Source organism: Cetorhinus maximus, chromosome 21 (assembly GCF_964194155.1).
Source record: "Cetorhinus maximus chromosome 21, sCetMax3.hap1.1, whole genome shotgun sequence".
Classification (NCBI taxonomy): domain Eukaryota; kingdom Metazoa; phylum Chordata; class Chondrichthyes; order Lamniformes; family Cetorhinidae; genus Cetorhinus; species Cetorhinus maximus.
The window spans coordinates 84,199,075-84,271,163 of record NC_135899.1 but is presented as its reverse complement, the minus strand read 5'-3'; the positions used below and the strand labels follow the sequence as shown (position 1 = coordinate 84,271,163).

The 72,089-nt window shown below is 42.7% G+C and overlaps 2 protein-coding genes across 2 annotated transcripts in view; one reads left to right on the top strand and one right to left on the bottom strand.

Annotated features, from left to right (window-relative positions):
* The window catches only part of dynlt1a (dynein light chain Tctex-type 1a), a 15,256-nt gene extending 15,005 nt beyond the window's left edge, over positions 1 to 251 (bottom strand). The window contains exon 1 of the mRNA XM_078567326.1: positions 61 to 251. Coding sequence (XP_078423452.1) covers positions 61 to 87 — 27 coding nt within the window. The 5' untranslated portion in view covers positions 88 to 251. The remainder of the gene's footprint in view (positions 1 to 60) is intronic.
* A 37,620-nt stretch (positions 252 to 37,871) lies between these two features.
* On the top strand, positions 37,872 to 68,829 carry zmpste24 (zinc metallopeptidase, STE24 homolog). The gene is made up of 10 exons (XM_078567343.1): positions 37,872 to 38,273; positions 43,381 to 43,527; positions 48,733 to 48,819; positions 50,876 to 50,992; positions 54,542 to 54,694; positions 58,511 to 58,652; positions 61,819 to 62,012; positions 63,394 to 63,498; positions 66,402 to 66,545; positions 66,822 to 68,829. The coding sequence occupies exons 1-10, from the start codon at positions 38,166 to 38,168 to the stop codon at positions 67,044 to 67,046; spliced, it is 1,422 nt and encodes a 473-aa protein (XP_078423469.1). The 5' UTR covers positions 37,872 to 38,165; the 3' UTR covers positions 67,047 to 68,829.
* Positions 68,830 to 72,089: the final 3,260 nt, after the last annotated feature.

Below are 72,089 nucleotides of genomic sequence, written 5' to 3'. Positions count from 1 at the left end.
TTAGTTTCCTATCAGACGTGCGCTCTTTTAGCTTTTTTTTAGTTAATTAGAAAGGGTTACCTCCTCTCCCGACTGAAACTCATCCATGGTCACTCTCAGCCCAGCGCCTGTAACTACAACAAGACGGATCGCTAGGGATCGAGGCAGCTCCTAGCAGGCGTATTGTGTGTGTGGGTGGGTGGGTGGGGATTAAGTGCTAAACATTACATACAGTAACCACAGCCCCTGCCAGCTAATCCGGCGATGTGACTGAGCAAATCGGCTGGAGGAAGGAAGGCGAAACCTCCTTCCTGCCTGTGGGCGCCTGGCTATTCGCATTAAAACAATGACCCCGCTTGTACATTTCTTACATGACCCATCCCCAACTTTGCGGCCGTCCATGGCAGGAAAACAGGGCCAAGTTTAGCTGGATGCCAAGTTGACACTTGGGGGAAATTCTGCCCCAAAACTAAATCAAACCGCTGCCATTTGGAATTGTGATGGAAGTGCAACACCTCAAGGTTTCTTTCTCAACTATACTTTCCTCTGAATCCAACCCCTCTCATGGAAGAAGAAGCTATTCAGCCTGCTCCACCATTCCATTAGCTCAGTTTTGTGTTACCATCATATGGCGACAGAACTTGATTATTGCTGATTTTTTTTTGAATGTGACAAAAGGATGGGGGAACAATAGTTTCCTGGTACATGCTCTAGGGTAATGTCCTGACCAATTGGAGCTGACTTGCCAACCAATCAGCACCATTTTCTCATGAGGTATAAATTGTTTTTCCCTTTGAAATTTGGTATTCTTGCATGTGTCCTGATGAGTGCAAGATGAGAAACTTGAACAGCATGTCTCTCTTTTCAGCAATACTTAACATCTTATGTTATTTTGATGCAAATATTCAATGTTTATTTGTTCAAGGGATATGGGCATCACTGACGAGGCCAACATTTATTTCCAATTACCCTCGAGAAGGTGGTTGTGAGCCACCTTTTTGGACTGCTGCAGTCCATGTGGTGTAGGTACACCCACAGTGCTGTTAGGGAGGGAGTTCCAGGATTTTGACCCAGCGACAGTGAAGGAATGTGATATATTTCCAAGTCAGGATGATGTGTGACTTGGAGGGTGACTTGCCAGTGGTGGTGTTTTCACGTGCCTGCTGCTCTTGACCTTCTAGGTGGTAGAGGTCGTGGGTTTGGAAGGCGCTGTCAAAGGATAATTGGCAAGTTGCTGCAGTGCATAGTACATAGTACATAGCAGCCATGGTGCACCGATGGTGGAGGGAGTGAATGTTTAAGGTGGTGGATGGGGTGTCGATCAAGCGGGCTGCTTTATCCTGAATGTTGTTGAGCTTTTTCAATGTTCTTGGAGCTGCACTCATCCAGGCAAGTGGAGAGTTTACCATCACACTCCTAACTTGTGCCTTGTCTATCATAGACAGTCTTTGAGGAGTCGAATTACTTGCCACAGAATTCCCAGTCACTGGCCTGTCCTTGTGACCATAGTATTTATGTTCCTTACAGTATGAAGTTTGAACGAAATAAGTGACTTGACAGGTCTATTTTCCCTGTAAAATGTAAATATATCTAAAACATTGCTCTGGTGACTTTCCAAAAAAACAACTTTGGACCAGTAAGCTGGACCAGTAAAACTTTGGACCAAGTGGCAATAATGACGGCATGCCCATCAGTGTTCACTGTCATTATTCATTACTCCTCTGAAATTGACAGCAACCTCTAGAGTCCCCACATGCACAGTCAAATATGAGAATCCAGAAGTTGCTGTCATTGTTCCATACTTCTCCATAGGGTGCATTGTTAAAGTACCCCTCCTCACTGCAACACCCCCATCACCTGCAGAGAGTGAGCTGTAAACCCCTTGAATATGTTATACCCTGTTGAATGAAATGGAACTGTATTTTTAACAATGTACTAATTTCGTGGTTAATACTGAACAGTGTCATTGGCCTTGGAAAACTAAAGTTATATTTGTGGAATGTCTGTTTTTTTCATTATGATAAAGGTCCACACACATGTAAGTTTTTAAAAAATAATTTGATATTTCAGTTTGTACCTTAATCCCATATGTAAGTCCCAATCATTTATTTTGCTCTCTGTTAAAATTTAATTAAAAGTGAAAAAGAATCAGTGCATTTTACTTCCTGGTTTGCTGTCTCTGACAGCATTGATTGGTACCAGGAGAGTCACACAAGGAGAGATGAACATGTGGAATAGATTCTCAGATATAGTATCGGGCAGAAAGCTGAAATCATGTAAGGACCAATTGCGTGCAGCAATGGAGGGTCTTTAGGGTCAATCTGGATGGGTAAATATAGATGGGCTGAATGGCTTTCCTTGTCCATACTTATCTTGCACTCTTGTGACTTGAGGTGCTTATACTAACGTGCTCATCCTTCTACAGGGTGAAACTGAAGCCCTAGGCGCCAGCCAAGAGCAATTATCCAGGGTTCATAGTGTGAGCCATTGATAATAATGGAAAAAAAGGCAATGGCAGATGCATGGAACAGCTATTCTGTGGTCTATCTTCATTGTAGAAGACACAAATAATATTCCAGAAATAACTGTGAATCAAGAGGTGAAAGGGAGGGAGGAACTTTAAACAATTACACTCACCAGGAAAAGGTACTAAGAAAATTATTAGAACTAAAGGCTGACACATCCTCAGGTCCTGATGGACTTCATCCTAGGGCTTTAAAAGAAGTGGCTGCTGAGATAGTAAATGAGTTGGTTTTAATTTTCCAAAATTCCCTAGGTTCTGGAAAGGTCCTATTAGATTGGAAAATAGCAAATGTAACTCCTCTGTTCAAGAAATGAAGGAGATAGAAAGCAGGAAACTACAGGCCAGTTAGCCTAGCATCAGACGCAGGGAAAATGCTGGAATTTTTTATTAAGGAGGCTATAGATGGGCATTTGGAAAATCTCAATGCAGTCAGGCAGAGTCAACATGGTTTTGTGAAAGGGAAATTGCTTAATTTAATAGAGTTCTTTGAGGAAGTAACAAGCAACATGGATATAGGTGGATCTGTGGATGTACTTGGATTTCCAGAAGGCATTTGACAAGGTGCCACATCAAAGGTTACTGCACAAAATAAGAGCTCATGGTGTAGGTGGTAACATATTAGCATGGATAGAGGATTGGCTATCTAAAAAAGACAGTAGTGATAAATGGGTCTTTTTCGGATTAACAAGATGTAATGAGTGGAGTGCCGCAGGGATCAGTGCTTTGGCTGAATGACCAAATGTATGGTTTGAAAACACATTTGCTGATGACACAAAGATAAGTAGGAGAAAAAGTTGTGAAAAAGGCATAAGGAGTCTGCAAGAGGATTTAGTTCGTTTAAGTGAGTGGGCATAAATTTGGCAGATGGAGTATAATGTGGGAAAATATGAACTTGTCCACTTTGGCAGGAAGAATAGAAAAACAACATATTATTTAAATGGAGAGAGATTGTAGAACTCTGTGGTACAGAGGGATCTGGGTGTCCTGGTACATGAATCACAAAAGTTAGTATGCAGGTACGGCAAGTGATTTGGAAGGCAAATGGAAAGCTGTTATTTATTACAAGGGGAATAGAAAATTTTGCGACAGTTCTACAGGGTGTTGGTGAGACCACATCTGTAATGCTGTGTACAGTTTTGGTCTGCTTTTAAGAAAGGACATAATTAGAAGCAGTGCAGAGAAAGTTCATTTGACTAATTCCTGGGATGAAGGGGTTGTCTTCTGAGGAAAGGTTGGATAGGTTGGGCCTGCATCCGTTGGAATTTAGAAGAATGAGGGGTGATCTTTTTTGAAATATATAACATCTTGAGAGGACTTGGCAGGGTGGATTCTGAAAAGATGTTTCCCATTATGGGAGAGACTGGAACTAGAGGCACAGTTTAAAAATAAGGGGCCACCCATTTAAAGCAGACAAGAATTTTTTTCTCTCAAAGGGTCGTTAGTCTGAGGAATTTGGTTCCCCAGAGAGCAGTGGAGGCTGGGTCATTGAATATCTCTAAGGCTGAGTTAGATAGATTCTTGCCTGACAATGGAGTTAAAGGGTATAGAGGGCAGACAGGAGTCTAGAAACCACAATCAGATCAGCCATGATCTTATCAAATGGTGGAGCAAGCTCGAGGGGGGCTGAATGGTCTACTCCTGCTCCTAATTTGTATGTATATGAGTATGAGCCAATAACTGCTACCGCTGCTGGGAAATGGATGTATGTTGGTGGTAGGAAAGCATAAGATTGGGGTCAGTTAGGAAAGCACTCATGTTCAAATTGTCTGTGGGTGTTCAACATCTAGATTCAGACAAACAACAGCTGCTTGAATGAAGATCCAGAGGGCTATTGACACCATCAGAACCCCACCCTAACACACATCGAAATACCAAGAGGGTTGAGGGAAAGAGTTGCCAAGCTCATGCAAAGTTGATGTCTGTGCTGTTTTTGGTTAACGTACAATCTTTTGGGTTGTGAAAAAGACCTGACTAGTGCCTGTAGTAATCGAATTCTAGGTCTTTAACTGAAGCGAGTTATAGCTAGTATTATATTTCTGCTGCAGTATTGTAAGGTTATATAAATTATGAATGAATTAGATTATTGTAGACTAATACAGATTATCTTACACATTTAGCTGGTGTGTTGAATGAAGCTGGTCTGTCTAACCTGTGCTCAATCCAAAGTACTTTAAACCATTGCATTATATAAAATACATCCCAGTTTCAAAAATAACTTAAGTTATCTGCTTAATTAGGAACATATAGAAAGTACTAAACAGAGTTGTATTCTCTTTTTACTGACTGAAATACAAAGCTAAGATCAATCTATCAATATGTGTCTTTAATAAGATCATGTACAGAGTCTAAATTTCTATCCAATCATCCCATAAAATGTTTCCATGGGTTCCTCCCTGGGGCTTTGTTAGTAAGAACACCGTGCAACATGGAATTGAATCATATGGATTAGCAGAAGAGAAAGTTGTGATGAGATTCGATAGAAGTGTTCAAAATCATCAGGAGTCTAGACAGAGTAGATGTGGAGAGAGAAACCGTTCCTTTTGGTGGATAAGTCAAGAGCCAGAGGACACTGATTTAAAGCAACTGGCAAAAGAACCAAAACCAACAAAAGGCAAAAACTTTTTTAGGCAGCGGGTAGTTACACCAGGAATGCTCAGATTTAATCGTGACTTTCAAAAAGGAATTGGATAAGTACCTGAAGGGAATAATACTCCAGGGCTCTGGGGAAAGGGCAACATTGTGGGACTAGCTAAATTGCTCTTTCAGAAAGCTCTAGTATGGACCCAACAGGCTGAATGCCCTCCTGGTGATCCTAAGAGAAATAGGGAGGATTGGCTTCCAGTGACTTGCTTGAATGACCATACCAAGGGCTATACAATTGCAAAGAAGGGGGAGGTTCTGAATGAAGAACGTCTTGATGTAGAGGGTTGTTGGAGCATGGTCCCTTTTACCACATGAAAGAAATGAGGCAGAAACTCTGAATCTTGTATACATGCTTGAAACAGAGAAAGGCACTGGGCTATGGATGGAGAAGAAGAGGGTGGGTTTAGTTTCCAATTTCTCCAACAAAGAACCAACATGATGGGCCAAATGGACTGTTTGTGGTTGTAAGTGATGATTACTGCCTGTGCAACTGTACTGCAACATCAATCAGGAATAGGTAGGGAAAGAAAATCATACATTTTTAAGTTCTTATTTTTTGACCTATTCAAATCGTCGACTCTTTATAAAATAAACAGACTTACATGTGATTGAATCCAATATGGCACCATTGGTTATTATATTATCAAGATATTTTCAATTAAGCTGCACCATTCAGCAAATCAGAAATCAATATTCAAATAAGCTGCCTGTGAATATATAATAAGGAAACATCACAAAGATGTGATGACTATGCTTTACCTCATAATCCACCTATTGTGTGGTGCTGGGTTTTTGGATCAGTGTGTATTAGTGTTTATGTGGCACTATTTGTCAGATTATTGCTTCATTTCTTTTTGATTTAAATGGCTAGATTAGCCTCTGATTTCTTTGATTCCAAGTGTACCTCTAACCCTAATCAATGCAAGGCCACTGATTCCACAACCTGGTCTCGGATTCGCATGGAAAATATCCCAAATGACTTCACAAGCAGCATCTACAACACCTCACCCTCCACCGATACATGCTTGGCGAACAAACTATATTCTGAGTTTGTTAACAATTTCCCAGGAACGGCCTTGCTGATTGCCTGCTTAATAATCCTGGTTTCCATCATCCTCTTTACTCTCAAGAGAAACAGTACTCATTTTGTATTGAAGGTTAGTTTTTATCATTTATTCATGGGATGTGGGTGCTGCTGGTAAGGCCAGCATTTATTGCCCATCCCTAATTGCCCTTGAGAAGGTGGTGTTGAGCTATCTTCTTGAACCGCTGCAGTCCATGTGGGGTAGGTAGACCAGCAGTGCTGGTGGGAATGGAGTTCCAGGATTTTGACCCAGCGACAGTGAAGGATATATTTCCAAGTCAGGATGGTGTGTGACTTGGAAGGGAACTTGTAGGTGGTGGTGTTCCCATGCATCTGCCCTTGTCTTTCCTGGTGGTAAAGGTAATGGGTTTGGAATGTGCCGTCAAAGGAGCCTTGGTGAATTACTGCAGTGTATCTTATAAATGGTACACACTGCTGTCATGGTGCACTGGTGATGGGGGAAATGAATGTTTAAGATTATGGATGGGGTGCCAATCAAGCAGGCTGCTTTGTCCTGGATGGTATTGAGCTTCTTGAGTGTTGGAGTTTCACTCATCCAGGTAAATGGAGAGTATTCCATCACACTCCAGGCTTGAGCCTTTTAGATGGTGGAAAGGATTTGGGGAGTCAGGAGGTGGGTTATTCACCACAGAATTCCCAGCCTCTGACCTGCTCTTATAGCCACAGTATTTATATGGCTAGTCCAGTTCAGTTTCTGGCCAATGGTAACCCCCAGGGTGATGATAGTGGGGGATTCAGCAGTGGTAATGTCATTGAATGTCAAGGGGTGATGGTTAGATTTTCTTGAGATGGCCATTGCCTGACACTTGTGAGGTGTGAATGTTACTTGCCATTTGTCAGCCTAAGACAGGCCTTGTTTAGGTCTTGCTTCATGTGGGCACGGACTGCTTCAGTATCTGAGGAGTTATGAATGGAATTGAACATTGTATCAGTGAACATCCCCACTTCTAACCTTATGATGGAGGAAAGATCATTGATGATGTAACTGAAGATGGTTGGGCCTGGGGCACTACCCTTAGGAACTCCTGCAATGATGCCCTGGGGCTAAGATGATTGACCTCCAACAACCATAACCATCTTCCTTTGTGTTAGGTATGACTCCAACCAGTGGAGAGTTTCCCCTGATTCCCACTGACTTCAGTTTTACATTCTGACTGTATATCAGGGCCTTTTCTATATCCAGTGTGCTTAGCTGTCTCTTGATATCACAGAGTGAATCAAATTGTCTGAGGACTGACATCTGTGATGCTGGGGACCTCAGAAGGAGGCTGAGGTAGATCATACACTTCTGTCTGAAGGTGTTTGCAAATGCTTCAGCCTTATCTTTTGCCCTCATGCCTTGGGCTCCCCCAATTATTTAGGATGGGTATATTTGTGGAGCCTGTTCCCCCAGTTAGTTGTTTGATTGTCCACCACCATTCATGACTGGATGTGGCAGGGCTGCAGAGCTTTGACCTGATCCATTGGTTGTGGACTCACTTAGCTCTGTCTATTGCATGCAACTTTCTACTTTTGCTGTTTGGCATGTAAGTAGTCCTGTGTTGTAGCTTCGCCAGGTTGACACCTCATTTTTAGGTATATTTGGTGCTGCTCCTGACATCTCTCCTGCACTCTCCATTGAATCAGGGTCTGTCCCGTGGCTTGATGGTAATGGTCAAATGAAGGATATGCTGTATCGAAAGGCATCTCTCCGTACAGTACTTGGACAAAATTTGATTCCCATTCTGCACTCAGCCAGTTGGATACTACTACAACAACAACTGCTACTCACGAAGCATCTTTAATGTAGAAAAACCTTGCAAAGTGCTTGGCGGGGGCACAAGGAAAAAGGACGGTGGGCCAGTGAAGGAGATATTGAGAAAGGTGACCAAAAGCTTGATCAAAGAGGTGGATTTTAAGGAGAGAAAGGGGGAGGTGGAGGTAAAAGTGTTTAGAAAGGGAATTCCAGAGAGTGAGATCCATAGAGCAGAAGGCACGGCTTCCAATGGTCTGGCCGAGTGAGTGGAGGGCAGGGGTTAGTATTCATACATGTGGTTGAAGTCAGAGGAATGGAGGGCTCAAGAGGAATGAGGGAAACTGGAGAATTGGAGGCCTGGAAGTGGCTACAGAGATAGTGAGGGACCAGGCTATTTAGGGATTTAAACACAATTCGTTTCTCTGGTGGGGTAAGTTCAGAACAATGGGGCATATCCTTAAAAATTGGAGCCAGGCCGTTCAGGGGTGATGTCAGAAAGCACTTCTTCACACACAGGGCATTGGAAATCTGGAACTCTCTTCCTTTAAAAAGCTGCTGAAACCGGGGGAGGGGGCAATTAAACGTTTCAAAATCGAGATTGATAAGATTTTTGTTGGGCAAGAGAGTTAAGAGTTTTGCAACCAGGGCGGGCAGAGTAGTTAAGGTACTGGTCAGCACATGTTCTAATTGGATGAGGGAACAGGCTCGAAGGGTTGAGTGGCCTCCTCTCGTGCCTATGGGACTGAGAAGATGACAAACACTTGAAAAGTTACTGAGCCACCCAGACCAGGTTTGAAACCCAGACTGTTCCACATCGATCAGCCTCGATCCCCTCCATCCCCGTTTCCCCCCCTCCCTCCCTCCCTCCCTCCCTCCCTCTCCTTCCCCTCATTTCCTCACCCTCCTTCCCAGGCTATGGATGAGTAAAATCAGGAGGATTGCTGCTGCTTATTGCTCAGCTCTGATGTGACCCATCAATGAATAACTTGGCACCTCACACAGGAATGAGTGTTGCTGGAATCCAGGCAGCTCTGAGACTCTCTATCCTGGAGGAGTTAGCACTTTCATCAGCGGAGGTGGGGGGAGGTGGGGGGAGGTGGGGGAGGGGAGAGGATAGAAATTCAGGGAGAAAAATAAATCACTTCGCTGCGGAGTGGTAGTACCAAGCTAATGAAATAATCTGGCAGCTCAGTATTGCTTTGCAGCAGGCTTAGTTACGTTATCAAGGTTATCACGCCAATAAATTAATGATAATTATTTATTCACATCCTCTCACAATCATTTAATGATTTTTCCTACACAAGAGGAATCAAAATCACCATTTGATCAAATGCTGGGAGCCTGCTGAAGTATTTCTGTCTCTAAACAGCTTCAGAGACTTTTAGATTGAAAGAGAGCAGAGGTAATAAAAACTCTTAACGAGCAATATCGATTGTGATGCTATCTTTGAGCATTTGAAAGAGGAGGTTTGTGGACAATGCTGGCTTAATGCGCCAGCAGACTGACAAACCCTGCAGCGGCAGACTTCCTGACATGAGGCAGGAGGGGTGGGGGGAGGGAATACTGAGTCTCCTTAATCTTGTGTAGCTTTGATTTAGCCCTGGAATTTTCCTAAACTGATAAACATTCACTGATCAGGCTATTGGAAATCGCCGGATGAAAAGGGAGCAGAGAGCAGATCAGGGCGAGGGAGAGACACATATCAGCTTCTGCACGGTTTCAAAAAAGACATGCCTACTGCATTGTCACATTGTAGCCAACGGGACTGTGACAGGCTGTGGGGCTTATACTGAGGTCTCATTCAATAATCCAATCTCAGTAGGTGATCTTGCTGTTGCTGGCTTTACCTAGTTATACAGCTGGAATTTGCAGCCCTTACTGCCAATCTCCTCCTGCACCATCACATATTACCACTATCCTCTCCACTTAAAATAGCATTTTTTTAAAGTATAAGTTTATAATGTGTGTGTGTGTATTTGTCCAGTGTTTTAATCATTGTGGCTGCAATGAATTAAAATCTTGTGCATATGCAGCATGTGTGTGTGAATGAATGCCCACAAGTCCAACCCACTTTATTTGGTTATTTGCATTGCTACCAGTTTTATTTTGACACTGTGCAGACACTCCCAAAGATACAAGAGGGAAATAGGTCATTCGGCCTGTTGAGCCTGCTCCACCATTCAATTAGATCATGGCTGATCATCTACCTCGACACCACTTTCCTGCGCTCTCTCCATATCCCTTGATGTCATTAGTCTCCAGAAATCTATCGAATTTCTGTCTTGAACATGCTCAATGATTGAGCTTTCCACAGCCCCCTGGGGTAGGGAATTCCAAAGATTCACCACCCTCCCAGCGAAGAAATTCCTCCTCATCTCTTTGGGAAGCGGGAGCAATGGTGGGACTGTGGGAGGCTTGCAAGGAAAGACATGATGCAGCTGGTAAGTCTGTGGCATAGAGGAAGCCTATAATGGGCAGAAAATGGGACTTTAATAGGAAGGTGTCCAAAGGTGTCTTTTCATTTATGATAATATACTATAAAGAGGCTGTGTAAATTTATCTCTCTCTATTTGAGTTCAGTTCCACAGGTAAGTTAACTTCTCATTTCTTGCCCAAGAAGCCTTTACTCTGCTGAAAGGTCGCAGACCTGAAACGTTAACTCCATTTCCCTCTCCACAGATGCTGCCAGGCCTGCTGAGTATTTCCAGCACTTTCTGTTTTTTAGTTCAGATTTCCAGCACCTGCAGTATTTTGCTTTAGCTTTTACTCATGTGAGCCTTTCGATTCCTGACTTGAACGTGCTCCATAATTGAGCTTCCACAGCCCTCTGGGGTAGAGAATTCCAAAGATTCACCACCCTCTGGGTGAAGAAATTCCTCCTCATCTCACTCTTAAATGGCCTCCCCCTGAGATTGTATCCTGTACTGTGATTATTATGAAAAGATATATATCATTCAATCATTTTGTTTCCACAGATGTTATATAATAAATGTACAGATTTCTGCAAAAGACTTACTTCCAACAAAGCTGCTGAGCCTTTATCTGTAAGAGAAATACACTGTCTGCGTAGAGGAATGTTTGCACAAGACAGGCTGGCAAGAAGACTCCATCTGGTGGAATGTAAACTCTCCGCAGTGGAAGATATGGTTGTTTATGTTGTCGATCAAGCGGAACAGCAAAGGAGGCTCCGGATTGAAAACACGGCTCTGTCCCAGGGCTGCAGCTGCACTTGGTGCCAGAGTTCAAATATCTCCAGGAGAGAAGTCAGCTCAGTGGAGCTCGAACAACAAGGCCCACTGCAATACCCAGTCGCACAAAGGAAGAAACTCTCAGCCCAGTATCATACTTAAATCGCTCCAGAATGCGTTGACAGAATAAAGTGTGAACAAACTCGCTGCGTTTTGCTTGCGTTATTTCCAGGTTCAATAGATTTTTACAGACTGGAAAAGCCCAGTTTTTTTGATAACCCCTCAATAGGTGGTTAAAAAAAAAAACATATGGAATGCTTTCCTTTATTGGGCGAGGTATTGAATACAAAAGCAGGGATGTAACGATGGAAGTGTATAAAACGCTGGTTAGGCCACAGCTGGGATTTTTGTGTACAGTTCTGGTCACCGCATTACAGGAAGGACATAATTGCTCTGGCGACAGTACAGAGGAGGTTTACAAGAATGTTGCCAGGGCTTGAGGAAAGCTATGAGGAAAGATTGGATAGGTTGGGGTTGTTTTCCTTAGAACTGGGGAGGCTGACGGGGTGACCTAATTGAGGTGCACAGGATTATGGGGAGAGCTTTCTCCCCGCCGGGGGGTGCTGAGGAGCAGTAGCAGGCACGGGCAGGAGTGCAGCCAATCGCTGCCCACGATCGGCTGCGCGCCGCCATTTTATGTGGGCGGGCCAATTAAGGCCTGCCCAACGGTGACGCGCACCCGGAAGTGCTGAGCGCTCCCTGTGCGGGTGGCGGGGGAGGGGGGAGAGGAGGCTGAGTTGGAGCCTGCGCTCTTTCGTGTATGCGCATGAAAGAACGCAGCAATCTCCCTGAGACACAGAGCTGCCTCAGGGAGATTAGTTTGATTATTATTCTTTGAAATAAAGAAAAAAAAAACTATTCAGACATGTCCCCTCTGCCTTTTCTGGGTCTACTCATGACTGAAGTGTCCAGTGTGAGGTCAGCATGGACGTCCACAGAGCTGGGAGGTTGTGTTGTTGTTGGTGCTTGGTGGAACCCTGACTACAGATAACAAAAATGCTGTTTGATTAGCTTATTCAATCAAATGTAAGAATTTCAAGTTAAACAGGTTAAAAACAGTACTTTTCAGGTCCCCGCACCAAGTTCATTTCAAAACAAAGTTGCAGGTTTCATCAGCCACAATCTGGGGAGCAGTTTTAAGTTTGTACGGAACTGACAAATCTCTTTTTAAATTTGCGTGGTCAAGTGTTCAGTATGTAAAATTCCCCTTTCCTGGGATGGGGAAAAAAAAGAGGGTCCTGGTTAAGAGTCAACTTGGAGTTTCATTGAGAAAATTAACCAACATGTTTGAAAATTGATGAAAGAAAGACCTGTTTGTCTGTCCCAGAAATGGTTCAGATGGACTCACAGCTCTGGCCCCACAACAGTTTTAGAGAAGTATTGGCCTGGTCAACATTCATCCCTTATTCAACATCAAAACAGGTTATCTGGTCATTATCAAATTATGGGATCTTGCTGTGCACAAATTGGCTGCTATGTTTCCTACGTTACTGCAGTGACTACACTTCGAAAGTCCTTCATTGATTCATGATGTCATTGGCCAGGTTGCAGTCACATGGTTACCAGCGAGCATGACAACCCCTCTTTGTTACATTGTTGCCATGGAGAAAACCAGGAAATTGCATTCCAAAGTTATACACATGGATGGTCAGCTGATTACTGTTGGCTAATGAGATTACCCGAAAGTGATATTTACATCAGAAAGAATTCCATGATTACTACCGACAAGTGAAATTTCTAGAAAGTAAAACTAATATTTGGAAAAGTCACGTGATTGTTGTTAGATTTCTGGAATCTGCATTGGCATGCAGCCAATGAGAGTGCTGAAACGGAGACTTTAATTGTTGTATGTAATACCTGGACAAATATTGTTTATTGCACAAGGTCCTTCAAGATCAATTCTGAAATCATTGTGGAAAATGGTGGAATTACAGATAACATCTGCAAGAGTAATATAGAGAAACTGTAAGATCAAAATCATGAGGGGTGTGGATAGAGTGGATAGGGAGAAACTATTCCCGTTGCCAGAAGGGTCAAAGACACATTTAAGGTCATTAGGCAACATGAGGAAACAATGTTTTTTTTACAGCAAGTGGTTAGGATCTGGAATGCACTGCCTGAGAGTGTGGTGGAGGCAGATTCAACTGAGACTTTTAAAAGGAAATTGGATAATTAACTGAAGAGAAAAAAAAGTTGCAGGGCCACTGGGAAATGACAGAAGGGTGGTGATGGCTGAGTAGCTCTTACAGGGAGCTGGCACGGACACGATGAGCCAAATGGCCTCCTCCTGTGCCGGTACCAATCTTTGATTCCTTTATCACTTATTCCCTCATTGTCATTGGGCTAGAATCCTGGAACCCCCTCACCAATCTGCGCTGTGAGTGCGCGGTCGCCAGCTAGAGAGGGCAGCGGTTCAAGGAGGCCGATCGGCACAACCTTCTCAAGGGCAACCAGGGCTGGGCAATAAATGCTGTTCTTGGCTAATGACGCCCCTATTCCTTTGAAATTCGACAGTGTGTGCCGTTTTGTTTTTAGCTCAGCAATTAGATCAATCCCTTCTTGCGGTCACGTTTTTTGGCTGCAGATCAGCCACGGCCGAAGCGCGTTTTGTGACACTGGCCTACGTGCAAAAAAAAAAAAATGCTTTCCTATTTGGCTAACCAACGGTGCGGAGCTCCCACAGGAGAGATAAAAGCCAGCCGCGTTTGCATTGTTAGGAGACTGAAAAGCTCACACGATGAGATAGATTTTACTCAGATCAGACTGAGCAAGCCTGACTGAATGTGTTGCCCCTCCAGCCTGATTCAGTTTGCATGCCTGCCTCCCGTGCAGCCTGGGAGCTGCCTTGGGGATTTGACTCCTGCGGTTGCTGTGGTAACATGCTGCAAGTTACCAAGCTGCAGTGAAATTCAAGTCACCCGTAGAACAGTCTGAAGCAATGAGCTGAGGGGGGGTGGGGTGGGGGGGTGGGGGGGGGTTTGTTTGCTGATTAAGTGGGCTCTCTGAAGGGACGTTGCAGCCAATCAAAATGCCCTGAGAAACATTTCTCTTTTGATCAGTCAAAGCCAGAAGGCCCCTTGGCTGCTCATCTTTCATGATTTCACTAACAAATTCCCAGCCTGACGCACACGCACTCTGCCTTTGTCTTCTGCTGCGGTTTTAAGGGGGAAAAAAAATGACCAGAGGATTCACTCGGCAGTTCCCAGAGGCCCAGCGGCTTTATTCAATAGAAAGCAAAATGCTGGAAACCTGAAATGCTTCCTCCCTCAGATTTGCCCGTGTTACGTGGGGGGTCACCCCCCCCCCCCCCCCCCCCCACCCCCACCCACCTCCACCCCCCAGTGCCGGTTGGTCATCCATCGGCTTTTGGATTTGGCTGCTAGAGTCAGATGAGATGCCCCCCCCCCTCCCCACCCCATTTATCCAGGCCGGGGACTGGCAAGTTATGCCTGCACCAGTCTGGGCTCTTCTGTGGCCAACAAAGCCAGGAGTGGGACTCAAACCCAGGGCCTTCTGGTTCAGAGGCAGAACGCTACCAATTATTGCCCCTCGGGCAATCTGAACTAAAATGATAAAACCACCTGGAAACACTCAGCAGGTCAGGCAGCATCTGGGGAGAGGGCAACAAAGGACTCAGAGGCCCTCCTCCCTGGGCGCAACAGGCCACCCCTGGTGGAGGGGTTTCTCCCCCCAACAGCGGCGGCCTGGCTGCACAGGCCACTTTTTTATTGCAAATTTAAGAATGTGGAAAGAGGGCGCCTCCATTTTGATGTGCTGTGGCTCCCTGCCTCTGCTTTTCAAAGCTGGAAGGCCTCTGACCGGCCCTCCAGCTTCGGGTGTCTGTCCACCATCTTTGCTTGGATGGTAAGTCAACCCCTTGGCCATTTTAATTGGGCTTCTGAATCCTCTTTGAGTTCAGAAGGCCACTGGGAAAATCCAGCCCAGAGAGCCCGCATCTCATTTGTTCTCTTCATGCTGACTGACTGCTGTACACTTCCAATGTTTTTCTGTTTTCATAGGAAGAGGAAGAGGTCATTCAGCCTCAGAAACCTGTTCCGCCATTCAATTAGATCATGGTTGATCTATAACTTAACTTCACCTTTGCTCCAGAGCCCTTAATACACCTGCCTATCAATATTACATTTTAAATTATCAGTTGTGCCCTAGTCACTGCAGCTTTTTGGGACAGAGCATAAGAACATAAGAAATAAGAGCAGAAGGCCATTCGACTACTTGAGCCTGTACCGCCATTCAATAAGTTCATGGCTCATTCGATCACAGTCGCAACTCTACTTTCCTGCCTGCCCTCCCCAGAGAGTTCCAGCTTTTCACGCCCTTTTTTCATGTCCTGACATCACCCTGTGAATAGGCTAGCTCAAATTTTTACGGTTTTAAGGAGATACAGTTCGAGGGCCCGGTCTGTCCTCTCGGGTGAATGAGAAAGATCGCCTGGCACTGATCTGAAGAAGAGCTGGAGTTTTACCGCCCCCCACCCCACCCCCAAGTATCCTGGTTAATACATATCCACGATCCAACACCTAAAAACGAAGGATTTGGCCATTATCACATTGCTGCTTGTGGGATCTTTCTGTGCATAAACTGGCTGCTACGTTTCCTGTCTTACAACAGGGACTACATTTCACAAGCAGCTCACTGGCTGGATAAGCGCTTTGGGACGTCCTACGGTTGTGAAAGGCGCTATATAAATGCAAGTTCTTTCAGCAAAACTGGGAAAAACAACCCAACCGTATTTGCATTGGAAGCTGCATGAACAATCGTCAACGAATGCAATCGTTGCATTTTGTGTTTCGTATCTGCTCTCCACTCCCTTCTTTTCCCCCCCCGAGTGCTGCTGAAGACACAAACTGCTACTATGGTGGACTGGGTTTCAGGAGCCACCTATTCGCAAGCGGCTATTCTTCACCAGCAAGTTGGCCATGGGGACCTCCGCAGCCTTTGCTAACCCTGTATACTTTTCAGTAAAGGTTGCAGGTTAGGGTCCAGGAATGGGAAGCCTGACTAATTTCCCACTCCTTAGCCTAGGGCTATTAAGGCCAATTTTAGATGCCCGCCACTGCAATCCCGCTAAGATATTTTAAAAAAAACTTACTTTTATATAGCACCCTTCATACCCTCAATGTCACCCCAAAGGACTTTACAGCCAGTGATATACTGTTGTGAAGTGTAGTCACTGTTGTAATGTAGGAATCATGGCAGCCAATTTGCACACAGCAAGCTCCCACAAACAGCGATGAACGACCAGATAATCTGTCTTTTTTTCAGTGCCGGTGGCTGAGGGATAAACATTGGCCAGGAGACCCCGGGCAGAATTCACCTGCTCTTCTTCAACATGGCGCGCTGGGATCTTTTACATCCACCTAAGAGGGCAGACGGGGCCTCAGTTTAATGTGACATTTGAAAGACAGCACCTCCAACAGTGCAGCGCTCCCTCCGTACTGCTCTGGAGTGTCAGTCTAAACGTTGTGTTAAAAATCCCTGGAGCGGGACTCGAACCGTGTGACTCAGAGTCAAGCGTGCTACCTACTGGGCCACAGCTAGCGCAGCACAGACTTGAGATAGAGTTCCTTCCTGCCTGTATTGCTCAATCCACACCAGACTGTGCCTTGCATTTTATTTTTTATCATCTGCACCTGTGAATTTAAATTTTCTCATATATATAGAGTTTAAAACCAGCCCTACGTTTTTGTAAATGTCACATGCTGTGGGACGACTGGAATTGGTGGTTTACTGCCTGGCTTCCTTTGGGGGATTCACATAGAAGCACTTTTCAAAGTGGATTTCTCTCCTTTTTCCTGCTTTAGTGTGGGTGCTGGCCCGGGAGGTGCCTCCAACTTCCCAGGGAATGTGGTTGCTCGTGCAAAACCTTCCCAATTCACCATTCTTCATGTGCGAGGCAGTGCAATGCATCCATAGGTATTTTAACTTTGAAGGACGTCAGAGCTGTTAATGAATGCAAAACCCTTCTGGCTCCGAGGCAGGTGCGCTACCCCTCAGCCAAAGACTTATTCCAGAGGGAAAATCAGGAGCATGGTGACCTCCACACCTGATTCTTGGATCCATGTTTTTAATCGAGTGAGACCGTAAAGCTACCTCTTTAACTGAGTTTTCCATCACCTGCCCTAATGTCTCCGTCTGCGGCTCAATGTCAAGTTTTGTTCGGTAATTACTCACGGGAAGCACCTTGGGACATTGTTACTACATTAAAGGCGCTTTCTAAATACAAGTTGTTGTTGTTGACTCTGCACTCAAGAGAGAAGCCTCAAAACATTTCACCCAATAGCTCAGGAGAAAGGAAAAGAAATGAACAGCTGACAGTCACAGACACAGGGCCGGATTTTCAAATGGCAGCAGGTTGGGGCCTACTGTGTGTGTGTGATTTGAAAATTGAAGTCCTGGAAGTCACTCAGGATCCTGACGCCTCTGAGATAGTTTGGAATTTTCAAATGGCTGCTAGGGTTGGGGGAGGGAAGAAGGAGGAAGGGAATGGGAAACCTCCTCACTGCCAATTAACAGCCCCTTAAGCTCCTTATTGTGTTTGCTTAGGGACCTTTGTGTTTGAGATTGCAATTTTCAAGCTTTAATTCAACGGATCCAAACAATCTGGAGCATATTAGTGCATTGCAGTCGAGTTTGCTGCAGAGCCATCAGAAACCTTCTCTTCATTGCTTTAAAGCTGATTTTTCCTGGATCTTGCGCCGGTCAGTGCTCTACCATCATCTAGCCTGTGTGGCCTTGCAAGGAGCTGCCCGCCCTCTTTGGCAAAGCAGCAGCAGCCCACAACATGGCTGCCATCTGCCTTTGCCACTGGCACCAGGCAGGCAGCTCCCGCTCAGTGCTGAGCTCTCCTCCTGCCAAAGTAGGGCATTTAAATTTAAATTTAAATTAAAATTACATCTCAGGGATGGGGTTGGGGCCCACTACCCTGCATTGAAAATTTGGCTTACACAGACACAGTCTCACAAACGCACAGACACAAACATACAATCACACACACACACACACACAATCACACACACACACACACACTCACACACACACACACACAATCACACACACACACAATCACACTCATATGCAGATACACACGCAGAAACACATGCTCACACACACATACTCCTATACAAACAATCACACACACACACACACACACTAACACTCACAAACAGCACATTCTCACTCACGGATATACACAAACACTCAGACACTTTCTAGTTATTCGTTTCGAGTCACCAGTTCATAAGTACAAGGAGGAGCCCTGGCTAATTTATTTCCCCACACTTTGTAACTCATAAGTGATGCCAATGGTAATAATCATACAGCTGCACTGACAGAATGTGAATGAAAACATATTTCAAATGTATTCATTGCTGCTCTGAAGGAATTTTGCACAAAGGTATAGATGTTTGTGGTTCAGGATAATAGATTCTATTCCTTATGACTTTGGCAAATCAGGCCTATGTCACACTTGAATGAGTCTCTCTCTTCTGTCTCTGTTCATATTACTGGCTGGGAGAGGAGTGTTCAGAGCACAGACGGTGCAATCCATTATGTGAGAGCTCTTTCTTCAACATTACACACAGGGGGCATGGAATCTCTCCAAAGCTGTCAGCTTGAGGGATAAGGTGCCTTCTTCCCAGCTGTCACTCCCCCTCCTAATGTCACAGGGTCACCTCTAGGATGTGGCTGTTACCATTCCCTGCTCACTAACTTTATAGATTTGCTTACACGAGTTGAAAATGTAAACGAGAGCTTTACTGCAGCCGTCTGTCGCTTCATTGCACGCTATCATTTTCAGCTTAATTTGCAGTTACAAAATATTTATGTCTTACAAGATAATACTAAGCATATAATAAGTGCCATGTAACAAAGACGCACAGCTTGTTCGAACCCGAGGACTGGAATGTTGCTCTCTCACTAAGGGCTGACTGAATACATCATTCATTCTCAGCCGGAATGGCAATCAGGAGAAAAATCATTCATTGCCAGTCCTGAAGAGTTGTTCGCAGATTTTCACACTCGTCCCTCATAGAATAGTGTGAGGAAATGGAAGGATTCGCAAGCTGATTAACAGTCTAACAGGCTGCAACATGAACACTCGCCCCATGGCTGTGACCTTCTCTATACCAGCTGACAAGAGTTTTCAGTGGGAGGATTATATGGGCTCCCACAACCCACACAGTGAAGGGTAGGGGCACCCACATTCTGCAGACACAAATGCCCCACTGGATGTCAGCTCAGAATTCAGTGCTGGAGCTCCGATCAACACTCACTGGGACTGTCTGTCAGGGGGTTCCAACCCTGTGACTGATTGAAGGAGGTCTTGTGGCGGCAGCGTCAGCAGTTCTGGGTCCAAATCCCATTCCAGGACTTGTTGGCCGCGGAAGGAGTGCTCGTGACGTTGTTCAACGGGCTGATAATCAGCCCGGGAATCCTTCCACTGTTTCCCAAAGGGAAAAAAGTAGGTGTGAAAATATGCTTTCAAAAAAATCTCAATTAAGATTTAAGTTGGCTGTTTAACTGCCTGGGATAAGCTGTCCGGCAAGCTGTTTGATACTAAAAATCTGTTTTTAAATGGAGTAAGGGGACACACAGAGAGTAGACTACGTGGAGTGAGACTTAGACAGAGTATGTAGTTGGGAGTTTGGTTCAGGTGGAAATTTGGTGCTCAGGCACCAAGAAGTGCTCCTTTTTCTACTTTATTTTCACCCTCCACCCAATAGTTGGTGAGTTTTATCCCTTTGTCTCCAAGCTAGGTGAGTGCAACTTTCTATTGCTTTATCTGTGTAAATGATTAACTAATTGACTGATTAAATAAGTAAGATTGGATAGAAATGGCGAGTCTGGTGGTGTGCCGTGACTGCAACATGTGGGAATCTGTGGAATGAACTGCAATCCCGGACAGCCATATCTGCAGAAAGTGTCTGCAGTTTAGGCTACTTCAGCTCAGAGTTGCTGACGCTGTGTGGCACCAGGGAGGGGGAAGGTTACCTGGACACTTTGTTCCAGGAAGCAGTCACTCCCCTTAGGTTAGGCAGAGCCTTAGATTTGGTCAGGGACAAGAGGGTGTGACTGTGAATCAGGCAGGTATTGGAAACCAGCACGTAGTGATGGAGGAGCTTCAACCCCTGACTTTGTCCAACAGGTACGAGGTGCTTGCTACCTGTGTGGATGAGGAGAAGGACTGAAAGGTGGATGAGCAGACTGACCATGGCATCCTGGTGAAGGATGCCATTCAAGTGTGGAGAACGAAGAGGAATGTGGTAGTGATAGAAGACTGTATAGTCAGGGGGATAGATACTGGTCTCTGCAGCCACGATTGGGAGCTATAAAGGTTGTGTTGCCCTGCCTGGTGCCAGGGTTAAGGACATCTCTTCACGGCTGAAGTGGAACCTGGAGTGGGAGGAAGAGGATTCAGTTGCTGTGGTCTACGTGGGAACCAATAACGTCAGTAGAACCAGGAATGATGTTCTGTTAAGAGAATTTGAGGAGTTTGGGTTCAAATTGAAATGCAGACTGTCAAAGACAATCATCTCTGGATTGTTACCTGAGCCACATGCCAATTGGCCTGGGTAAAACACATTAGAGAATTAAACATGTGGCTCAAAAGATGGTGCGGGAAGAAAGGGTTTCATGGGGCACTGGCATCAGTACTCAGGGAAGAGTGATCTATTGGGATGGGCTGGGACCAGTGTCCCGGCTAATTGTACAACTAGGGCTGTGGATAAGGTTTTAAACTTATGGGGGGGAGGGTGCGGAGAGTTTGGGTGAAGGGAGATTTAGAAATCCAAAGAGAAAGGTCGAGGCATCAGAACAATATAGCATTGTGGGTAAAGACAAGCAGAGTGGGACAGGAAGGGACAGAGAATTTAACAAAAATTGTACATCAATGAATAAGATCATTAAAGATAATAGAGGTAGAAGAATGAAAGCAAAGATTCTTTACCTGAATGCATGAAGCACCTGCAATAAGATATATGAACTGGTGGCACAAATGAGAGGTAAATGATTTAGATCTAATCACCATTACGGAGACATGGTTACAAGGTGATCACAGTTGGGAAATAAATATTCCAGGGTACACAATAGTTTGGAAAGACAGACAGAATCGCATAGGAGAAAGAGTAGCCCTGGTAGTAAATGATGACATACGGACTTTAGTGTGAAAGGATCTGGCCTCAGGAAATCATGAAGTTGAATCAGTATGGGTGGAAATTAGGAATAAAGGAATAGCAAGAGTCAGAAAAAAACTGATGGGAGTAGTTTATAGATTTCCTAACAGCGGTTATACCATTGGGTAGAGCATTAAACAAGAATTATTGGAGCTTGTAACAAAGGAAGTGTAATAATTGTGGGGGCTTTAATCTTCATATAGACTAGGACTATCAACTTGACAATAGTGATCTAGAAGATGAATTTGTAGAATATTTTTGTGACAGTTTCTTGGAGCAAAACTTTTTTAGATCTACTTTTGTGTAATGAAGGTTAATTAATAATGTCATAGCAAAAGATCCACTGGGAAATAGTGATCATAATACCATTGAATTCCATATTAAGTTTGAAAGTGACATACTCCAATCACAAACAAGAGTTTTAAACTTAAGCAAAACCAATTACCTAGGTATGAGGGGAGAACTGGCTGAGGTTAATTGGGTAAACAGACTAAAAGATATGGAGGTAACTGAAGAGTGGGAAACATTTAAAGGAACAATTCAAAATGTTCAACAAAACACATTCCATTGAAAAACAAAAACTCAGTAAGAAAGGCCCATTTGTGGCTCACTCCACAAGTTAAGGATATTATTAGATTAAAAGAAGAAGCTTACAATGTTGCATAAAAACAGAAGCAAGTCTGAGGATTGGGATTGTTTTAGAAACCAGCAGAGGGCTACCAAATAATGATAAAAAGGGAAAAAATGGAATATGAGGGTAAACTAGCCTGAAATTTAAAAAACAGATTGTAAAAGTATATAAAAAGGAAGAGAGTAGCTAAAGTAAACATTGGCCCCTTAGAAGCAGAGACAGGAGAAATTATCATGGGGAATGAGGAAATGGCAGAGACATATGCACAAAATATTTGTTCAGTCTTCACAGTAGAAGACACAAGTTTCATACCAGAAATAGACAGTAACCTAGGGGCTAAAAACAGTGAGAAAATTAAGGCAATTAATATCAGCAGAGAAAAAGCATTGTAAAATTGAAAAAGCTTAAGGGACAAAAATCTGACACATCCCTGGGGCCTGATGGCCTACACCTTAGCGTTCCAAAGGAGATAGCTGCAGAGATAGTGGATGCACTAGCTGTGATTTTCCAAAATTTCTTAGGTTTAGGAATGGTCCCATCAGATTGGAAGTTGGCAAATGTTACACTACTTTTCAAGAAAGGAGGGAGGGAAAAAAAAGGGAATTAAAGACCAGCTATCCTAACATCAGTTGTTGGGAAAATGCTGGAATCTATTATTAAGGAAGTCTTAAAAATGCACTTAGAAAAACATAGTATGATTAGAACAAGTCAACATGGTTTTACTAAAGGGAAATCTTATTTGATGAATTTATTGGAATTTTTTGAGGATATAACTAATAGGGTGGATAAAGGGGAACCAGCAGATGTAGTATGCCTGGATTTCCAAAAGGCATTTTATAAGGCGCCACACAAAAGGTTAATAGGTAAGATAAGGGCACATGGAGTTGGCAGTAATATATTAGCATGGATAGAGGATTGGTTAACGGATAGAAAACAGCGAGTGGCCATAAATGGGACTTTTCCAAGTTGGCAGATAGTAAATAGTTGAGTGCCACAAGGATCAGTGCTGGGGCCTCAGCTATTTACAATCTATATTAATGAATTAGATGAAGAGACAGAGAGTAACGTATCAAAGTTTGCTGTTGATATCAAGTTCAGTGGGAAGGTAAGCTGTGAGAAGGACATATAGAGGCTGCAAAGAAATATAGACAGGCTAAGTCATTGGAGAACAAGATGGCAGATGGAGTATAGTGTAAGGAAGTGTGAAGTTGTTCATTTCAGTCATAAGAATAGAAAAGCAGAATTTTTTTTAAAAGGTGAGAAACCTGTAAGTGTTGATGTTCAAAGAGACTTGGGTGTGCTCATACAAGGAACACAGAAAGTTAGCATGCAGGTGCAGCAAACAATTAGGAAAGCAAATAGCATGTTGGACTTTATTGCAAGGAGATTGGAGTACAGGAATAAAGAAGTCTTGCTGCAATTGTACAGGGTTTTGGTGAGACCACATCTGGAATATTTTGTGCATTTTGGACTTCACATTTAAGAAAGGATATACTTGCATTGGAGGCGATACAGCAATGGTTCACTAAATTGGTTCCTGGAATGAGGGGGTTGCGCTATGATGAGAGGCTGAGTAAATTGAGCCTATATTCTCTGGAGTTTAGAAGAATGAGAGGTGATCTCATTGAAATATACAAAATTCTGAAGGGGTTTGATAGGGTGGACCCTGAGAGATTGTTTCTGCTGGTCGGGGAGTCTTAAACAAGGGGGCACAATCTCAGGATAAGGGGCTGATCATTTAGGACTGAGATGAGGAGAAATTACTTCACTCAAAGGATTGTGAATCTTTGGAATTCTCTACCCTGGAGGGTTGTGGATGCTCCATCGTTGAATACGTTTAAGGCTGGGATAGACAGATCTTTGGTTTCTCAGGGAATCAAGGGATATGAGGAGCGGGTAGGAAAGTGGAGTTGAAGCCCAAGATCAGCCATGATTGTACTGAATGGCGGAGAAGGATCAACAGACCATATGGTCTACTCCTGCTGCAATTTCTTAATTTTGTATTCTTGTGTTCTTGTGACTCAGAGGTGGCAATGTTACCAAACTAAAGACTCCTTGGAGTCATGCAGAATGATCAAGGTGGTACTCATGTTTGATTCTCAGATCCGTGCTTTTGCAGAGTGAGACTGCACTAGGAGTGATATCTTGAAACAATTAACTCAATACCTTAAGAGAAAGGAAATGAAACAATTAGCTCAAGCTAAGCTGCAAGCAGAGCAGAGGATTAACAATTGGGGTCTGCAGGAGTCCAGTCCCTTAAGCCCAAAGCCCAGCTGGGATGATAAAGGAAGCATCCTGTATGACAGAATTAGAAGGTCTTGTAAGAATAGCTAGCTAGTGTTATCATGGCTAAATAGTGGCTAACACCTAGCGTTAAATGGGATACTCAAATTGAAGCATCATCACAGATTCTGAACTTGTAAATATGGTATTACCTCTTGATACTAATTAATAACACAACAGAAGAGGAGGACATTGGTGGGAGTGCAGTGAAATTGTGATGAGTCAAACTGGAATAACACAAAATTCTGGCTATGTCGAACTTGTCAACCATTCCTGCTGGCAGAATAGCAAAACCCATATAATGATCTTATTGAATGGCAGAGCAGGCTCAAGGGGCTGAATGGCCTACTCCTTCACCTAAGTCCTATGTTCTGAGAATAGACAAACATTTTTCCTTCTAGATCCAAAGGCCAATGATATATTCAGATCCAGATGAATCGAGTGCCTCTGATAAGCCAAAATTCCGCACTGGTAACTCCGGATTAGCCAAACTCATCTAAGCTTGTCATATGACCGTGCCGACCCATCAGAGTGAAGTTAGACCACACAAGAGTGTGATATCGTGGACCGCTGGGATAGCCATCATTTGTCATCAAGATCTCCCTGTGAAAGGATGTGCAAAACCTACAAGTATGGCTAAACCTGTGAGAAAATTAAAAGTCTTGTCGATTGGAGAGAAGGTGAAGTTGATACAACAAGTGGCAAACGGACATCGCGAAGGAGTGGGAGATTCCACCATTAACTTTGTCCACGATTATGAAACACAAGGCAAACATCTTGGAACTGTTCACCAAGCAGGCATTCTCTCCAGCAAGGAAGAGGGTGAGAATGGCTGCCTATTGTAGATGCAGTAAGTTGTTCAACTGAGCAGCCCGTGAAGGCCGCTGTCCCTGAAGAGTCTGATGATTGGCCGCTCACTCACCCTGTTTCCTTAGCCAATGCCCTAAAGCGCCGTAAAGGTGCTCCAGGATTGCACACTTGCAGCACGAGAATACCAAAAACATATTTGACTGCAGTGACGACATGGTGGACTGTATCACACATGTCCTAAGACAGCACGCTAAGCAGAGAAGAATTACGGAGTTTTCCCGGACCTAACTCCTGACATTTTTAATGCAAAGCTCCGACCTTTTACAAGGTGAGGTGTGAACAAATTGGATAAAGACTTTTTCACACATTTACTGCTTTATCGTGTTTTCATTTGGCATTTGAAACTTTTGTTTTTGACATAGACCGAGTTTGCAGGCATACCGGGTGACATAGAGACGCAATAAAAAATCTGGAATTAAAAGTCTAATGAATACCAAGAAACCATTGTCGACTGTCTTGGTACCAGGTACGAAGCCATTTAGTTCTCAAGGGCAACTAGGGATGGGCAATAAATGCTGACCCAGCCAGCGACACCCACATCCCATGAATAAATTTTAAAAAATCCATGTGGGAACGAAGCCTCCTTGGCCACCGCGAAGATCCGCTTATCACAAATTTGTGGCTTGATTCCCTTGGATTCCACTCATCGGGATTTTAATGTATTAGAAAATGCCAAAATTAGCTAAAGTAGATATCGAGATGGAATTTAATACACACAAGTGTAGGGTGATGCAATTTGGCAGAAGGGATGGGAAGAAGCAATATAGACTTAAGAGTGTGCAAGGACAGAGAGACCTTGGGGTTCATGTGCATACATCTTTGAAGGTGTCAGGACATATTGAGAGAGTGGGTAGCAAAGCATATGGGGTCTTGGGCTTCATGGTGAATCTTTATAAAGTTAGACCAGAACTAGAGTATTGCTTTCTGTTCTGGTCACTACACTTAAGGAAAGATCTGAGGATCCTTGAGCGGGTCCTTGAGAGGGTGTAGAGAAGATCCACCCTTGGATCCTCTGGTTTGGGTGGATCAGTTTGATACCAGGCATTGCCCTTACTACCTGAAGCAAAGTGGATGGGTGGCTGGCACCAGGGTTTATTAGGATCATACCATTGGCCATGACATAACCTCTCAAGTTATATAATTCTTATGTCACAATTGTCCATCGAAAATGGGGGTGGGGTGGAAGAGGATCCAATCAGACTTTAGTATTGATGAGGGGTAGGGAATACAATATACTGATGGTGCATCACAAATAGCACTTGTTACCTCATAATTCACTACTGCTTGTACTGTTATCCCCAGAGTTTCCTTGGTCAGTGGCAGGATCTTACTCATGCAGCACATACAGTTGCTGCCTACTGTTTCTCTAGGTTTCAATGGCTGCACTGCTTTCTGAGTTTTTCTCCTCCAGGCGGAATTATCATCCTGACCACTGTGAAACTACTGGATGCCGAGCCTGGCAAAGGGTTCGGACAGAAACCATCCCAAATGACTTCACTAGCACATCCTCCAGGTCCTGGTGTGCACCCCACATTACACAGGAAACTGATTTAAGCTTTATCCTCGATAATTTCCTAGCCCGAGCCTTCCTGGTTGCCTGCCTAATTGTCTTGATATGTTTCTTCATTAACTTTATTAAGAAACGTAGGATCCAGACCATGTTAATGGTTAGTTATATAATTAAAGAAGCATGCATTATGTTTAAAAAATAGCTTTGTTAAGTAGACAGTTAAATATATTGAGTAACGTTATCTCAGGTAAGACTTTTTATACGTAGCATTTCTTTATGTAGATTATTATACTATGTACCTGTGTTTATACAGATTACTCCCTTGCTCTTGCATTCATGGAGTCACAGTCATGGATAGTCTTCAGGTGAAGTGACGTTAAAAGATGTACAGATATTATCCGGTCACCATTTAAAAATCCCATCATGTCTTTGTTGTTATAATGTTAAAAATTCCAATCTACAAATCTATAATGGAAACTGCCTGTGTAAACTTGCTGTGTTGTAATTACATCTTCCTGCCAGTGATGGTGCTGCAGCCACCACTGGCAGGAAGCTGGAACAAGAGTGTGACAGGTTTACATTGGTTTGTATAGTACAGGTAGATGAAAATTTGGAATTACATATATTTTATATGCAAAATGCCTGGAACTGCCAGATCCTGATTGATTTCTGAGAACTTTAAACCAAAGACTACATTTCTCCACTGTCACTAAGCACAAAATTTCCTTTCCCAGGGTCATAAGTATTCGCCAGAACTGCAGACCCTCCAACTCAATGTGGCCGATGTCACCAAAAATTCACCAGTTGTTTTATATAAACATTGGAGAAATAATCACGATTTTTTTGTTTCTCTCAAACAACATAGGTAGCACAAAACAAAACTATTATTCTGAAATGGTCTGACTTTGTGCTTAAAACAGGGGAAGAACTAATTGTGTTCAGTTTCATAAAAAATGTTCCTATGTGAATAGCATAGATGCATTTAAGAGGAAACTCGATAAACACAAGAGTGAGAAAGAATAGATAGGGTGAGATGTAGAAGGATGGAAGGAGGCTTGTGTGTGTTGTAAACACTGGCATGGACCAGTTGGGTCAAATGGCATGTTTCTAGGCTTTAAATTGTATGTAATTCCACGTAATTTAGGAAAATGTTTTGCAAATGCCTAGTCATATAGAGGAAAATCTGATACCAACGGACTACATAAATTCCTCTTTAGTATATTGTTTTTGTCCTCCCCTCCTGAATGTGCTGGCTGTTGCTGGGGTATAGCTCCACATGAATCAGCATCTCACCCAAATGGTCATCCTTCCTATGTGAGCCTAAACACAATCTACACACTGTTCAGTCTTGGGGGTGGTGGTGGGTTGGTGGTGGGGGTTTGTGTGGGTGCGGGGGAGCAGGGCTGAACCTGATCCTATTTTCCCCTGATGTCCACCTACTTTCTGCAGGGGGTTGCTGAGCAGCCATCAGGACTGTGTGAACCCTGGCTGCTTTCTTTTTAAAGGTCACTAAGGCCAATTGCAGTGGTCCAACTATTGCCCTGAATGAGATCAGCCTAGGCAAGAGGTTTCAACCTGGGACTTCAGTGTTGTATGGCTTATTAACACTACACTACAGTACTTACCTAGTGAGTCATTGGGGAGCCAGTTACATGGGTCCTGTCCATCATCAGCTTGAGCTGTACTAAAATCTTTTGCTACTGACATTGCCCTCTCCTGACTGAAGAAAGGTCTTTGAGTGTATTTCTTTGTGGTCTACTAGACAAGTTCCTTATGTGATCCGTAGGCTGCTCCCTGTTAACTATTGATGTGTTTGTTGCAGAAAATGTGGGAGAAATACGCATGCATTTTGAAAATAGGATCCACCTCCAGCAAAAAATACTTGAAAAGCGAGAAAAAGAGGAAAGAAATCAAACGCTTCCGCAGAGGTCTTGCCATCCAAGAAAAGATCATGAGGAAGCTCCAGCAGATGGAGATGAAAATCCAAGATATGGAAGAGATGATTATGAAATTTGCAAAGAAGATGACTCGCCGAGTAACTGGTTCAGAATGTACCAGCCGCTCCTCCAGCTGTGTCTGTTCACGTTGCCACACACCCAGTGTCTTGAGCACTGAGCTGGACTCTCACCGCACAATCTGAAACAAACTCCAGTAAAACTAATAATTAAAAAAAAAGAAATCACCTTGAATAAAACTTTCACCCCAATCCATCAAGGTGTGACACAACGAAACACCAAACAACCTATGATGTGTTGTAGTAACACAGTAAAGAGCTTCATATTTGAACATGCAAAATGTTGTATCTTGTTTTGTTATCGATATTGCTTCTCAGCGCTCTCTATAATGTGGGTCTGACTTTTACTCATTCAAAACTCATTCACTTAGAGTTAAAATCGGGCCCAGACAGGAAGTAAACCGCCAAAGGTGACTTGGCCATTGACCTTTCTTGGCCCTTCTACAGGGAAGCATCTTCTGTGCATTCAGCCTCTTCCTCCTCCCCTCACCCCTTTTTTTTTTCAAGGGTTTTCTCGCTTCCTTGTCCTGAAAGTGGGCTACACTCAGCCATTCAGCTCAGGAGAAAGCCATTCGGCCTATCCCACCTGTGCTGGCTCTTCGGAGGAACTCTCTAATTAAATGCCCTCCACTGCTTTTTCCCTACAGCCTTGCAATGTTTTCCCACCTTCCACAAGCCTTTCAGGCAATACATTCCCGATCAGCACTCACTGCGTAAAAAAAACTCTCCATCTCCCCTCTTTTCTGCCAATTACCTTAAATCTGTCTCCTCTGGTTACTGACCCTCCTGCCAACTAGTGGAAGCACTTTCTCCCTATACACTCTTATCAATAAGCCCTTTGATTACATCTCTCCTTAACTTTCTCTGCTCTAGGGGAATAACCCTAGCTAATTCCATCTCTCCACATAACTGAAAGTCCTTCATCCCTAGTGCAATTCTGATAAATTTCCTCTGCATCTTCTCGAAGGCCTTGACAATGTTACAGTTGGAGTCTTCATCCACAAAATAAGAACTTGGCTTCCTGTATCCTTGTGCCTCTACCTTGTTGCAAATGGGGAGTCAAGACCAAGGGCTGAATATTACAGGAGGTGGGGGGTGGTGGTTGGATCACCCCCGCCAGAAGCAAAGTCAGCGTAAAGCCAACCTGCTCCACTCCAGCCTGCCCTGCTGCCATAACATGCTGTGCATGCTGTGGGCTGGCTAAGCAGGGGAACGTGGGATCTTCTGCCTTTAACTGGGGAGCAAGTCTCGCCCTCGGGAGCTGTTGGTCAATTGGATTGACCGGCAGCTCCATCGGTCCCGGCAGTGCCAAGAGTTCATTAGTTGCTGGGACTGCAGAGGAAGCAAAAGGAGGCCCAATGGAACCTGGAGAAGGGTAAAGCCAGGGTCTTGGGCAGGGAGGGTTTGGGTTTGGGGAGGCGATGGGTGAGGATGGTGGTTCTGAGGCAGCAGGTGAGTAGGAAGAAAGGGGGGCGTTCTACCTGCCCCCCAATCCCCAAAGGACAGCCCCCAAAGATAGAACCTCTCCATTTCTTCCCAATCTTTGAACAATTTACTTAAAATATCAGGCCCAACTGCCCATGCCAAACATTTTATGGCGTGGGCAGCGTATTATCGGGGTCAGCTGGCTTGTTAACAAGCCTAATAGTCCCTTGATTATCTACTTAAATATGGCAGGCGGGCTGCTGATTTTGTACCACCAACTGAGCCATGTAGTAGCATGGGATTTCTTTTACAACTATAATGGGCAGATAACATCACATTCAAAAGATGATGTCTTCAGTGGTGAAACCAGTATTGCACACAGAATACCTGCCTAGATTATGTAGACTTGAATCTATAGCCTTCCAATTCAGAGGTGAAGGTGCTATCAACTCAACCAAGCTGATGTTGGATATCAGGTGGTCACTGACCATGTGCTATCAGTGGCAATGAAGGTGACGGCTGAACTCATTCTCGAAGTTGTTGGCATATTTATACTGACTGTAGGAGCCTTGGAGAGTTGTTAGTCAGCAATATTTGATCATTTCTCAATTCTCTGTTGAATTGCTGGAGAAAATATGTCACTTTCTGACACCTTTGTAACAGCCACAGAAAACGTAAAAGGCAACATAATCGTAAGGCCAGTGCCGATTCCACCAATATCTCAGGCTCCCTTTATTATATCCAAATACCATCTATACATTTTTGAGAATGTACACATCTGCCTTTAGAAAGAAGGCATAATTCTGTTAATGTGTAAACAGGAAGTGATGCCAAGTGTGTAATCTGGTGGCTGTGCCAGCCAGTTACCCTTGCAACAGCCTCATTTTATGCATCCATGCCAAATGCTGGACTTGGCAAGAGGTTTAGGAAAGAATTAACTGACAAATGGTTGCCAGCTAAGACATTAGCACACTGGTCTCTGTGTCTCTGATCAGCATCTTGTTAATTTTACTCCATGGAATATAGAGATGAGCTCAGTGAAATCAAAATGGACCAATGTTGTCCTTTGAGTGAAGAAAATGATGATACTTGACTCAGGTGAAAATATTGATCTGTATAATGATAAGCTGAAATTCCAAACCCATCGGAACCTGGATATGTGGAATGATGGTATAAAAGAATCTCCTGTGGCTTGCTTTGGCAGCAGGTAACAGGCTGGTGACATGTACACAAGAATGAATACTCGGGAGTTATCGTTCCGTGTAATTTAATCAAGAGTTTCAAGAGGCATCACAAAATGCGAACCTGCCATGTTACATGTGTCTGGGTAGATAGGAAGTAAGATGTGGGTTGATTGGGTGAGCATAGGACAGTGACCTCCATGGTGAATGGCCTACCAAAACTAAATGTCTAGCCTCACCACAATGAATGACCATTTGGGTCATCGAGGAGGGGAGGGCAAGAAATAATAAAAACACAACCAAATGGTGTGTGAAGCCAATTGCACTAATCACAATATCAGATCCCCTACATCCCAGACCTGTTAACATTACTAAAATCAAAGAAGGCTTGTTGCTTACATACTAGAACCATGGATAATTTATACCTTTTTCTGTCTGCCATCTTATAGAGGAAGTGGATACACATGCTATGGCTGCTCACCTACCTTTGAGAGTCTTGATTCCTTGTCCAGGTTAAGTATAATTAATTAAAGTGTCATTGGGTAAACTTATATATTGTGCAAAGGAGTACCCTCTGTGCATCTGCTATTGCATTATGATACACCCCAGACAAGTACTGTGGGGAGTTGCTGGAATATTGTGCCCTTTTTACATTTTATTTTTATTTATTCATTCACTGGATGCAGGCATCGCTGGCAAGGCCAACATTCACGGCCCATTCCTAGTTGTCCTTCAGAAGGTGGTAGTGAACCACCTACAGTCCACGTGGTGATGATATTGCCAATGTACTGTTAGGTAGGAAGTTCCAGGACTTTGACTTCGCACAACTACTATCAGATATGGATTAGAGGCAAACCTGGAACAGTGGAAGGATCTGAATGGGTTGGAAATACTACTGACTAACCAGTGAATGCCATTCAGACCCAGGACCTATTAGAAACATCAAGGAGTAATTGATATTACAGAGAAAATGAATAATGAAACGATGGGATGTGCAACAGAAAACAGGGCAAACACATTAATTTTTACCATCAACCTGTAAGTCTAGAGAGAAATAAAAACGCATTAACATTGGTTATTTTACTCTCTTCCTGAAGGAAACTTGAAAAAAACAACATTAAACACATAGATAGGAGGAAAGAAAGAACAACCAAAATCGCCCACTGCATTCAACAGCAAGTCCTTATTGTGAAATTGAAACTAGAGACATCTTTATCTTTGAAGGGTCTTTATCTTTTGATTATCAGAAAGGTGGGATTATACATCTGGCTTCTGGAAGGCCAAAGGTAAATATCCTCCTATATGTTTTTTTTCTGGCACAGGTTGGGGAACATGGAGGAAAAGGATTATTTCCTGGGAGATCTGCTGGACGCGTTGCAAACCTGCACTGGCACAGACTGTCAGTTTATCATTTGTTCCATTGCCTTCATATGCCGCTCCATGTGTCGACTCGCCTCAACAGAAACTACAGGTGTGTTTCTACATTCCATAGACTTCCTCTGAAGAAAATTTGGTATTTCTGGGTGATGCAGAAAGTAACTTTCTCAGATCTCTTTTCAACTTCTCTACCTTACTCTCCAAAGGCACATTATCTATGGAATCTATCAGAAAAGATACGAGGAGAAGAATTTTACAGAAATACCTTAGCAATACATATTCTTCAGGGACTTAACACTGTTATTGGTGTTTTCACTTTATAAAAATTTACACCTGATTTACTTGTGACATCGAGGACTTACTAATAAATGTTGACCTAGCCAGCAATGCCCACTTCACATGAAAGAATAAAAAAAACATGAAATGAATGAGTGTTTAGATCCAAAATATCAGCACAATATTAGATATTTTAATGAGATTGTCTTAAGCAGTATGACTTGCATATAATCAATGATAAAAAGCATTCCTCCAATATTTGTCAATAATGCATTAAAATTGTACATCGATGCACACTTCATGTGAATGCTCCCAGTATAAACTTCTATGTCTATATGTATACCAGAATACCCCCAGGGTGCACAAAATATTGGGATAGACAGATAGCACTAGTGTACAGACTAGTAAGTTAATAGGTGGAGTCGGAGTAAGGGAGAAAGTCGTGAAGTCTAAATCAGGGTTACAGTTACCAGGTGCATGTATGTGAGTGCAAGGAATATAGAAAGTAAGATTGGGGAGTTACAGGTGCAGATTGCCATGTAGAAATATGATGTTGTGGCGATAACAGAGACCTGGCTCAAGGAAGTGCTGGACTGGGCATTAAATATTCCCAGCTACAAGGTGTTCAGAAAAGATAGGAAAGGAAGAAAAGGAGGATGGTGGTAGTATTGGTTAAGAGGAGCATTGCAGTGCTGGAGAAAGAGGATGTCCCAGATGATTCAAGGACAGAATCAATTTGGCTAGAGCTAAGGAACATAAAGGGTGCAATTACATTGCTCAGTGTAGTCTATAGGCCACCAAATAGTGAGAAGGATGTAGAGGAACAAATCTGCAGGGAAATTACAGAGAGATGCAAGCATTATAGAGTAGTTATAATGGGGGACTTTAATTATCCAAATGTAGACTAGGCAATCATAGTGTAAAAGGTGGAGAGGAGAAAGAGTTCCTAGATTGTGTTCAGGAGAATTTTCTACAACAGTGTGTGTCCTGTTCAACAAGAAAGGATGCACTGTTAGACCTGGTCCTTGGAAATGAGGTGGGCCAAGTAGATCAAGTGTCAGTGGGGTAACATTCAGGAGGCAGTGATCATTGTATCGTAAGATTTAGGATGATGGTAGAAAAGGACAATGTGCAATCCAGAGTTAAAATAATTAACTGGGAGAAAGCCGACTTCAATGGAGCAAGAACAGAGCTGGGCCGGATAGACTGGAACCAAAGGCTGGTGGGAAAATCTGTAGCTGAACAATGGGCTACCTTCAAAGAGAAAATGGTTCGGGCACAGTCAAGGTATGTTCCCTCAAAAGGGAAAGGTAAGGCAAACAAATCCAGAGCTCCATGGATGAAAAAGTTGATACAAATTAAGATAAAGAAGAAAAAGTGTGCTTATGACAGGTGTCAGGTAGAAAATACAACTGAGAACCAAGAGGATTACAGAAGGCAATTACAGAAGAAAAAGCAAATAAGAGAAGCGAAGAGGGATCATGAGAAAAGATTCACAGCCAACATAAAGGGGAATCCCAAAGTTTTCTATCGGCACATAAGTAGTAAGAGGGTGGAAAAAGGAGTAGTAGGGCCGATTAGGGATCAGAAAGGGGATTTACAAATGGAGGCAGGGGGCATGGCTGAGCTGTTAAGTGAATATTTTGCATCTGTCTTTACCAGGGAAGCAGATGCTACCGAAGCCACAGTGACAGAGGAGGAAACTCTGTCACTAAAAAGGTTCAAAATTGATAAGGAGGAGGTGTTGGATAAACTGTCAGTACTTAAAGTTGACAAAGCACCAGGACTGGATGAAATGCATCCAAGGATATTGTAGGAAGTGAGAGTAGAAATTGCAGGGGCACTGGCCATAATCTTTCAATCTTCCCTAGACTCAGGGGAGGTGCCAGAGGACTGGAGAATTGCAAACATTATGCCCTTGTTCAAAAAACGTTGTAAAGGTAAGTCCAACAATTACAGACCAGTCAGTTTAACTTCAGTGGCGGGGAAGCTTCTAGAGAAAATTATTCGGGATAGAATTAGTAGTTACCTGGAAAAATGTGGGTTGATTAGGAAGAGCCAGCATGGATTTGTAAAGGGGAAATTGTGTTTGACTAACTTGCTGGAGTCTTTTGAAGAGGTAACAGAGAGGATTGATGAGGATATTGCTGTTGATGTGGTGTGCATGGATTTTCAAAAGGCATTTGGTTCAGTGCCACTTGTGAGAAAAGATATACCTCATGGAATAAAAGGGACAGTAGCAACATGGATACAAAATTGGCTGAGTGATAGGATACAGAGGGTAAAGCTGAATGAATATTTTTCGGGCTGGAGGAAAATCTGTAGTGGAGTTCCCCAGGAGTTGGTATTGGGACCTTTGCTTTTCCTGATCTAGATCTTGGCGTGCAGAGCACAATTTCTAAGTTTCCAGATGATACAAAACTTGGAAGCATTGTAAACTGTAAGGAGGACAGTATAGAGCTTCAAAAGGACATAATTAAGTTGGCGGAGTGGGCAGATAGGTGGCAGATGAAGTTCAATGCAGAGAAGTGTGAGGTGATTCATTTAGGTAGAAAGAACATGGAGAGACAATATAAAATAAGGGGTACAATTCTTAAGGATTTGCAGGTGCAGAGAGACCTGGGTATCTTTATGCATAGATCATTGAAGGTGGCAAGACAGGTGGAGGGAGCAGTTAATAAAACATGCTGGGATTTATTAATAGGGGCACAGAGTACAAGAGCAGGGAGGTTATGCTGAACTCATATAAGACACTAGTTAGACACACTGCAGTTACGCACTGCACACCAAGATCTAGATCATTAATATATATCAGGAAAAGCAAAGGTCCCAATACCAGCCCCTGGGGAACTCCACTACAAATTTTCCTCCAGCCCGAAAAATATCCATTCAGCATTACCCTATTACTCAGCCAATTTTGTATCCATGTTGCTACTGTCCTTTTTATTCCATGAGCTATAACTTTTCTCACAAGTCTGTTGTGTGGCACTGTATCAAATGCCTTTTGAAAGTCTATGCACACCACACCAACAGCAATATCCTCATCGACCCTCTCTGTTACCTCTCAGCTGGAGTATTGTGTACAGTTCTGGGCGCCACACCATAGGAAGGATGTGATTGCTTTGGAGAGAGTGCAGAAGAGGTTTACAAGAATGGTGCCAGGGATGAGAAACTTGAGTTATGAAGATAGATTGGAGAAGTTGGGACTGTTCTCCTCGGAGAGGAGGAGGCTAAGAGGTGATTTTATAGAGGTCTTCAAAATCATGATGGTGCTGGACAGAGTAGATAGGGAAAAACTGTTCCTGCTCGTCAAAGGATCGAAATGAGAAGACACAGATTTAAAGTGATTTGCAAAAGAAGCAAATGTGAAGAGAGAAAAAACTTTTCCACGTTGTGAGTGGTTCGAGTCTGGAATGTACTGCCTGGAAATGTGATGGAGGCAGGTTAAATCGAGGCATTCAAGAGGGCAACAGATGATCATTTGAATAGAAACAACGTGCAAGGGTACAAGGGAAAAAGCAGGAGAATGGCACTAATGCTCATTTGGAGAGCTGGTGCAGACATGATGGGCTGAATGGCCTCCTTCTGTGCCATAACAATTTTTAAAAATTCATTCACAGGACGTGGGCTTCGCTGGCTGGGCCAGCATTTATTGGCCATCCCTAATTGCTCTTGTTCAGAGGACATTTTAAGAGCCAATTACATTGCTTAGGCCAGGTAAGGACAGCAGATTTCCTTCCCTGAAGGACATTAGTGAATCTGATGGGTTTTACAACAATCGATAATGGTTTCATGGTCATTATTAGACTTTTAATTCCAGATTTTTATTGAATTCAAATTCCACCATCTGCTGTGATGGGATTCAAACCCAGGGTCCCCAGAGCATTACCCTGGGTCTCTGGGTTACTAGTCCAGCGACAATACTACTATGCCATCGCCTCCCTGATTCTGTATAGTAGAATCTGCCAATGAAAACTTGTCACACTGTGACTATGGCCTCCTACCAGTCACGGTGCTTTAGCACTTCAGTTTTATATCTCCAACATCCTCAACCCATGGTGGTCCAGCTAATTCTACTTTCCAAATGTCAGTGTTATATAACAATAACAGCTATATGACTTCCAGATAAGAGTCTTACATCCGCTCTGCTCTAATTATCCTCTGCCTTCTGATCTTCTGCACTAATCTTCTTCACCGCACTAATCGTCACTTCCAGTGGGTAATGCCATGTAAGATTGTCTGGTAACATGTTGCACATGGAGGGAATTTTTTTACATTTACCCTGCCCCGTCACGCTTTTCCCATAGCAGCCCTAAAGGTATAAAACAGAGTATTCACACCTCACCATGAACACTGACACAGGGAGATCTGCTAGCAGCCCATACATTTACACCGGAACAGAAAGCAGAACTTGAACGGGGCCGGGGGGGGTGGAGGTGGGGCGCAGTTCTGTGTCTGCTGAGCCCAGCAAATGGCATAGTTTATCTTGAAGGATGAATAAGGTGTATGTAACACTTGAGGTGTTTTGTCCAGCTCATCCCTGCCCCTTGCTGCATATGTTCCCTCCCTTTCCTTTAGGTGTGGCACACCTGGGGGGGGACTCTGGAGAAGGAAGATGTGGAGTCCATCAGCAAGCACTACTGCTTGCACCACATGGGGTTATATTGGACAGCTGGCAATATGGTAATACTTAATTTGTTTAAGTTTCCTTTTGATTTATGATTTAGGTTTCCCCCCTCTGAAAGGGTGGCATTTTTCTTCGTTTAGTGTGGCTTGATGACTTTTAAGGTAACCCCCCACTGTCAGCTTCTGTGCGCAAGGACAAACTCTGCCTCTGCAATGGAACAAAATTTCCCAGCGCACCAACTTCCTGCCCACCCGGACCCATTTAAGTGTAACTCAGCCGGCAGTAAGGGCTGGATCAGTGAGTGAGGTGCAGGGAGAGAGAGAGAGAAAGGGGGGGAAAAAAATCCAATAAAAATCCAATTAACAAAACGGGGCAAAACAGCGAGTAAAAGAAATCAGGGAAGGGGAGAGAGAGAGAGAGAGAGAGAGAGAAGGGCTGTTTCTGTAGAAACTGACTTTTATTTTCTCGAGCTCCTGTCAAAAGGGGAATTTAAAGAAAAGTAAATAGTTTTCCAGTGCCAGTGACAGTCGGAAGTGGCAGGGGAATCATGATTCACTTTATTGCACAGTTAAGCACCGAAAACCAAATCTTTTACTCGGTGCTGCTCTTTTCCTGGACCGTGTATGTATGGGAGGCCTACCTGGCCCAGAGACAGGTAAGTGGGAATCACATTCACCACCTCCTTTCCCACTTCCCCCAGTAATGGAGACACATGGGGGTGGGTGGGGTTGGGTTTGGGGTTGGGGAGGGTCAGACACCAAACGGAGAGCTATCCCTCACTTTGCAGGATCTCAGCGAATTGTTTCCACGCCCTGTTTCATGTGGAAACAAATCCCTCCCCCCCCCGCCCCCCACGTCCTCGGTGAAACCATGTGTCAGGCAGTTTGATACACTGTAGGCAATTTGATACACTGTATCAGGCAGTTTGATACACTGTAGCAGGCGGTTTGATACACTGTGTCAGGCAGTTTGATACACTGTAGCAGGCAGTTTGATACAATGTAACAGTGCACCAATCCAATCCTGTAAGAAAAATGGATCTTCAATTTTGACATCTCCTTGCCAAATCAGTTGTAGTCCTCCATTGTACATTTGCCCCTTCTGTTCTTAAACATGTAAAGACTTGGTTACAGGGTTTTGTTTTAAATTTGAACACTTTTAAGTTTGAAATTAACATTCCCCCTCCCTGCCTTTTGGCTTTTGAATACGCTGGAAAGTGAGAGATTGGTCTTTGCCCCTCTTTCTCTCCCCACACACACACACCCACCCACCCCCAACTCCTTTCTGTATGCTTTAAGTAAAGTAAATTTTGTCTCAAAAGCATTCCACTGCTGTGCTATGGGAAAACATTTGAAGGGTGAGAAAGGATGGTGGGGGTGGGGGTGGGGGTGGGGTGTGTGTGTGCTTAAAGGGAATATATTGTCTGTGATCAGAGAGTTATGGTACACAAAGAGGCCGTTTGGCCCATCAAGTCCATGCCAGATCTCTGCAGAGCTATCCAGTCAGTCCCATTCCCCTGCTCCATCCCCGTAGCCCCACAAGTTTTATTTTCTTCAAATGCCCATCCATTTTCCTTTTGAAATCATTGATTGTCTTTGCTTCCACCATCCTCCAAGGCAGTGAGTTCCGGCTCATTAGCACTTCCTGTGTAAGAGAGGTTCTTCCTCACATTCCCCCTGCGTCCCTTGCCCAAACCCATAAACCTGTGACCCCCAGTCCTTGTACGAGCAGCTGTTAATAACTGAAGCTTCAGCCTTACATGAATGTGTGTCAGGTTTAGGATCACGGAGGTTTGGTAATCTCTTAATGACATCTTTCATTACAGTCGGTTATGGTACTTTGAATGCAATTTTGTGCTAGTTTCCATGAATGCATACATCTGATCGGGAAATTAAGACACTTGTGTTAAGTATCTAAAGAAAACATAGTTAAATCAATGATGTAATATCTGACACATGTAGTTGGTGATGCTATGGGAAAGGGGAGAAGCCCCCCAGTTATAATAGAGTTGTAGTGAGGGGGCTGGTGATGGCGGAGAAAGATTTCTTTTGGCTGACTTATATGCACTCTGAAGTGGGATGTCAGAGACTGCAATTCCAGTCAAAATGATAGTTTGTCAGACAGATGATTTACATGATGCACTGGCAGTCTGTTAGACACAGATATCTGTCTGCAGTCTTCAAAGTTCCAATGGAGAAGTGAAGTCCATCAGTGTGGGTGCATTTTGGGTGACTTGTGTTTCAAACTGACTTTTTTCCATCTTCAGAGCTCTGAAGAAGAGTCATAGAGACTTGAAACGTTAACTCTGTTAATCTCTCTACAGATGCTGCCAGACCTGCTAAGTTTTTCCAGCATTTTCTGTTTTATTTCAGATTTCCAGCATCCACAATATTTTGCTTTTAGCTTGTCTGTACAGCCTTCTCCACAGTCAAAGTACATGATACACTCGCTACCTAGTCTTGTGTATTTTTTAAAAGGTGTGAAACTTCTACATGTTGATGTTCAGAGAGATTTGGGTGCCCTTGTACAAGGACCACAAAGTTAGCATGCAGGCACAGCAAGCAATTGGGAAGGTGTTATGGCACAGCAGTTGGTAAAGGCTGAGTTGTTTAAATCCCAGAGAGAAACTTGAAACAACTGTCATAACCTATATCTTCAATTGGTATGTTTGAGATGCAGCTCTGAATTCAGGAAAAGACCACTGAGCCTCAAGAGGTTTTTTTATATAAAACTAAGTTAAATGTTTATTTACAACAAATTAAACACATACACATGTCTACAAATCACTGTCATAATAACTTTTAAACAAATCCCCAAATTAATCACTCCCAGGTAAATCTCCACCAATGCAATGGACACCAGGCAAAGCACATTTTTCATATGAATTCAAAATGAGTTTCCTTGCAATTTGGTTCCTTTGCAGACACAGTTGGAGGCTTACCGGGCTGGTTAGATCTTAAACACCTCTACCTCACACACAATCTCCTTTCCCTCTTTATACCTAGCTTCCCCTTTGAATGTAAATTTTCCATGGTATCACTATGCTTTTAACTTCAGATCTTCTAACAATAACATTTTCATCCCACTAATTTTATTAGTAATATAAACATATTGCTTGGCATCTCCCAGCCAGGTGCAAGATTTTACTCCCACTCTTGAATGCTTTATTCAACAAATGCAAATGTACACTTTGCCTTTTAACTTCCTTCCTGTTTACCCAATTAACATCTCAAACTACTATACATCAAAGCACCCAGAATAGCTGGTTTTAATCCAATTAAGACACACGCACTCAAACACATAGATACAGACCCCACTACAGCTCCATTTTAAAAATAATTTCCAATAACATGATAGACATTAATATCTCTTCATGACAGAAGGCAAATGGCATTTATTGCAAGAGGATTGGAAACAAGAATAAGGACGTCTTGCTACAATTGTATAGGGCTTTGGTGAGACCACAACTAGAGTACTGTGCAATGTTTTGTTCTCCGTATCTAAGGAAGGATATACTTTTATTGGAGGTGGTACAGCAAAGGTTCACTAGATTGGTTTGAGGATGAGAGTGTTGTCCTATGATGAGAGGTTGAGTAAATTGGACTTATTCTCTGGAGTCTAGAATAATGAAAGGAGATCTCATTGAAACATGCACGATTCTGAAGAGGTTTAATAGGGTAAACAGCGCAAGATTGTTTCCCTGTCTGGGGAATTTAGAATAGGGGGCGCAATCTCAGATAAGGGGGGTGATCATTTAGACCTGAGGTGAGAAGATTCCTCCCCAGAGGGTTGTGAATGCTTCAGCGTTCAGTATGTTTTCAGCAACTTGTATTTATAAATACAGTACCTCTTTAATGTAATGAGATGTCTCAAGGCACTTCACAGGAGTATTATAAAACAAAGTATGACATGAGCCACATAAGGAGATATTAGGGCAGATGGTCAAAAGCTTGGGCAAAGAGGTACGTTTTAAGGAGTGAATTAAAGGAGAGGTATAGGGAAGGAATTCCAGAGCTTGGGGCCTGAACATTGAAGGCACAACCACTAATGGTGGAACGGCTAAAACTGGGGATGCACAGGAGGCCAGAATTAGAGGAGCGCAGATATTTCTGAGGGTGTAAGGTTAGAGGGGGTTACATAGATGGGGATGGACCAGGCCATGGAGGGATTTGAAAACAAGGTTAGGAACTTTAGAGCCAAGACATTGCTTGACTGAGAGGCAATGTAGGTCAGTGAGAACAGGGGTGATAAGGCAACAGGATCTGCTGCAAGCTGAGAAATGGCCAGCAGAGTTTTGGATGACCTCATGTTTACAGCGAGTAGAATATGGGAGAACGGCCTGGAGTGTGTTGGAATAGTCAAATCTAGGGCTAATGAAGGCACGAATGAAGGTTTCAGCGGCAAATGAGCTGAGACAGGCGAAGTCACACAATATTATTGAGGTGGAAATAGGTGATCATAGCGATGGCACAAATATAAGCTCGAAAGCTCATCTTGGGATCAAATGTGACACCAAAGTTATGAAAAGAGCCAAATACATTGGCTTCAGTCTTCCCAATGTTTAATTGGAGGACACTTCTGCTCATCCAGCACTGGATGTTGGATAAGCTGTCTGATAATTTAGCAATGGTAGGGGAGTTGAGAGAGCTGGTGCTGAGGTAGAACAGGTTGTCATCAGCGTTCATGTAAAAACTAACACTGTGCTTTTGGATGATGTCGCCAAGGGGCAGCATGTAGGAGGGGGCTAAGGATAGATCTTTGGCGGTGGGGGGGCCATCAGAGGTAAAGATGCAGGAGCAGGAAGAGAAGCCATTGCAAGTGACTCTCCAGCTAGGATTAGATCGCTGAGTATGAAACCAGTATATTTAAGGATGAGAGACAGATTTTTGATCTCTCAGGGAATCGAAGGATGTGAGGAGCAGGTGGGAAAGTGGAGTTGAGGCAGAAGATCAGCCCTGATCGTAGTGAATGGCGGAGCAAACACGATGGGCTGTGTAGCCTATTCCTGCTCCTATTTCTTATGTTCTTGTACATATAAAGGCTAGAAGCAGAGCCAATGCTTGAGAAGGAGATCTTCCCCCACAAGTGGAGAGCATGCTACTTGTCCTCCACTGCTGATTCTATTTGATCCAACATGAGTTTGATTATGGCACCAAGTTTCCATAAACAAACTGTTACATATTTCTTTTTGTAGCTCATGTCACAATTAGAAATTAACTTGATCTTTTTAAGTTGATTATGAGTTACCTAATTTCAATCATTGGGTGTTAAGGGCACTTTAATATAGGAAATCCTGAGTGAATATAAAGCGAGAAAACAAATGTAAAGCATTTGATGTGTATAGGTCAATTTAAAAATGTCTTTCCTAATGTTCAGTGAATGAATGCACTGATTGTTGTTGTCCTGAGTCACAACAAACCAGGAATATCCCAGATTCCCAGAATCACGCTGAGTTAACTGATCTTAGCCAAGGTACAGTTGTCTGCTGCATGCATGGGTGAGGGAAAGGGGAAATAGTCAGGGTTTCTGCTCTTGAATACTTTCGAATGATCCCTGCTGAAAAGTGGGTTGGACTTGTGTCTCTGTGGTTGATGGGCCTGCTCACACTCAGCATCCAGGCTTATGAATGACCACTTTAGTAAGGCATGGAATTCTATATAAGTCACAGAGAGAAAGGGATGAAACTGGAGGACGGAGGGGGATTTAATACGTTTCTACTGCAAACATACGTGTGAATTGTGTCTTTTTTTCCTGCTCTTTAGCGCAAGACGTACAGAGACACCACACTGGTCCCTGAAGAATTGGGGAAGATCATGGACTCTGAAACTTTTGAGAAATCTCGTCTGTACCAGCTGGATAAAAGTACTTTTGGATTCTGGTCTGGTCTTTATTCTGAAACTGAGGGAACAGTGAGTAGTGCCTAGTATCCCTGAAACTATTGCAGATACATTTGTAAATTGAAATTTTAGTGGCTGATTTCAAAGGTAAAATGAAAGATAGTTTCTTTCACGTGAGGTCTTAATTTCCTGATGTCAATTATCTCTCTTCTTTGTCCTCACACTTTTTAAAAAATAACTTCATTTGCGCTGTCCATTATTCCTGGAACCCAGGAAATAGGAAAGGCATGGGGAATTAGTGCCACTCAAAATGGATCATTAAATCTGGAATGAGGTACCTATGTGCTTTAAAGTATTTATATTTAGCAGTTGTAGCTGTCAAATGTTTGGTAAAACAACTTAACTTGAGGTAGATGTGGTTTTTCACATAATAGAATGCCTGTTCTCTTTTTGTAGTACAGTAGGAGTTGAGTTTGATGGGTAAAGTGTGTGTGTGCGTGGTACGTGGGTGCGTGTGGCGTGTGTGGCATGTGGCGCGTGTGGTGCGTGTGGCGTGTGGTGCGTGTGTGCGCGTGGTGTGTGGTGCGTGTGTGTAGATTGGAATTTGCAGTGGTGAGTTGCCTGGCTGACTGTCAATCAGAGTAGTGTTTCCTATAGGACTAGGCAAGAGAGTGATTGGACAGAGGGCACACTTACAGATAGGTATACTTCTCTGCTACCCTCCCAGTCTCATGTTTGCCTAAAGACAAAATATAAAAACATATCCTGCCCCTTCAGAAAATGTGAAATTTGTGCCTTTGTCCCCATACACTTTAAAAAAAATTAATTGCTTTGATTAAAAAAAAATTGTTTGCAGTGCAGATAACTTGTCTTTTTGAAATGTGGGCAGGTTGTGAAATTTGATCAAAAATTCCATGGAAAATGGGGAGGGGGAGGGACAATCTAGGTATGAATTAATGGCTGTGTGTGGATGTGAAGGAGAAATGCCACTGAAGGGGCCTTGGAAACCACCTTGTCATGTGCAATACTGACAGTTGTCACAGTTGAGAAAAGAGGTTGACAGTGGGATCTCTTCACGACAGAGCAACAAAGATTTAACTTAAAGACATTAAATCTATTTTCATTGGGGGAAATAGCTACAGGGGAGAGGACATGTTTTTTTTAAACTGAAATAAATTTACAATGAAGCAAAGTATTTTGCACTCCATATGGGAGAGAGGAACCAAAGGATTTGATTCCAAGCCATACCTTGAGCAACAGCCTTGAGGGAGGATGTTCTTTTTGCTAGTCGTTGCAGAATTGTAACTTTGTTCTTATATTCAAATTGACAATTTCACTGCAAATAGTGAGCCATTGGTCTTCCTGAAGCAGTTTAGAATTTCGCTACAAAGATAGGAAGCTGACAGTCTTCTTTGGAATGAGCCAAACTCTATTGAAACCGGCCCCAAGTATGATAATTTGGAGCGATTCATAACGGGTTAGAAACACAAACCAACTCAATAAGGTTCTTTGAGAACTTCTGATAAAGCAAACGCTTTTCAGGCAGAAAACAAGTAGTATAGTCTTGGCAAGATTTACATAAGTGTATACTTACGCCATTATGTCCCAACTTCATGCTTCCACGGTCAAATCAAAGCTTTCTGTATATGTTTTTCGGATGTGGGTGTTGCTGGCAAGGCTGATATGTATTATGCTTGTTACAACTGAGTGGCATGCAGTAAGTGTCCACCACATATTGTCCTGTTTAGGCCAGACCAGGTGTGAGGAACTTGAATGAACCATTTCACTGGGACAGACAGTGGCAGTGGTATTGTCGCTGAGCTAGCAATCTAGAGGTCCAGGCTAATGTCCTGGGGACATGGGTCCAAATCCCACCAAGGCGGCTGGTGGATTTTAAATTCAGTTAATAAAATATGGAATTAATAGTGACCATGAAATTATCATCGATTGTCATATAAACTCATCTGGTGTGGGGAAGTTAATCTTTACATGTGACTCCAGACCTACAACAATAAGGTTGCCTCTTAACTGCCCTCTGAGCAAGCCACTTAAAGTAATGGAAGGGGAATTAGGGATGGGTACCAAGTGCTGGCCTTGACAGTGATGTCCACATCCCATGAAGAATAAAAAAAAATTTGGGTTTTTTCACAATTTCTACACCACCTCCCCTCCCAGGGCCAGCCCCATAAATTATCTGTTTTGCTGGATTCAGTTTTGCAATTTGGGAGGGATTTGAACCCATCATCTCAAGCCTGAGATTAGAGCTGAGCTACCTAAATCTTCAAAGTATTAAATTATTTGTGCTGAATATTTCCTGTGGATCAGAAACATTTCTAGTTAATTCTCAGCAAGCTGTCCTATTGTGTTATAAAAGGCAAAATCATTGTTTACAAAACAATCCAACAAGATGACCAGCTAACAGTCTGGCCAACAGCAAACGCTTGAATTGTAAGCTGGAAGTGCTCAAGTTGGAAATTGGCACTTAGTAGATTTGCAATTAGAATCTGCCTACAATGATCACTCTCTACATTACAGAATTGCCTGGGCATAGAACGTACTTCATTGTCTGTGAAGTATCTTGTGATATTCTTGAGGTAGTGAAAGATGATTATATAAATGCAAACCTTTCCTCTTTCTTCCTTCGAATGGTCCCTCATGTCTGTGGCTAATATGTTGGCCTTTAAATGAACAGTAACTTCCATTTTGAGTGTGACATTCTGAGACCTATTTTACAAACAGTAAAGGAGCAAATGTGAAACCACAAACAAAATGTTAAGTGCTTGCACACATTGCTCCCAAAATAACCCAATATTGAAACAATAGTCAATCAATAGAAACAAAAACAAAAAATGCCAGAAAAATTCACCAGGTCTGACCGCATCTGTGGAGAGAGAGACAGAGATAATGTTTCAAGTCTGTATGACTCTTCTTCAGATCTGCAGAAGAGTCATACGGACTCGAAACGTTAACTCTGTCTCTCTCTCCACTAATGCTATCAGACCTGCTGAGCTTTTCCAGCATTTTTTTGTTTTTGTTTCAGATTTCCAGCATCTGCAGTATTTTGCTGTCAATATAATATGGATATAACTGTGATATACGTATAGGGTGGTTTATTTGGTTTGAATCCTGTCTAATACAAAGTGCAGTATAAGCAAAACTGTCCCACTCAGTAAAGTATGTGGGAAAATTGCCCAGGTATGTCCTGTACACAAAAAGCAGGACAAATCCAACCCGGCCAATTACTACCTCATCAGTCTACTCTCCATCATCAGTAAAGTAATGGAAGGGGTCATCAACAGTGCTGTCAAGCGGCACTTGCTTAGCAATAACCTGCTCACTGACACCCAGTTTGGGTTCTGCCAGGGCCACTCAACTCCTGACCTCATTACAGCCTTGGCTCAAACATGGACAAAAGGGCTGAACTCCCAAGGTGAAGTGAGAGTGACTGCCCTTGACATCAAGGCCGCATTTGACCGAGTGGCATCAAGGAGCCCTAGCAAAACTGGAGTCAATGGGAATCGGGGAAAGCTCTCAGCTGGCTGGAAGATGGTTGTGGTTGTTGGAGGTCAGTCATCTCGGCTCCAGGACATCACTGCAGGAGTTCCTCTGGGTAGTGTCCTCAGCCCAACCATCTTCAGCTGCTTCATCAATGACCTTCTTTCCATCACAAGGTCAGAAGTGGGAATGTTCGCTGATGATTGCATAATGTTCAGCACCATTCACAGCTCCTCAGATACTGAAGCAGTCCATGTCCAAGTCCACCAAGACCTAGACAATATCCAGGCTTGGGCTGACAAGCCCAAGTGCCAGCCAATGACCATCTCCAACAAGAGAGAATCTAACCATCGCTTCTTGATGTTCAAAGGCATTGCCATCACTGAATCCCCCACTATCAACATCCTGGGGGTTACCATTGACCAGAAACTGAACTTGGCTATCCATATTAACACTGCGGCTACATGAGCAGGTCAGAGGCTAGGAATTGTGTGATGAGTAACTCACCTCCTGACTCCCCAAAGCCTGTCCACCATCTACAAGGCGCAAGTCAGGGTTGTGATGGAATACTCCCCACTTGCCGGGATGAATGCAGCTCCCACAACACTCAAGAAGCTTGACACCATCCAGGATAAAGCAGCCCACTGGATTGGCACCACATCCACAAACATTCACTCCCTCCACCACCGACGCCCAGTAGCAGCAGTGTGTACCATCTACAAGATGCACTGCAGGAATTCACCAAGGCTCCTTCGACAGCACCTTCCAAACCCACGACCACTACCATCTAGAAGGACAAGGGCAGCAGATAGATGGGAACACCACCACCTGGAAGTTCCCCTTCAAGTCACTCACCATCCTGACTTGGGAATATATCTTCCTGGAAATCCCTCCCTAACAGCCCTGTGGGTGTACCTACACCACATGGACTGCAGTGGTCCAAGAAGGCAGCTCACCACCACCTTCTCAAGGACAACTAGGGATGGGCAATAAATGCTGGCCCAGCCAGTGAAGCCCACACCCCGCGAATGAATTAAAAAGAACTTGATAATGAACAATGATTGGTATTCAAATTTGCCCACTTGGTCCAATGGGATGTTTTCTTCCCACCCATGTAAATAATATTTTCTCTTCTCCTGAATGTGTGCTTTCTCATGCTGTAAGATATTGATCTTGCTGATCATTCTTCAGCCAGGCAGTGTGATCACCAACGATATTCAACCCTGAAAGGAGGGCATTGCAACTGAATCTGTTATTGTCTATCCCCAACATGCATCTTAATTCTGGCAGCAGACCCGATGGGAAGCAGCAGTGGGAACCTTGGTTGCTTTTTCACTCTCTTGCCTAGAGACACTGATACTGAGTGCAGTTGTGGCACTGTTGCTCCATTTGAGGGCAGCTGATTAAAGTTGTGTTTTGATGAAGAATTTACCCTCCCTTAACACCAAATGTGAAGACACTACATATTCTCTTGGGTTTGACCCCAGAATAGGTCAATTTGCATGCTGACTGAAAATTGAATCTTGGAGCTTCTGGTCTCTGTTGATCCGTTACATGTTGCTCTTACTAACAGCCCTCAGGGAACTCTAGCTTTATTTCAAATAATTTTGCACTTGTACTGTTAAAATGTACTGTAAGCCTCCACGCCTGAGCACAGTGAACTTGTAACCATGGCTCGTTTGCTACACATGTAATACTGAAGTTGTACTTGGTACCAAACCATCACCGGTAATAAACATTCGCTTTAAAGCCATTCTTATAAATGTGCTGCTCCCTTTGCAGCTTATCCTCTTGCTGGGTGGAATTCCCTTTCTATGGAGAATATCTGGACACCTCATAGGACGTTTCGGCCTAGGACCCGAGTATGAGGTAAGTGCTCTGTATCTTAGAATAACAGTTTTCCATTGCTGAATCATTTTGTGATGATTCCAGCCAGTAACATGAACCAAAATGAAATGTGGTCTATATCTAGTTTGTGTAATGTGATTTGGACACTGATTTATTTTCTTTTTTCCCTTAAGTATTGCATGCAGATAGCTTGCAGCAATCATTTTAATTATTTTCAGGACTGTAATCTTAAGTTTCCTTGCCAGAAAAGGAACAAAGATTAACACTGATGCTGTTCAGTCAGGTTGTTTTGTAAATTCCTTTTTTGAGTTTTATTTTTCTCTCTCTCCCTCCTCTCCTTCCCAGTGCTCTCTTCAATCTCTCCATTAGTTAGGAATGAGCAAGCGCGTGAACATCCAGCTATTTATATTGCTCAGTTTTAACTCACAGCATCTCTGGACAAAGAAGGGTGAGATCGTTCTATTTGGTGGTCTCGAATGAGGTGGGGGGGTTGGGTGGGGAGGGGGTGCAGTGTGTTAGGAGGGAGGTGGGTGGACACGGTAATCTGAAGACTTTTTTTTTTATTATGGGATGTGGGAGTCCCTGGCAAGGCCAGCATTTGTTGGCCATCCCTAATTGCCCTTTGAACTGAGTGACTTGCTAGACCAATCCGGAGGGCAGCTACGAGTTAACCACATTGCTGTGCATCTGGAGTCATGTGTAGGCCAGACCAGGTAAAGATGCCAGATGTGTTTTTACAACAATTGATGATAGTTTCATGGTCACCATTACTGAGACTAGCTTATTAGCAGATATTTTTATTATTAATTGAATTTAAATTCCACCATCTGCCATGGTGGGATTTGAAGCTATGTCCCCAGAGTGGCTATACCACGATGCCACTGCCTCCCTTATACATAAAACATAGTTTCTATAGCTTCAATTCCAATGACTGATTTCCTATTCCAGATTAGGTTAGAGAATTTGTAAATTCTTAACATTTAGCACAGGCTTCTTTGCCAAACCACCACTTTTAATTGCAATTTATTTTATTTTTAACTCAGCAAAGCCACAACTTTTACTCTATCCTTTCATTCAGAAGATTGAAATTGAAGTTGTGCCAATCATGTTTTACACTCAAGCTACAGTAGCCACCACCGCTCCTCATCTCCACCTGAGGTGAAATAGAATGATCTCTCCTCCTTGCTTAAAGATCTAGTTGGCCAAAAACGGGCAATATGAATAGCTGGATGGTCACAGCCGATTTATCATGTCATCTGCTTCATTGTAATTTGTGAGATCCTGTTATGTGCAAATTGGCTGCAAGTTGTGAATCTCCAGAACAGAAAGTTGGGGCTGGACCTTAACACATACTTGCGATAATTGTTAACGCAATGCAATCAACCTCTATTCCAGGAAGTGAGTAATTTAAACTGGTCGGTCTCATTCCTGCACGTAATAAATTGTGAAAGACTTTAAAATTGTCACATTTTGCATTTTCTCCTTCGTCTTTTTTCTCTCAATCTAAACCGTCTTTCTCTTTCTGCACTCGATTTGACTTGGCTTCATCCACTTTCCATCATCTTTCTTAATCCTTAAATCCGAGATGCCACTTTGCCCGCGTTGCATTGTTATAAGTCCACACCTCCAGCAAGTTCCAAAACATTTTAGCTGAAGGGTGCAGGAAATAGCCAAACTAACGATGTATACTAGTGAGATGGCCCGTTGCAACAACATCTAGCCTATTGTTAGTACCATCTAGTGAAAACATATGGAAACACATGCAGCATAAAATGGTCTTTTCCTTTTCTCCTTCACTACACTCATGCACTTTCTTTTTGAACAAAACACACCGAGGTGTCGACTGCACTTTTAGAAGTATCTTTGTAGTTTTAATTTATTTTTGCTGGCAATTAATCTGCTGTTCTGAACCCTCACTTGTAGGATATAGATATTATTTTATTGTTTTTGAAGCTGTGTACAGATTGTGGAGTATTTCATACTAGGGACACTTCCTTCTTTCAGAATCATCATTGTGGTACAACTTGTGCTTTTTTAAAAAAAAAGTTGCCTTTATATTTTTCTTTTCTGTTAACAGATAACTCAGTCCTTGGCATTCCTATTTCTGGCAACCTTATTCAGTGCAGTCACAGGACTTCCCTGGAGTATCTACAACACCTTTATCATTGAGGAGAAACATGGTTTTAATCAACAGGTGTGTAGTTTCCCGAATTTCTTTAAGAGCATGAAAAATAATTCTTGGAACAGGCTGCAAATGGTGAATTTGGATTATGGTGCAGCAATGTATTAAGCATGAAAGTTTTTCAAATGAAATAAATAGTAGGATGGATACTGTCTGTTCTACCACCCTCCGAGAAGGGGGCCAAAATATGATCTGTATTAAAAACATTTTTTTAAAAAATCACTAACTACAAGTTACGGATTTTTAATCTTCAATATTTCTTTGGGGTTTGGTGTCACTCCTGTAACAGCAACCAAAAACCAGGATGAGCCTTTTCCAACTAGATATCTGGGTACATGTAGAAGATTCAGGGTTTGAATGCCCAACCCTCCCACTGTGCTGCAACTTATTGCAATATTTCACACACTGCTATGTGAGCCATTCAAGGTGGAAGAATATACACTCAGACCAAACGTTAATCTATAATCCACCAAAGTAAGTGAATAATAAACAGGTAAATGATCTGACATTAGTATAGCTTATTTACTTACAACAGTTACAAACTTCATTCCTACCAGTAACAAAAAGAACAAAGGTGCCTCCCCTACCCTAACTCTGAACACGTAACTAACCTGTGAAAAAATGATTGTTTTCTCCATGGTTACCCACGATTATGAAATCCTTCGATAGCTCCACACTGTCTCTGCTATTCATGCAACGCTGCCCAAGAATATTCAAATATCCCTGAAGATATCCTCGAATGCTGGGCGTTAGCGCTCATTTAGATGGTTAGCCATTTGGGGGATTCAAAAAATGTTTGCGCTCACAAAAAACAGCTGCCAAAGAAACGGGCATGGCGAGCAACCTCCAATGACACTTGTAATTGGATAGAATGACTCCTCCCTGGAAGACAGATTTGATTTCTCCCAAACGCTTCAGTTTCCATCTCATGGTCACAGAAGCAACTGAATGGACGCTTACTAATCTGTACTGACAAGCAAACTGCTGCATTTCAGTGCTTTTGACATGTTATGTAAAGCTGTAATATATATGCAGAGACAACTAACAGTAAGCAATTTTAACTCTGTGTTTGCTGTGGCCAGCAAAACAAAAGCTAAGATAATCCATAAAAGCAACAACTTACATTTATTTACAAGTGTGCGAATTAGGAGCAGAGAGTAGGCCACTCGGCCCCTCGAGCCTGCTCCACCATTCACTAAGGTCATGGCTGATCCGATTGTGGCCTCAAGCCCACATTCCCAGCTATCCTGTTAGTGCCTTTAATGTAGTGGAATGTTTCATGGATTTTCACAGGAGTGTTATCAAGCACAACTTGACTTTGAGTCACATAAGGAGATACTGTGCTAGGCCAGTCAACCAAAAACTTGGCAAAGAGGTAGGTTTAAGGAGTCTTAAGGAAGAGAGAGAGAGAGAGGGAGGAAATTCCAGAGCTTAGGGCTAAGGTAGCTGAAAGCTTCATTGTACCACAGCATGAATAGTGTATCCATTATTAATTGAACTTGTTAATTTAGAAAGTAAACCTGCTCTGTCCCAGTAACTGTTGAGGTCAAGGTTTTTTTTTAAAGAGGAGGAGTTTAACATTTCTCCTTCCATTGCTTTTTTTCAATAGCTGTGAACTCACCTAGAAAATGCTTCCATGACTGGCAGCCTTCTGGTACCCAATACTGGCTATTTTGTCTAAGCTTAAATTAGTTGAGTGTCAGGCCATTCACCATGGGTGTTCTGATGTTGAACCTGATTCTGTCCGCACTGTCGGGGAAGAACCCCTCCCACTGTCCTTTAGTCCCCTTCCCTAGTCAGGGGCCACTGAAGCTAATTGCATTCACTCCATCACTGCTCTAACCAATGGCCAACCCTGCATGTTACAGGGATTGAGCCGGGAACTCTCTTGCCATACCAAAGCGTATTACAATAGGTGCTGGAAATCTTAAATAAAAACAGAAAATGCTGGAAATATTCAGCAAGTCAGGTAGCATCCATGGAGAGAGAAGTGGAGCTAACGTTTCAGGTCTGTGAGCTTTCACAACTGGTCTTCATGGCTTAGTGACACACTGGATAATCCACTTATCCACTGAGCCATTGGCGGAACTTGTTCCTTTTCTTATTAAAATGTTTTAATTGTAATTTTCATTTAAGTTTGCTAACTTACTCTGCATTTCTGAATGAAATATTTCTCTTCCCATATATCCAGCCTGTAGAAGCTGAACGAAAATAGCCACCTTCACTTACCTTCATGGCCCCTCAATCCCCCTCTGGGAGAGCATCCGACCATGATGGCATGGGGGAAACCTTGCCAAATGGGGAATAAAATGTATGAAAACTCGATTTTGTAACTCTCTGGTGCTACGTGTGGCAGTCGATGGTTTTTATGTTGCAGCCTGGATCTTGAGAGATTGATCTAGATAGCTCAGATGTTTTCCCTGTAAACTGGTTGCAATACCGGCCTCATTATTTCACAGTCACAGATTGGCTGTGACCCTTTGGCTAACCTGCATGTGCTATGTACTGTAATGTAAATATGATGGAACAGTTCTCAGGATTACTGGTGACAGCCTGGAACAAAATGCTATCAATCCTTTTTTTTTTAGAAGCACCACCAACATGTTTAGCTTTTGGCTTCTCCTGGCTAGTACAAAAATAATAAAAAGCAACTTTAAGTTCAATGTCCAGGATTTTTGACTGAACTTCTAAATTAAGTTAATTGCAGTTAAGATTTTGTCCATCACTGGGTACGGTAAGTTTCCTGAGGGTATTTTTAATACTTGGCCTTGGTTACCCTTATAGAAGTCATAGCAAATTTATAGCACAGAAAGAGGCCATTCAGCCCATCGTGCCAATTGGTGAAGAGCCTAATCTGGCCTTTCTGCACCAGATCCGTAGCCTTGCAGGTCATGGCTTTTCAAGTAAACACCAGGCAGCGAGATCCATTTTCCTGCCACCCTCTGTGTGAAGAAAGGTTTCCTCATCTCTCTAATCCTTCTATCAATTACTTTAAATTTGTGCTCCCTGGTTTTTGACCCCCTCTGCTGAGGTAAATAGGTTGTCCCTATTTACTCTATCTAGGCCTCTTATAGTTTTATCCAAATGTTATCTAAATTAGCCAGGTAACTGTGAAAAGTCTGAGTATTTGGAGACACTGAAACCAAAATGAAAGTAGGCAGAATAGGGAGGTTAATGGGGGTGGCTGGGATTGGGGTGGTCATGATTTGATCTGTGTAGCTGCCCTGTTGCTAATTATATCAGAGGAATCAGAATTCCTTCCCCAGCTTTCTAAATCAAAAACCCCAAGGGTTTTCAGGTCGGATTGTGTGGAATTCTGGGACCACTATGGCTCTCTCTGATCCGGACAGGAAAGACTAATTCTTTTAAGGCCCGTCTCAGCATTGCTGCAACCATATACATTTCTTTCATATTTCTCCCTTAAACTTTAAATGCCGATAAATATTCCTAAATGGGCAATAATGTACCCAATTGTGTGACAGTGAAACATGTGTTTTAATAGTCTTTCTATGCTCAGTGTGATAATGCTGACGTGTAACAAGTTGCCTTTAATTTTTGCAGACTATGGGATTCTTTTTTAAGGATGCCTTGAAGAAATTCGCAGTAACACAGTGTATTTTACTCCCTGTGACCTCGCTCCTGTTGTACATCATTAAAATTGGTGGGGATTATTTCTTCATCTATGCCTGGCTTTTCACATTAATTGTTTCTCTGGTGAGTATACAGTGATACATACTTCCCTTATTTTTAATTCTGCTTTTCATCCCCTCCCGCCGCCCCCCTCCTTCCGATCTGACTTCCAGTTCCCTTTTCTGTCCTTCCTGCAGTTGTGATTTTAGGCGTTAGAGAAGCAGGGGTTGTTCTCCACAGAGAGGAGAAGGTTGAGAGGAGATTTGACTCAAGTGTTCAAAATCAGGAATCTGCAATGTGCTGCTTAAGAGGGTGGTGGAGGCAGACACAATTGGCCCTTCAGAAGGGGATTGGATAAGCACCTGAAGAGAAGAAAGTTTCAGGGCTACGGGAAAAGAGCGAGAATGTGGGACTGACTGAGTTGCTCTTGCAAAGAGCCAGCACAGACACAACGGCCAAATGGCTTCCTTCTGTGCTGTAACCATTCAATGATTTTAACGTTGAGATATGATTAAATAGATACCAGAAACCTTCCCTTTTCATGGTCAGAGGGCATTTCTTGTGAGCCTATGCAGTGAGCGACAAAGGGTTACTTTAGCTTTTGGAGGAATTGGTTGGAGGACTTTGGGCAGTTGCTTTCTTCTCCTTTCTCCTGCAAACCGCCCCCCAACGCCCTCCCATTCCCTTTCAACCTGCCTTCCATTCTTCAATCCCTTGCCAAGGGCTTTGAGACCAATTCCACTGGCTCTTTCTAATGGTCATGATCAGCAAGCTGGACAGGGACTAAGAATCATACCCAGGACACCTCCGTTTTGTATCACTTGGTATCTCATACATGGTGCAACCACCTACTGACTTATCAAATCAACTGACTTCTGATTTACTTGTAAATTTCCTTATATGCACTTCATTCTGTTTTGATATTTGATGCTCTGTTTCATAATTGATTTATGTTTAATTTAAAATAACTGGCTAAAACTTGAATGGTTAATTTATTAAAAGTGTGTAAAACTCTTGCGGGCGGGGAGATCAGCTTCAGATTTTTTAAGGTGAGTGATAGCTGCAAGGGAATGGAACACTTACTCTCGCTAGTGCCTGCATCAAGCAACTGTGGACCAGCTTGAAGGTGAATCTTTGTCTTGTACCTTGATCTCATAGAACCAACTCCAGGACTTGGAGCATATCATTCAGGACGATACTGCAGCACTGCATTGACTGGGTGCTGCTTTGCAATGGGACATCCTAAGGTCGTGGCAGACACTATATCATAGAATCGCTCAGCGCAGAAAGAGGCCACTTGGGAGCACAGAAGGAAGCCATTTGGCCGTTGTGTCTGTGCTGGCTCTTTCCAAGAGCAACTCAGTCAATCCCACATTCTCGCTCTTTTCCCGTAGCCCTGAAACTTTCTTCTCTTCAGGTGCTTATCCAATCCCCTTCTGAAGGGCCAATTGTGTCTGCCTCCACCACCCTCTTAAGCAGCACATTGCAGATCCAAACCACTCACTGCATAATAAAAATTTTACCTAATGTTGGCAATGCTTCTTTTGCCAACCACCTTAAATCGATGTCCTCTGGCTCTTGCCTCCTCCTGTCTAATTTAATCCCATGTCTCAGCTTTTACCCCACAACCCTGCAAATTAGTCTTCTGTATGAATCCAAGTTCTTTCTTTCAAACATCTCGTTACCATACCAATTAACCCGATATGTTTAGAGTGAAGTCTCTTGATTAGCATTAAACTATTGGTCGTCTTGTTCTCTCGTTCTACCTAGAACTGTGCTTAGATTTCTCAAACTCGCTATGCCTGAGAAGCTCAAATAAACTGTCAGAGATTTGTGTTATGGATTGAACTAAATTTTATTGATGTTTTTGAACAAAACTCTTGCGGTAGTCACTCCTTGGCCTACGTAGCCCCAAGTTTAAATTCATCACTTGTTCAGTCTTTAATAAAGAAAGAAAATTTGGTGGTTATAACTTAGAGTCTTCACCTTGACCCTGAAGTATTGCAAAAGATATGCTTGCACGTTTTTGTCTTTTACATTGCTGTAGAATGCGGTGGTGGGTAGAGTGACTCCCCCATTGGCTTAGTGAGTTTATCTGGTAAGCGCTGAACCATTGAGGCCAGGAATGTCTGTCATCCAAGCCCCAGTATTGATTCCTGTGATGGTGACGGTAGGGGACACTACAATGGTCTTCAGTGGCCCTGAGTGGGTGAAAGAGAGGCCAGCCAAAATTCCTGCTCCTAATCAGTAAGCAGTGACTTCTGTTGGAGATGATGTCTATTGACATTGAACAAGCACAATGTCGAAGAAGAGCCATGAAATGACAAGAGCAGTTGTCAAGAGGTACATAATAAAACAAGGTCTACAAGGTGATGCTATGATATGATATGATAGGCTGCAATACTTGTTGCCAATTTCACCCATGCATAATGGCCACTCGGATGAAGATGGCTGTTGATTGTGGGACCGAATCCTTTTGGGGCACCACCTTCTGGAGGGTGAAGAAAGGAACAACTTGCATTCATATATAACCTTATCGTGTCCTCACGACACTCTACATTCTGTGAATTTTGGCATGGGTCAGGATTTTTCCTATGGCGGGCGGGCCTGGGTGGGAGCAGGCGGGCCGGGAGCGTGTGGGGGTGGGTGCAGAGCCGATTGGCTCTGCGCCGCCATTGTAGCTGGGCGGGCCAATTAAGGCCCACCCAGTGTAAAACATGGCTGGTAATGCTCAGCGCTACTTGTGTGGGCAGCACGGAACTGCCTCAGGGAGATTGAATGGTTATTAAAATGATTAAAGAATTGAATTAAAAATTTAGTTAAACATCTTCCCTCATGTGACTGTGTCACATGAGTGGAGACCTGGTTTCATATCTGCGAAAATTAATTAATTAATTTAATAAAATCTTCAGTGAACCTCATCCCGCTTGTTGATGAGGTTTCCTGAAAAGCGTGAAGGCCGCTTGGGCTTCCTGCCTGCCCGACAACCTTAAGATTGGACGGGCAGCGTTCTCAAGCGGCTCAATTGATTTCTTAATGGCCTCGTTTACATTTTGGCAGGCGCGCAGCTGACTCCGGTGCCTGCCCGCCGAACGAGATATCGCGATGGCGTTGGGACACGTGCCCGAGGTCATCGCACGTCATTTTACGCACGCCGACCGGAAGATTCTGCCCATGCACTTTCTGTCATGTGGAGAAATGCAGCCACCAGCGAGCACACAGCCAGGTCTTAAACTGCAGAGGGATCTATTTAATTAATATCAAAAGGAGAAAATGTAGTGTGAAAATTTTTAATGTCATGGACCTAATATATCAAGTAATGAAAAAATTAACTTGTAAATAGATAAAATGCACAAAAATGCACTTTGTTATTTCTCCCTCCCTTTTGATAATTTTTCATTTTTTAGTATTTTGGTTGAGTTCCAATTTCAGATTATAACGAACACTGTAGCCAAATTTTCAAGAATAGTGCTATATTTTTCATACTGCTTTAAATGTTCTGAGCGATCATTTTCACTTTGGAAGTTCCATGAAGTCTTTGGGTGGTCAGGAGGTTTTTCTAAGAGTTCCAGTGATTGTGGCTTACAATCAGAACTTATCCACGGTGGATGTTGAGATTGTAACTAGAATCAAAGAAGCATTACCTGTAAGACATGTTCCTTCTCTCGCAGCATTGCTGGGTTGAAGATATTTTTACATCCTGTTATTTGTCACAAGCATATTGATAATCTACCGTTTCCTCTTTTTCTGTAATCCATTTCCAAAATATTGACAATGCATGGGAAGTTTTGTTTAGGAATACTATTGACTATAAATGCTTTTGTTGAGACTAATGTATTATTTGATATGACATCCATGCTGTGATTCTAACTTTACCCGCCCCCCCTCCATCCTTTTTAGGTATTGGTGACTATCTACGCTGATTACATTGCTCCATTGTTTGATAAGTTCACTCCCCTGCCTGATGGGGAGTTGAGGGAGAATATTGAAGAAATGGCCAAGAGTATCAGTTTTCCTCTAACCAAGGTTTATGTAGTAGAGGGTAAGGCAATGTGCTAATTGATTCAATGCATCTTTTCTGTAGCATTTTGATCACCTGAGACTTGAAACCGCAGCCACTTCATGTTTCCATTGAGAGCAGCCTGTCTAAAAAGAATATACTGCTGCTCACTGACTGTTAACGGAAGTGGAATAACAATGCTCAGCTCCTCTCCAGGGTGTGCAAATAAATAAACCTGAAAATGTGTTCATATCCGGGTGAACTTCTACAAAAGAAAAATACCGAGGATGCTGAAAATGTGAAATAAAAATGTAAAATGCTCATAACACCCAGCAGGTGGAGAGAGAAAAACGAGAGTTGTTGAAGGCGGATGACCTTTCATTAGGCTCTCCGGAAAAGACGTCATCATCAACAACCTGAAATGTTAACTCTGTTTCTCTCTCTCTCTCTGTTGTGGCTCAGTTGGTACCGCACTCATTCTGAGTCACGAGGTGCCGGGTTCAAGTTCCACTCCAGGACTCGAGTGCAAAATTTAAAGGCTGACACTCTAGTGTAGCATTGAGGGAGTGCTGCATTGCTGGAGGTGCCTTCTTTCAGATGACACATTAAACCCGAGGGCCCATCTGCCTGTTTGGATGGATATAAAAGAACCCATGGCACTATTCCGAGGAAGAGCAGGGGTGTTTTCCCTGATGCCCTGGCCAATATTTATCCTTCAGCCAACATTGCAAGAAGCCGATTATCTGGCCATTATCACATTGCTGTTTGCGGGAACTTGATGTGTGTAAATTTGCCACATTACAACAGTGCCACACTTCGAAAGTACTTAATTTGATGTAAAGTAGTTTGAAAGGCCATGAAAAGCGTTATATAAATGGAAATCTCTTTTTTTTTTCTTTGCATAGATGCTGCCTAACCTGCTGAGTGTTGCCAACACTTTCTGTTTCAGTTTTTATTTTAAATTTTAAAAATGGTTAAATGTTTCTTAAAGGATTCTAGTCCTGTGACACTGCAACCCTTGTGATTTTTTAAATAATTATATAACGTCCAGCCTGCCCAGGCTTTCAGTGACCTCCATAAATAGAGCCTCAGTTGGCAGCATTTGTTCAGCAGCGTTTTCTGTTCACTGCGGACCTAACCAACTTTACGCTTATATTTTCTACATCCACCGGACCTTGAACCAGTGAGATTCTCGAATCTTGCTTTATGCATATCTCCGTCTCTTGAAGGCAAGGAGAGTGCTGGTGAGATGGTGGCAGTGGCTGCTGATATCACCCCTGCAGTGGAACATCCACCTTGTGTTAGATGACATTTGCAAAGGATTGAAATGGAGCCACTGTTCCTGTCAGGCTCGAAAACTCAATGGGCAGAATTTTATGAGTTCACGGGTGGGGGCGGGGCCTGCTTGCCAACGCGTAAAATGATGTGCAGTGATGTCAGGAGGAACCCCCGACGTCACCATGCCCGATTTAAATTTTCAGGAAGGCGGGAGCGCAGCCAAATCAGCTACGCGCCCGCCGACCTGTCAATCACCAATTGAGGCCATTGACAGGGTCGATTCAGTAATTAAAGGACCTGCCCCCTCCAACCTTAAGGTTGGCGGGCAGGCCAGGAGCCCCGGCGGCAACTATAAAAAACATGAAACCTCATCCACGGGCAGGATGGGGTTTCATGTAGGCTTTAAAAAATTTTAATACAGATTTTGTAAAAATTATGGACATGTCCCAACTCATGTGACATTGTCACATGAGGGGACATGTAAGGGAAATTTTATTTTTCTATTTTTGTCTTTTTCACATGTACAGCCGATCTCCCTGAGGCTGCACTTAGCCTCAGGGAGATGAGTGCGCTCTTTTGTGCGCATGTGCGAAAGAGCACACTCTTGATTTTGGGATTCTCCCCCCCCCTCCCGCCCGCACAGGGAGCGCATAGCGCTTCTGTGTGGATGTCACACTGGCCGGGCCTTTATTGGCCTGCCCATGTAAAATGGCGGCGTGCCTCCAACCGGGGGCGCCGATCAGAAGCGCGCCCATATACGCCCACCCATCAACATCCCCTCCGATGGGGAGAAAATTCAGCCCAATGTGTGGCTTATGCTAAAATGAAAGCAATATATAACATCCTTCTTCCCTGATTGAGTGTCAGTCATCCTCTCTGGTGACATGCCCAAGTAGACATATTTCACCCATACCCTAGTCTGTAATTATTGGCAGAATCATGAAGCTCTGACTTGTATATTAATGATTCGGAGGTTGGGACAGTAACAAAGCTCTTAAAGTTTTCTCATATCAAATTAAGAGGCCCATCAGCATGCTTATTTCACCAACAGAACCTTCACAAAGGCTGGTACTTTGATCAAGAGACATCCAATAACTAATCTCTCAAATTTCTGCACTCAAGAACATTCCTCTTCTCTTAGTATAACCTTCACATTATCCACTCCCTTTATGAAGACAGATGCAAAGTACTTATTAAATATTTTTGCCAGGTTCTGCCTTACATGAAGATTGCCCTTAATAGTCCCAAGCTTTTCCCTAACTAATTGCTTACACTTTATATGTTTATAAAATGTTTTAGAGAGTCAATTTAATGCTGCCTGCTAATTGTTTCCCATAACCTCGCTCTTCCTCTTGTATTAACTTCTCCAGTTCCCATCTGTACTTACCATAGACTTTTGCATTATTAACTGAATCCTGCTCCTGTCAATGTCATAAGCCTCCTTTTGCTGTTTTATTTTATCTTTTATTTCCTGAGTGATCCCGGGTACATTAGCTTTGGATGTTCTACCTTTTCTCTTCAAAAGAATATGCCTGGTTCATATCTGCACTGTCTTATCCATGAATGCCCTCCATTGCTCCATTACTGCTTTGTCCTGCAATTGCCCTTTCCAATCTACCTGTGCTAGGTGCCTTCTTAAATCATTGAAATTAGCTCTTCTCCAGTTGAATGTTTTTACCTGTTGCATTGTGTTTTTTCCCCCACTGTGCCCAGTTTGACCCAGAACTCTTAATTAGTTCAATTATCTTTGACTAAGAATTATAGTGAATATAGTTCATTTAGTGAAAAATGCTGATCTAATTGTAAATTCAGGAAGATTTATCTTTTTGACTACATAACCTCTTGGAAGTTTCATGTAAAAATAAATTCACTAAAGCAAATGTTTTAATGCTTAGTAATAAAAGGTATTAATCTTCAATGTATTGAATAGGATCAAAGAGGTCATCGCACAGCAATGCGTATTTTTATGGCTTTTTTAAGAACAAGCGTATTGTTCTGTTTGATACGCTCCTTGAAGATCACTCCCCGTTAAATAAAGGGACAGCTGATGAGAACGTTGAAATGCAGACGGCTGCAGGAGATGGCAGTGAAACTGAGGCCACTGAGACCAAACTAAGACCAAAGGTAAGCCTGCTGGTTGCATTATTCATAATAGCTATTAAAATGTTTTCATTGTTTGTTCTTGGGACATGGGCAGCATTGATGAGGCCTGGGGGGAAATAATGGCCACACGCAACTACGTGCTGATTCTGCCCTCGCCTGTCTTGACCATGCAGCAAGATATAACCAGGATAGGTGATGGAGTTTGGGACGTTGGCTCAAACACATGACTGATCCGTGGACAGCCCACCCAACTCGGGCACTGGGATATGACTTTTCAAATGAGATGCTGTTGAAGCTTTTTGTCTTACACTCATCAGGACAGATGCAAGAATACCAAATTTCAAAAGGGAACATCAATTTATACTGCGTGAGAAAAAAGGTGCCGACTGGTTAGCAAGTGGGCTGTGATTAGTTCCATTCTCCATTGCCATGGAGAATGCACTAGGGAACAGTTATTCCCCAAACCTTTGTTTAATTAAAAAGGCACACTTTTAAAAAGGACATTTTTGTTTGCAGAGGACAGGGCCCTGCATATAAATATATGTAGCATAGAGCAAGCATAAGTGAGCTACGTTAGGACCCTGAATGAAGATAAAAATAACGATATGGTTGTTAGTATAATCCTTAGCACACTTGGGATTGTTCAGTAAGTGTCCAATTGTGAATCGCATCTAATGTTGGGCACTATGTTCTGAGTTTGCAAGCATGGACTGGTTTTGTACAGTCAATATTCTGTCTGTTGCGAACAGTCGAAGGGACGTGCTATTTGAAAAGACCCACCAGTCATTGGGACATATGGCATCACACTGGCATTGAAATTCATATACCACATTACTCATTTGTGTGGTAGACAGAATATCATGTTGGCTTGATGGCAAAATTTTGATAGTGGAGAGTAGCACTCAAGTTGCTACTGCATAGTAGCAGCGTGAAACAGTTCACTTTCACCTGTTGCTATAATTTTTGAGACATCTTACCCTTCCAGAGTAATCTGGGGTAGACTGGCCACGTTTCAGGACCTAGAGTGGCAACCTTGGGTCCATTCATTGAGTTTGCAGGATGTACAGCGAGCAATGATCTGATCAGAGTAACCATTATCCCGCAGGATAGCTTTGATGCAACCTATTTTGGCATCAAGCTTGCGTGGCGAGCAAATGGCTCAGGCTGTATTTACGAGGTTGCCGATAAGGCCAAACTTATAGCGTGTGACGCTGTAGGAATCCCAGTGTTTACATCGACCCATGAAGGTGGGCCTACAGTATACCATAGTAGAGAACCCATTAGTGGATTTCTCAACTAGCACGTTGAGGAAAGTTGGACTGCTCCATTTCAAATTCATGAATTTGAGTGCGGCATGAAGCTCATTAAGGTGTGTTTGATATAATTTATGCTTTTGTTTCAGAATAAGAGGCAAGGCTGCAGTAACCAAGAGGTTCTAGCAGTACTTGGCCATGAGCTTGGGCACTGGAAGCTGGGCCATACTGTGAAAAACATCGTTATTAGTCAGGTAATACATGGTTCTTTTTATATTTGCGTGTGTATTTATATATTTGTGTATTATATATATCTACATGCAAAATATATAAATATACACACACACACACACACACACACACACACAGACACACACACGTCCATAATGAGCATTGTATTTGTGGGTAATGAAGGATTGGTTAATTATGAGTAGGCACATGGATGTGGGTGTACTGAAGTACAGCTTACAACAATTCATTGTGACCTGTGAAGGGATATTTTCCCCCTTATTCTGGAGGTGTACTGGTTTGCTGAAATAAAGTTCCATGAGCATTTGGTGTCTCCTTGGTGGTCCTCCATGTAGCCATTCTTCAAGAGGGAGCCTGGGCAGCAAGAATATAGGTAGGTTATTTGACCATCGAGAGGGTGTCCCAATCCATTCCACCTCACACTGTCTAGATTTCGATGTAACGATCAGAAAAAGGAGCCCGTACTGGTGAAGCCACTGCAGAGGATCTTCTACTTTCCTAGCTGGAAGCAGCCAGCTCAACACAGAATCAAAGATCTTCTGCTCCACTTGCATTTGTGGGGACAGTAAATTTTTTTTAAAGATCTAATTTATCTTATTAAATTGTCAGACGTGTTCAGGGGAGAACAAAAGTAATTTTTAATAAAATTGGCGTTAGGGTTCATGGGATATATCCTCTCAGACGAGTTCAAACTTACATAGAGTCACTCGATTTATGCTGGCTGCAGGTGAATGTGGGAGAGTTATAAGAACTTTTAGGAACAAGCAAATGTCATTCTGCCCAAGCAAACCGATGTCTGTCTCTCTCCAAAGGCCGACACTATTTTCCCACCTTCTCACCATCTCCCTCAATCCCTTTTCTCTCGCAATTCTGCCCTGTTTGTTTTAATGGCCTTTCTTCTTATGTTCACTGCCATTTGAAGACTTCACCGTAAGACTGGCTAAACCAGTATAGAGGGGGATCAAACCGAGGTTTCAAATACTGGAAATACTCAGCAGGTCAGGCAGCATCTATGAAGAGAGTAAGATAGGGCTAACATTTCAAGTCAATCTGTCAGATGTTGCCTGACTTGTTGAATCTTTCTGGCATTTTCTGTTATTTCAGATTTCCAGTATCCAGCTTTTTGGTCAAACCTGGGACTTCAGCTCAGTATCATTGTACTTTCTCACTGAGCTACTGTGGGGCTTAGGATATCTTGGAGGGAAGGGAGGGGTGCAGGAAAGCACTTCTAGACTAAAAATACTTCCCTTTTCCCCATGATAAAGTTTCTGAAATAAGTTTTATATAAACAAAGAAGTTCTTCATTTTGAAAGACCAAATTCCAAAACCAAATGTAATTTAAATTGCAAATTTCCAGTACCACTTGTGTAATCAATGGTGTATACATGTTTTTCATTATTTCTGATTTCCATTCTACTGCCTTTAATTGAATGTAGACTTGTAACCATTTGTACACAAATGGTTTGTGCAAATCTTCAGAATTGTCTCACATCAAATTCCATTTTGTGCCAAGGCTATTTAACATGTAATGCACGTATAATAAACTTGAATTAAATTACAACCTGAAGTCCCTTTGAGAGTAGGCTAAAATGCAGGTCTTTGCTCTTCTGTATGACCTGCACAGGTCGCAATTGCTGCCGTAAAGTTTTGATACAGACCGTGATGTGAGGAGTGCGCGGTCAATTCCAGTTCCACTTCTCCATAGGCTGCAACAATAGTTTAAATGTTGTAATTCCCTCGCCAAGCTGGCCAACTGTTCACCTTTGAAATTGCTATACCTAGCATAAAAAGTCTTTAACCAGGCTTCTTTCAACAACACAGAATAATTGATGTACTATAAAACAAACTTTTTTAAAAACAAGTTGCAAAACTGGTTAACGTACAACTTGTAATTTGGAAGTGTAACAATTTTGCCCTTTTTTACAAAGCAGATATCCCAACACCCATGCACTCGCACACAAACAGGGCAAAACAAACATGGTCTCTGCAGAGACTGGAGTATGGGAATGTCTCTTCAAAGGATGAAGTTTGAAAGGTCTCGACTCTGTTGATCTAACAGAATTTCGTTCATAGTAGATCTGGAAGTTCTTTCAGATGGACCCTTGGTGACACACTGCCTTTGATAACTCTTGCTGATCACAACTTGTGGACTTTAAAAATATAGTTGAGTTATTCTGATAATTTTCGGCCGGATGGTTAACTTGCTCTGAACTGCTTGTAACACAAAGGGGAGAGAGAGAGAGCGAGTCTTGCTGCTGACAAGGCGCCCACACAGACACCCTCCCCCCCGACTCAGTTCAAAAAAGGAAAAAATGTCCAGAGAACATTTCGCTCAGGCCAGGCATTTTCGACCATTCAGCAAGAGTCTTTTAAGGTAAAAGCAAAATACTGTGGATTGCTGGAAATCTGAAATAAAAACAGAAAATGCTGGAAAGACTCAGCAGGTCTGACAGTATCTGTGGAGAGAGAAACAGAGTTAATGTTGAGTCCGTATGACTCTTCAGTGCTCTGAAGAAGAGTCATACTGATTCGAAACATTAACTCTGTTGCTCCCTCCACAGATGCTGTCAGGCCTGCTTAGTTTTCCCAGCATTTTCTGTTTTTATTTTATATTAGCACGAGCCTTTAGCCTGGCAACAGCAGTTCTTCTTTAACTCAGATAAATTAAGTAACCCTTCTCTCACCAGGCGCCCCTGCTGGACACCTAGCTGTTGACCTGTGGTTTTTTTTTTTAAAATGGCAAGTTCACAGTCCAGAATTAAACTTGTAGACTTTTAAAAACAATTCAGGTGGGAAGAGTGTCCAAAATTCAATGTCCTTCCAATTTGCCGAAAAGCGGGTTCTACACAGTGTTTGTCCCTTTAATGTTCGGGCTTGTCAATGTGTAACGCTGATGCTTTTATTTCAGGTGAACTCTTTCTTCTGCTTTTTCCTGTTTGCTGTTCTCATGGACAGAAAGGAGCTTTTCTCTGCCTTTGGTTTCTGTGACACCCAACCGACTCTCATTGGATTGATGATCATCTTCCAGTTCATTTTCTCCCCCTACAATGAGGTAATGTGGAGCTATCTTGTGCCTTTATTGATTCAAATCAGTTTCGTTGCTACCAAGGGACTCACTCATTGCAGCAGTACCAGAATGCTGTAGGAAGAAATTATGCATAAGCTAATCGGTTTCTTGTGTGACATTGAGTTCATCACCGTATGTGAGCACAGGGACAGGGCAGGCTTGTCATGTCATTCAAGCCATGAGCAACTGTTATCTTTAGAAAGAAACTGCTTCTGATTAAACTTGCACCTGACATTTGGTGAATTTGTTTTTTTTAAATAGGTGCTATCCTTTAGCCTGACTGTACTGAGCAGAAGATTTGAATTCCAGGCTGATGCATTTGCTAAGGACCTGGGAAAAGCCAAGGACCTGTACTCTGCACTGATAAAACTCAACAAGGATAACCTAGGTTTCCCAGTCGCCGACTGGCTGTATTCCATGTGGCATTATTCCCACCCTCCTCTTTTGGAGAGACTCCGTGCCTTAAAGGACAAGAAAGAGGACTGATAGAACATAAAAGAAGGGAAAGGAACTTTCATTCATCTTGAAGAAATTGAATAGTTTCTTTTTTGTTCAATTATTTTTAATTTTTCATTCCATGAACAGTGCAGATTTGTACTGGATGTTTGTATTATGAGAACTGGGTTAGGTTCTGAGTGCATTTAGCTGACTGCCAGCAGTACAGATCAATGTAATATTTTAAGTTGTGTTAAGAATACACTGGGACTTGAATTAGTTTTTAATTTAAAGTGTCACATGCCTAGTATAATGTGGTACAAGTATACAAGTGAGCCAGTATAAGTCACACCAGCACAGATATCTAGTGTTACATATCTTTGAATCTAAGTTGCATCATATCTGAGATCTTGTCAAAGGCGCACTTGGAAACTGCTTCATGTACATCACATTCAAAGTTAAGGTTCAGCTCTATCAAGCTTTATTTCAGTGCATCCTGTAGCAAATATTTGCTACTGCTTTCGATATCTTCCGTTCCAGAAAACTGTGAGATAACATCTTATTTATATCACTTTATACAAAAGTCCCTTTTTTTTTTAAAAAAGGTCTCAAGTTTCCTAAACGATACTTCTGACAGCTGCACTTGAACCACCACCCTGAGGTACAGTTTTGAGAGGCCTTTAGGGTCTGGGACAGAAGGGAGTAGGAGAAGAAAAAATGTAAATGCGACAGGTCATCAAATGAGCTCTGTTTAGAAATGGAAAGAGGAATGAAAGTAAAGTTGCTTTCCTTCTCTTCCCTGCTGCATTTTGAGTGTGTTGTGGGAGGTATTGATTTTTGGCAAGCTGCCTGTCAATTCTCAGGCTCCCTGATAGCTCGGTTGGTAAAGCAACCTTGACTATACAGAAAAGGGGTTAGCTAGCAGTGCCACGATTAGCCTTTTACTCCAGAATTAGGAAGGGGCATAATTAGACATTGATCCTCCCGCACTCCCCTACTGGAAGGGTATGAGAGTGGATGTTAGATAGACGATCAACTACTCTGCTGACACTTGCTGTCTAGTTTCGATGAGGGATGATCACGAGAAAGGTACTGGACATTACCTATGGAACTCTACCCCACTATGAGCCAATGCTTTTAGGAAAGAAATGGGGAAGTGAAAGGGATGGGGAGAAAATCCAATCACTGAAAATTAATTACAATTGTCAAACCATGCTGGATTAAATAGGTAGCTGCAGGTTTTAGCTGTAGTTTTAATTTTCAGTTTTCAGACCAAAATCATTTCTTGTGGATAGAGTTCCTTTAAATTGCTCATGCCTATTTCAACAAACATAGGATATGAGGAAATATGCACGGTAATAACCTCATCTCTAGATTAACAGTGATCCTGTTCTTGAGTTTTTCTAATTCGCATGAGGCAAAATTAGCTTAACCTGGTTACAGTTTTAGCATCCAACCCGGGTTGTGAATACCCCTAATTTTATGTCAGTTTTTAATTTTATTGCATCTGGGAGACTTGAATTCTAGCGCACTTTGACCGCGGAAGTTTATATTATGCATTTTTTTTTCCTCATTTGGAAGTGACTGTACAGGAAGCAAATTGACTGAAATGATCCTGGTCTGTATCTTAACTGGCATGTGGAAATGCATTTTTATTTGGTACCTGTGAAGTAATTTGTCCATTACTTTATCTTTCTGTATTGCCCAGAGCATCTCAATCCATGTTGGTTGTGTTGATATACGCAACAGAAGAGGCCAAGTGCAGTTGCTGCTAATTGTATTCAGTTGTTAAATGACCAGTTCCAAATACTAAAATAAATGTTCACAGTGTGTACAGTTTGAGGGATGGAAAAGGTTTATGCACACTTCACTGGATGTGACATTGCACACAGTTAGTTGGCACCACCTGTGTGTCCGCGCTGGGTTGTGAAACATCATAGTTTACAGTAGTAGTAGTTTCATGAGATGGGATGGAAAAGGCTTATTGACCTTCCACTTGCTGGTGTTTGAATCTCCAAACCAGCTAAGTAAGAAAAAATAGCCTGCAGGGTTTTCACGTGCCCTTCTTTGCATCCCTGTTATTCTTCCATTCCAAGTGGTGCTGCCCATTGCTTGTTGGAGCCTCCCACTACCTCGCCCGAGATTCCTGTTTTTCACGTGTGAGCTTTGAGTTGAGCATTCAAATGTTGGAGAGAGCATCACTGCCGACACCCATTCCAGCCCTGACCTTATCACCCCCATGGGTCAATCTGCAACAATTGGTACCAGTTGCTACCCCAACCAGCCCAGGGTTCTGGCACTTCTACCTCTCCCCATCGGAGATCTGCATAGCTGGGGCAGACAACCCATCAAAAAGTTTGGCCTCCCCTGGTTTGCACTTCTCAGTATCCCACTGCATAGCATGTTTTATCCTCAGAACCAGTGGAGATAGCTAAAACATTATTACTTGGGTGTCCCGTAAAGCCCTGGAACTTGGGGCAATTGCAGATTTTCTTTTCAGGTAAAAGGTTTGGACATGAGGTTTGTCATTGTTCTCTGACTAGGCCGTAGGCTCAGCCCTCGGCTTGTGGTAGGTTGGTTCAAAATCTGGAGTTTGGCCTGTTGACTATGCAGAATAAATGATCAGAAATATGTCACTATTGCACAGTGAACAAGCCATAATGCTACTCGGATCATGGGAAATGAAGGACTTATTGCACATCCGTATCTTGCACTCCAATCACCAGTGGGCAATAGTATAAGACAGGAAGTACTATTTAAAATATAAAAGATAGGTAGGGAAGGGGTTAAAGAAATATTTCAATGGTCAGTGATTTTCCCATGAGGCTAATAGGATCTTTCACACTGTGTAGGTGCTGTTTAAATATTGGAATCCTGCGTGCTGGTGTTTTTTATCTTTAAAAAATTCACAATTTGTAAAATGAATTCCTTGAAATGGATTGTTCTGATCTAAATTAAGGAATATTAATATAATGAAATAATTGGCATGTTTTGGAATTGTGAAACCAATCCTGATCTTAAAAAAAAAAAATGTGATAAATTAAGTTCCACTGTGGTGACAACTTTCAATAAATGGAAAAATTGTGAGGCCATAGACAGAGTGATTTTGTGACTTGGATGTTGTAAAAAGCGACATTCCAGCAACCATTTTACCTCTTCAGTGCTTCTCTTTTGAAACATGTTAATTGGTCGAAGTTGCACCCCAGGTTGGTAGGTCAAAGCCACCTCACGAAAATACAACTTTTATTTTTATGGTGCCAGATTTAATAGTAACGATTTTCCCCAGTGGAGAATTTGCAAATTATATTGCATAGCTTTTGCCTCTTGAGTATGCCCCTTTCTCCCCCTGCTGCCTCCGGCCACCCCCCCACAGCCAGTCACTTTTACGTCTCCCTATGCCACAGGTGAGGCTGACTTGCTATTGTGTAACTGTTAGGATGTATGCAGTAGTGACTTGAGTGAAACTTTTTGAGAGGTCTTGCATCTTCCTTTCCTCTTCTAAACACTTTGCTCGTCATTTTCCTTGGTGCAATCTGACTAAGTAATGATAGGACTTCACTAATCAAGCATGTTCTCAGTCCTATATGGAAACCCGAGGCCTTTCCCTCTGTGGTAGTGTGTTAGTGCACCATCTAGCCTGTTCATTTTGTATGGAATAGTCTGAACCATTGCAGTGTGCTCGGTATGCTGTCCCTGGAAGTCTACAATGAGCAGTAGGTCAGAAATGGGTACCAGAATTTGGAGAATTTCTTTTAATTTAACAATCATGTGGACTAGATTATTTTCCAGTTTTCAACAATGATAACTGGGGAGGGGAGTAGAGGGGAGTTCATGCAGTTTATCACTTCAGTGAGATTCACCTCTGCTGAGGATAAGAGGACACAGGAGTTGATAGGGTATGGATTTGCGATTTTAAATGTTACAGAGTTTATCCTCTATCTGGACATTTTCTGGTGGTCAAGCTACAGTAAGGAGCCCTGTGTGGAGCAATAAGTGATCTCCATGTTGCCCTTTTTAAATTGAATTACATTTCCAATTATTACAATTTTAAGTTTTAAAACTTCTTTTCTACCTACCATCTCTGCTGCCAGTCCCCCAAACGTGCACTTTTCCTCTCTCACCTCCCTGAATGTATTGATTGCTGGGGTGTTTATCCAAGAGCCCTATTACCTCAGAAAAGTAACCATTATTCATATGTGAGGCTTGACTGTATAGGTGTGTTGGTAAGAGTAATGAGGACAGCTAGGTCTGGTCTTGTTTTCCACTGATCTCCACAAGACTACTTCCAGTCAGGGGGTGGTTGCCAATGGTTGTTAAGAGTGGACACCTTGGCGTTTTTCTCCCCCTCCACTACTCAATCAGGGACACTGAGGTTTATTGTAGTGCCCCTATTGCTGTGCTAATGAGGTCTAATAACTCAACCGGGAATAGGAATCTAGAATCTTTAGTTCATGCCAACGTTCGTCAATTTTTCACTCTGTAAACTTGTTGAGGAAGCTGGAGAGCTCAGGAAGTTAAATTTAGCAAACCTGAAATTAATTTGGATTTTACATTTATCCATCATCAGCCAAATGAAATTGGCTTAAGATTTTGGGATGAAAGTTGTGATTATAGAAAGTTTTGAATAGCTTGCAAAAGAACGTGCCTTTGAAACTCTGGAGGCATCTCCCACAATAGTTTATACTACAGAAGAACTGCCATAATTACCAACTATATTGACCAGTAGAATCGTCATCCTTGTTTTGTGAAGCTAGTTTGAGAAATGGCTAAACTTTCTCACCAATAATACCACTTGTCTCCTTGGCTCAATTTGCCCCATACAAACTTCCCAAACATCAATCCAGATGGAGATGCACCACCCAATGTCTCTCCAGGTAAATATACTGTCTGTTGCAAGACCAAGTCATACAGACAGGGAAATACCAGGTTCTATCTGCAGGTGTAGAAGTTGCAAGTGGTGAACCAGTCACTGTGTTAGGGTAGGGAACTGTAGAAATGTACATCAAGAGGAAGCTACTTGGCCCATTGTGACCACACCAGCTCTTTTACTAGATCAATCACGAACTAATCCCACTGCCCAACCTCTCACCATCT

Bases quoted from the DNA above. Each gene is read 5' to 3' on its own strand.
- zmpste24 (XM_078567343.1), top strand. From the start codon at position 38,166: ATGATTCACTTTATTGCACAGTTAAGCACCGAAAACCAAATCTTTTAC. The intron at 48,820-50,875 runs GTAAGTGCTCTG...TTCTGTTAACAG, and splicing joins GCCTAGGACCCGAGTATGAG to ATAACTCAGTCCTTGGCATT. The intron at 50,993-54,541 runs GTGTGTAGTTTC...TAATTTTTGCAG, and splicing joins AACATGGTTTTAATCAACAG to ACTATGGGATTCTTTTTTAA.